Raw genomic sequence first — 66,996 nt, 5'->3', positions numbered from 1 at the left:
AATAGACATTTGGGAATGGATGCGAAGAGGAGACTGTATGAAGGAGTGATTGTGCCAACAGCACTGTATGGGGCAGAAACGTGGAACATAAGAGAAGAAGAGAGAAGGAGTTTGAATGTGTTTGAGATGAGGTGTCTGAGAAGTATGGTGGGGGTTACTAGGCTGGATAGAGTGAGAAATGAGGTGAGGAGGAGAACAGGGGTGAAAAAGGATTTGGGAGATAGGGTTGATGAAAGAATATTAGGATGGTTTGGACACATGGAAAGAATGAGTGAAGAAAGACTAGTAAAAGAGGTATGGAAGGCAGATGTGGAGGGAGTGAACATGAGGGGACGTCCTAGGATGAGGTGGATGGATGGGGTGAAGGGGGCTTTGGGGAAGAGGGGAATGTCTGTTGAGGAAGGAAGGGAGAGGACGGAAGACAGAGGTGAGTGGAGAATGATTGTATATGGATGATGTTGTGATTGCATGAGGAGGAATGGGCGGGGGGGGGGGTAGTATGCGTGAGTAAATTTTGACGCAGCCCGAAGGGATTTCTCCCCGTCCTCTCCTTATATGCAAGGGGGGACGGAGAGGGGGGGTCGCCGATTAAATGAAGCGGCCTTGCTGTGGATGTGCTGTGTCTTGCGACACTGCTTCTGACCCAGGGCGGTGGGCAGGGTGCAGGGATGACCCGTCATCCAGGAGGTGCTCAGACGAGAGGGAGGGTGGGAGGGGTGTGGAGTGTATTTAGGGATGAAATGGGTGGGAGTGTTTTTATGCCTTTCCCTTTTTGGCTACCTCCCTTGGAAGGGGGAAAAAGCCTTGGTATATGTATGTGTACATATATATATATATGTATATACATATACATATATATATACATATATATGTATATACACATATATATATATATATATAAAACCTAGGCTTACCAATGAAAATGAGAGCTTGTGGTGTACTGAGGACAATATACTTTGTTGCACTACAACGCCAATCATCCCACGGTTAAAAAAAAAAAAAAAAAAGTAAAAAGAGGAACGTCGACGACTTTGTTTTTGTGACGTTTTGAGTCAACTGATGCATCCTCTCCCTCCCCTACCACCACCGCCCGTCATCACTTCCTGGCGCTGAACCTTTGTTCCTCCTCCTCCTTCCCCTCCCCACACCTCCACCCCTGCATTGCTCACGCAAGTGTGATGCAAGTCACACGGCTACAGGGCAGGGAAGGGAGTGATATCCACACAAGGCTTGCATTCAAGTTAGGATCGTAGTTTCAATTTTACTCACACTCGCCTACCCAATGCAGCAACGCCTTTTTAAAAGTCAATTATCTGAATGAGAGGTCATACAAGGAAAGTCACCATTGTGGTTAAAGGTCTGACAAGTAAATATTTCGAGCCTTGGTGAAAGACGTGCATAATAATCACCAAGGTCAATGATTATGATAATCTTCAGGGGGAGTGAGTGAGGAGGGTTGTTTCTCAGCCGTGCAATAGACGGCACACAGACAGCACAAGTGTTGAACGTAACCGCTATTACTTAGCCAATATCAGTCAAAACCCTTGGTCACCTGAAGTGATCGTACATATTTTATTCAGTTGAATATATGTGAACGAACGACAGAAACATAGCCAAGTTCCACTAAGCCTAACCTTGACTTTAAGTGCTCAAGTCGTCAGTTGCCAAACTACGGTTGGAGGGTAGTTGGTTGACCAGACCACTACGGTAAGTAAGAATGTTTTCAACATTGGCGTGTGCATTACCTACCCGTGTGTATGCTGATTCTGTGGTGGTATTCCTAGACACTGAAAAAGCATGGCCTGCATACATGTAACATGCTTACAGCGTACTACTGGATCTCACTTACTGTCACACTGAAAATCCTAAAACAACACCCGGTTTGTTATGACAGACTACGGCGACTCGAACACATTTTGTAAATAAAACAAGTCCTGGCAATTTGCTGCATTTGAATATATTATGATCTTTGAATATATCTTAGCCAATTATATAGTGAAATCAAGAACATTACAAAATATAGGTGTAACTGAAATATAAGTTGAAATAATTCCTAATGCGAATGGAGAAACTATCTCGAGAATCATTACACTACTATTTTATCAATGTTTGATTTCCTCTCAAAATGTATATAACGAATAATAGGGCAGCCACAAGGTACGTAGTTTGAAATTCAGACACAGGTTCATGCACTATTTTGTGTCATCTTATTTTAATGATTTAATGTAATTTGTATATCAATATTTTGCATTCATTTAACGGTACGTTAAATCAGTCAGTGTTTAGACGTAACGACCTCGAACAAAATAAGTCTAAGGTATGACTCGGCAACGCCTCCACGCGATAAGAGAGGATTGCAATATGCTTGAGATTTTTTATTTATTAATATATTTTTTTTGTTTATTTGCTTATCTATTTATTTGTTTGATTATTTTTTATCTATTTGTTTGATTTTTATTTGTTTGCATAATTGTTTATAAATGTCTTTAATTGTGTAATTATTTTGTAAACGCAACATATCTCGTATGTATAAATGTAATGTATGTGTGTGTGTGTGTGTACTCGTATGTACTTAAACCTTTAGATTTTTTGTTTATTTGCTTATTTTATTTTTATTTTTTTATTAATTTGTTGATAGATTTCTTTAATTATATAATTATTTTGTAAATGCAATATATCTCGTATGTATGCATGAAATTTATTTGTGTGTGTGTGTGTATTCGTATGTACTTCAACCTTTAGATCGAAAAATGCAATTAGTGTCTATCAAATACATTAGACAATACTCTATTCCAATAAGAAATTACACTAGATTTATGCCATGCAGCTCGGTACAGTTGGTAGTCCTGCACACTCCTGCTCCACACAGGCACCATCGACATGCAAATTCCTCACCTCCTTCAGAAAATATTATATATATTTTTTATTTTGGTCAATAATTAGAAAGAACAGTCATTCTACAACTATGTATATATATATATATATATATATATATATATATATATATATATATATATATATATATTCAAAATTTGATAGGATAAACTAAGTAATTAAGTGGAGTTGAAGTCAAGTAAAAGAAATTATCGGTTTATACACATCTTTACTTATAATCAGTGTTTACAGCACTTATGATAACAAGTGTAGAATAGAGCATGTATTTTCTTACATAAACAACTCCTGAGCACGATGGTGCATTCAGATTTTACACATAAATCTATAAAAAATTAAGAACTTTTTATAAATATTTTGCATCGTGACGCTCGTGGCGCCAGTGAGGAAGGAAAAGATGATGGTTGCTGACTCGTTCTCTTCTCTTCCTTCTTCCAACTTATTCATAATTGATTATGAGAAAGTGTTCGTTTTCCATCATTCTTACTCGAGACTGTTTTTGTATAACGGGAACTTACCAATAATTAATCTGTGGAGACGGTAGGTAGATTATTTGAGTGTACTCATAAAAGTAAGAAAAATAGAGATACGCTATAAGATGGATTCTTTCTCTTATTAATCAAATGATGAATAAGTTAGATGGAGGAGGAGGAGGAGGGACGCAAAATGCTGATAAAAATAATTAATTCTTGTTTATCTTTTATGTTTTTTATGTATGATCTGTTCAGGAGTTCTTTATGTAGGAGGACACATGTTCTATTCTACACTTGTTACCATAATTGCTGTAAACACTGATTATTAGTAAAGATGTGTATCAACCGATAATTTCTTTTCCTTGACTTCAGATCCACATATTTACTTAGTTTTATACACTTTCGATCAATAAATGTAGAATGACTGCTCTTTCTAACGATTGAAAACAAAATTTCCTATCTTATGAACAAAGTGGAGAAGTATAATATTTTCTGAAGGAGGTGAGGAATTTGCATGTCGCTGGTGCCTGTGTGGATCAGGAGTGTGCAGGACTACCAACTGTACCGAGCAGCACGGCAGAAATCGAGTGTAATTTCTTATTGGAATGGAGTATAGTTGCTATTACACAGACTTAAACTATACCATAATTATGCACATTCGTTGTTATTTTTAATATACTCATACGAGTATTTGTTCTACATAGCTATGTTGAAAAAACATGACTGTTTTTATACCTTCATAGAGAGTATGACACAGAAATTAGATAATGGTATCGCCATTCCATTGTTTTGCCATTAAAAGGGGCATAAGTTCAATTGTAGAATTCCTCCAATACACGTGCTCGGGGTGGAGATTGTACAGTTGAGTGTTGCTGGAGTGTACATTATACAGCTGATTTTGGCTCGTGATACATAACCTAACCTGACCTGACCTAACCTAACATTCTACAGTTGATTATGGCTCGTGATACATAAACTAACCTAATCTGACCTAACCTCACCAAACCTAATAGAGTCTATTTGTGTCTTACGGGAAGCGGAGCTACGCTCGTGTGTCCCGCCTTTGTATCTCGCAGTGTCTAATTTGCTCTTAAATTCGTGTGTTTGTGCGCGCGCGTGTGTGGGGTTTTACAATTGCCCCGGGGCATGTATTCCTCCACTCAAATAGCCTGTACATTAGCAGTACTCGGAAAGCACAGACCTCCGCCAAATCAGTTAACTTTCTTACATGCATACGTAGACACATACATATATACGTATACACACACACACACACACACACATTATATATATATATATATATATATATATATGTATAAATTTAAGATTCACAATATGCGGCCTGAAATACAGGTGACAGTACAAAAGCTCAATGGTCCATAGAGGTTTATCTATGTAATTCTTTTTTTTTTAAGTTAATTTTATTGAGCTTGTTAGTACGACAGCATACGGCACAGTACTCGTACTTTATATTTCGATCGGCTTCTTACTCATTTACACACACACACACACGTGTATGCATAACATGCAGTATATTTATAGAATATAAACATAACTTTTCAGATGAGATTTGTTGTATTGATGGCTCTCCTGCCGATCCTATCTTCGGCATCACTGCCTCCTCCCGAAGAATCCTACAAGATCCTTTTCCTCCTTCCGTATACAACCAGGAGCCACAGGATTCTCCATATGACCTTAGCAACAAAGCTTGCCGATCGTGGGCATCAGGTTAGTCTCTCTCTCCCTCTCTGCCTGTCTCTCTGTCTATGACTTTTTCTCTGTCCACATCTCTCTCGGTTTCTCTTTTCTCTTAATTCTACAGTGTTGTTTGAGTAACTGTGCCGGATGATACTTGGTATTCATTTTACTTTTTACACAGATCACAATGCTCACCAACCAGGCGCCATCTTCGAAACACCCAAACATATACGAATTCACACACGGAATAAGAGAAACTGACTTTGACAGCGTCAATTGTTTTGAATTTCTAGAGGAAATGGAAGAAGCTTTAGTGCCACCTGCTTTCATCTTTGAAGCCTTTGCCAAGAAGCTCTACCAAATCCAAGAAGTCAAGGACATATATAATAAAAGAAAGGAATTCGACGTCATTGTTTTAGATAGTTACATGAACGACGTAAGTAGTCTCATGTAAGTTTACGAACCTGGAATCACGCATTTGTTACATATTGTATTAGTTCTTGTTTATTATTTCTTAGTTCATAAACGTCTTTCTTTGCTAGGTTGTTTATCCTTTCGTGCATGAAATGCCTTTCATCGTGGTCTGTGGGATAGGAATGGAGCCGATGCACAGTGCAGTTATGGGGAATGTCCTGAATCCAGCTTACACACCAAGCATGCAGTACCTGAGGAATCACCCCATGAGCCTGATTCAAAGAGCAGTCAATATATTCAGGAGCATCCAATTCGGGTTCATCTATAAACACTGGGAAACTGTGCCAGTGGTTCAAAAAGAGGTTTGTATATTTTGCCGTTTACCTAAGGATGGTGGAACACTAGGCTAGCATGCTACTTGCTTGTACAACTTCGTTTGAGTATAAACGACTCCGGTTACATCATTCTATACTCCATTCCAATAAGAAATAACACTCGACTTCTGCCGTACGGTTCGATACAGTTGGTAAACCTGCAGACTCGCCCCCGCGATTGGCGCCAATTTCCATACCCTATACCAGCCGATGTGTGTTATGATAGCAACATGTTATTGGAACATGGGGGGAGGGGACGATTGATGCGTTTAATGTGGGTTATGCGTACATGGAACACTATGTGCTGACAGTATGACAGACGGGTATGGACTGACGTGAGGGGAACCGTCTTTTGCTACACAGAGCGAAGACGATGCTACGTTTGGTACATGTATGAATGAGACCTTATCGGCCATAACAAAGAGTCCTTGTACTGGAAGCGTCACTGATGGTCGGGGCACGCCACAACACTACGAGGCCCTGCTAGTATCCTATGCAGATCCCCTCACCCACCCAAACTCGCAGGCCTATCGCGAGAAGTATGCCTATTCGCGAGTCGAGGCGAGCGGCGGGTAAGGAGTTGGGTGGATCCGCGCACAAGGACAGCAGGTCCTTCACCCAGGGATGGAACGCGCCAGGACGGCGTCTTTGGAGCCCGGTGGGCGCTTCCGTAGGGCGGCGGGGACGACGATGTGCTGGTCGTACAGCGTCCGTTCCCAGTCGGTGGAGAGGGCGTCTCGGATCTTCTAATACGGAGGGACAGAGTTGGGTAGGGCTAGTTGGTCGGACGGGAACCCGGAGGACACGCAGGTAAGCAAGCGGCCTTAAGCGGGGTTTATCCGTGCCGCGGTCTGGATTCTTTATAGCGTCCTATCGGCGTCGGCGATGGGCAACGGGTCGTCCCCACGATGCGCTGGCGTTGCCGTTGACGACGCTCTTGACGTGAGGATGGGGATGAATGGACGATGGTCCGTCATCAACGGGAAGTGGGGCAATCCAAACGGATATGGTTTGCATTTGGATGTGGCCCAGGTGACAGCAAGCATCTTCAGTGATAGTGGCGTATCGGGTTGCAATTTAATATTTATAACAATTGCAAAACAGAAAAAAAATACACAACGCGTTAAAGTCTGACCCGAGTACCAAGAAAAAAAAATGCAATTTCTTGGCCACGACCTTTTGGAACTTAGGTAAACGGCACACTATGCTTTTCTCGCTAGCATGCTACTTGCCTTTGCGACTTCGTGTGAGTAGAAACGACTTCGGTTACGATCTTTTCTTTTTCAGTTTTCCAAATGTCGAATTACTCTTGCGCCATATAGTGAGAAACTGAATGATGAAATAAGAGAAGCTTAACTTACACGAATGTTAGACACATTATTGAGATGTTCTTACGGAATCCTATACTCCACCCCAATAAGAAATTACACTTGATATCTGCCGTGGAGTTCGGTACAGTCTTGCTGACTCCTGCTCGACACATGCACCAGTGACACACAGATTCTTCACCAACTTCAAAAAATGTTATATCTACTCAAAATGCCAACCAGCCATCAAGGTTCCAATTATATACTCACAGCAGTAGAATATTTCTCTAAATACACAATCCTAATACCACTCCAAGACAAAACAGCAGAGACTGTAGCCAAAGCCCTAGTTAACAATATCTTTTGTAGATACAACATACCACACACAATGTTATCTGACAATGGATCAGAATTTAAAAATGAGGTGATGCGCGAAATAGCACACCTCTACAACATTGACCAAACATTTGCCACTGCATACCACCCACAGGGAAATGGTCTGACTGAGCGAACAAATCGCAAAGTCCTAGAGGTGCTCAGACCCTTGGTCAGCGACCTCATGGACAGTTGGGAAGATTGGCTACCACAGATACAAGCCAGTATCAACAGCACAGTCAATTCCGCAACAAAGATGTCCCCACATGAGATCATTTTTGGCCAGCCAATGCGCCTACCCTACCAAATCTTCAACCAACCCCCCCCCTTATACAACCTAGACAACCTCACACACTGCATCAAAAGAGGTATGCAAACCATTTACAAACAAGTCAGAGAAAACCTCAAAGAAGCCCAAGAAAAGACAAAGACAAAACAACACAAACGGTCAACTCCACTTGACATAACGCTTGGTGACACTGTCATGGTCAAAGACTCAACCAGGACTAACAAACTCAGACCCAAGTTCTTAGGTCCCTTCACAGTCACAAGCTCACTCCCTAACAATGTTTTTCTACTAACGGATCCTTCCGATCACACAACCGTGACCATACATGGAGAGAAGCTGAGAAAGGTCAAACTCAACCTCGACCCAATCCCACTTCCCACCAACAACCCACCTACCACGACCACACATAACTCACCCAAACGCAAGTCTCATCCCATGACTCTGCGTCGACGCAACTAAACATGCACTCTAGCTCTCGCCCCTGAAGATGCAGGACGTCATGTATCTATCAGTGGAGGTTAAAATGGCCCATTTCCAATAAGAACTCCTTTCCACATATCTAATGAAACTTCTCCACTTCCTTCCGACCAATATAAATTTAGCGAGAGTCAGATAAACATATTCTCATTCACTGAGACATAACCTTCATCTCCAAAATGAAATACATCATTAATTACCCACCTTAAACATCAACTATCTTTCAAAAAATTATTCTTAGCAACATACCTATAGACCCGATCAAGAGATTCTCCCCAACTATAACTCGTAACATAGGAATGGGGGAGACTGCAAGAGACCATAAGGCTTACACTAGGCAGTGCCATATTACCATAAGAACCCTCACTTTAAAGAAGATATTTCACACATTTAGTTGCGTTTAATTTGTCAAATAGTTCAATAAGGCCACTTAATTTTCTAACATATGGGTTCACTCATGAGGGCCTTGGAATTAAATTAATTCAGAGACTCCGCGCGGTAGTGTAGTTGATAGTGTCTTCAACTCATAAGCAGGTGATCGTGAGTTCGAGTCTCGGGACTCGCTGTGGGGCTCACCACGTTGGTTCGCGACAGCCCTGATTAGGCGAGGAGGTGGACCAACGTAGGCTTTTATACTAAATAAAAAAATAATTCTCCGGTTTGCGAGTTTTTCTCGAGACCCGGCAAAACGGCCGCACCGGACCCTGGGTAGGTGTAAGGGTTTATTCAGTTCGTTTCACGTTTTCAACTGGAACTGATCTGATTCACGTTGTTCATTTATTAATATTATGAGTTCTTTTTTTGGAAAGTGTTATCGCACAAGCACAGTGACGAAACTTTTGAAAAACTCGAGTTGTTTGACGGAGAAATTTCGCGAGAGAGTACGTGTGAGTTCGAAAAATATCACTTTGCGGGTTATAAGAATTTTACAAAACATGGGGGGAAATCGGATCATGGGGATTACCAAAGGTATTATTTGGAATAAGAAGAACTCGAAGAAGAATTCGAAGAAGAAGAAGAACTCGAAGAAGAAGAACTCGAAGAAGAACTCGAAGAAGAAGAAGAACTCGAAGAAGAAGAACTCGAAGAAGAGCTCGAAAAAGAAGAACTCGAAGAAAAACTCGAAGAAGAACTCGAAGAAGAAGAAGAAGAACTCGAAGAAAAAGAAGGACTCGAAGAACTCGAAGAAGAAGAACAACTCGAAAACTCGAAGAAGAATTCGAAGAAGAAGAACTCGAAGAAGAAGAAGAAGAAGAAGAAGAAGAAGAAGAAGAACTCGAAGAAGAAGAAGAAGAAGAAGAAGAAGAACTCGAAGAAGAAGAACTTGAAGAAGAACTCGAAGAAGAATTCTAAGAAGAAGAAGAAGAACTCGAAGAAGAAGAACTCGAAGAAGAAGAAGAACTCGAAGAAGAAGAACTCAAAGAAGAACTCGAAGAAGAACTTGAAGAAGAACTCGAAGAAGAAGAACTCGAAGAAGAACTCGAAGAAGAAGATGAACTCGAAAAAGAAGAAGAAGAACTCGAAGAAGAAGAAGAACTCGAAGAAGAAGAACTCGAAAAAGAAGAAGAAGAAGAAGGACTCGAAGAACTCGAAGAAGAAGAAGAACAACAACTCGAAAAACTCGAAGAAGAAGAAAGACTCGAAGAACTCGAAGAAGAAGAACAACTCGAAAAACTCGAAGAAGAATTCGAAGAAGAAGAACTCGAAGAAGAAGAAGAAGAAGAAGAAGAAGAACTCGAAGAAGAAGAAGAAGAACTCGAAGAAGAAGAAGAAGAAGAAGAACTTGAAGAAGAAGAAGAAGAAGAACTCGAAGAAGAAGAAGAACTTGAAGAAGAACTCGAAGAAGAATTCTAAGAAGAAGAAGAAGAACTCGAAGAAGAAGAACTCGAAGAAGAAGAAGAATTCGAAGAAGAAGAAGAATAATTCGAAGAAGAAGAACTCGAAGAAGAAAAAGAAGAACTCGAAGAAGAAGAACTCGAAGAAGAACTTGAAGAAGAACTCGAAGAAGAAGAAGAACTCGAAGAAGAACTCGAAGAACTCGAAGAAGAAGATGAACTCGAAAAAGAAGAAGAAGAACTCGAAGAAGAAGAAGAACTCGAAAAAGAAGAAGAAGAAGAAGAATAGCGAGCAGCGCCGCAGGTCAAGCTTGTGGATTAAAAAAAAAGAGAGAGAGAGCGAGAGAGGCTTGCTGCAACTGAGAGGGCTTTGCCCTTCCACGAGTGTCTCACTCTCTCATTTCACTAACAATCGACAACCCATCTCGACCCCACAACTGGTCAATACTTGCCTTGTGTCTCTCCTTATTATTCCACGACGTTCGTGTATGCCTGATCTGCTACACCAAGTTAATAACCTAGCAAGATGTTATACAAGATGATTTAGAAATTCCGAGCAATTTCTCGAGATAAGATTGGATTCCAGTGGCAGTAGATGTGTGAGCTAAGTACAATTACTTTTTCATTCATTTCAATGTCTTTTAAAAGTGGTACCTATCATGCCTTCGCAATGAGTAAAAGAAACAGAAGAAACATGTTTTTGTCTCGAGATAAGTTTTAACCTTCTGGGTTGGGAAAGAATTTCCTTAAGTTGAAGAAGAAAAACCTTCTAAGTTAGAATGAATGTATAAAAACGAAACTATTACTTGGACACAACAATTTAAAAAAGCTTTCTAACCCTCGCTCGGTTTTAAGCTTTCATATGACGACAGATGCCAAAGACAAATGGTTTGATAAATATTCAAGTTATCTTTCCTTAAGCCGTATTAGACCGTGATGTTAATACCTATTCGAATTAATATTATTTTTATTAATATTATTACTTTAGAAAGCCCCTTTTGTTTAGGGTTACTCTGGGTACAAGTACTGAACCCTGGAGCACACCACTGGTAACATTTCTTACCAGTATTATTTGCGAGATAGGTTGCACCTATTAGTGCTTATTACCCAAGTCGTATTCCTCCCTCACTCCATTAACCTATGTCTGTCCTTGTCCAGATCAACAAGCATTTCCCTGATCTTCCACCAATATTGGAGTTAGAGAAGAACGTGAGCTTATCCTTGATCAACAGCCACTACAGTCTGGACATGACTCAACCGCTCCTACCGTCCCAGATCGAAGTAGGAGCTATGCACTGTCGACCAGGGAAACCTCTTCCCAAGGTAGGTCTTCCAAAGGCTCCTGGAATTATATTACTCTATATACCAAGGGTCTCTTTCCCCTTTATAAAGGAGGTAGCCAGCTAAGGTATGTACCCACTCCACCCATTTCATTCCCATCCACCACTCGTTGTTTTCCTATCATCTTAGCATCCCTTTATCTTAATACTTTTGTTTTAAGACTGATTGTATCGCAATCAAAAATGTATTGTTTCAGGACGTCGCTCTTTGGATAGAAGAAGCTGAACACGGTGTGATCTACTTTAGTTTAGGGTCTGTGCATAGAGGTGAGTTTGTGCCAGCGAATTACCGGAACATCATGATAGAAGCTTTCACCCAAATGAAACAGAGAGTCATCTGGAAATTTGAGAAAGAAGTAGAGGGTCTTCCTGACAACGTTCTCATCCGCAAATGGCTTCCGCAACAGGATATTTTAGGTTTGTTTACTTCGAAGTTTCACACGATTCACATTTGTTTCTAATACTGTGACCCCCAAGAGATTGATATTGTTTGTCTAAACAGCTCAATAATGAAACGATTCATATTTGTTTTTCTCAATGTCTGTGACTCCCATCTCTCAGACATTCAACTTGTCAGTCTAAAGAGCTTTATATTGAAAACATTTACATTTGTTTTCTCGCTAAGACTGTGACTATTGCCTCCGATAGATTTACTTTGTCCGTCTATCTAAACAGCTCACCCTAAAGTCAAGGTCTTCATCACTCATGGAGGACTGCTGAGCTCACAAGAAACTATATACCACAGCAAACCGGTTCTTGCAATCCCGCTCTTCTTCGACCAACCCAAAGTCGCGGCCAAACTCCAGAGGGCCGGGTTTGGCATCGCCATCAAGCTGAAGGAACTGACGGTGCCTCTTGTTGTTGACTCGCTGAACGAAATCATCAATAACCCCAAGTGAGAAACTTAGGTTTCGAAGAACGTCACGTTTCTAAGTGAGAAACCTAGGTGACATAGAACGTCAGAGTTCTAATTAAGGGAGAAAAGAGAATGTCAGATTTCTAAGGAAAACACCTAGATTGCGAAGATCGTCAGGTTTCTAGTTAAATGAGTGGGGGAGGTAAAAATTCTGATTTATATACCTAGATAACATAGAACGTCACACTTTTGCTTATAATGGAAGGGAGTGTCAATTTTATAATTACCTGATGATCCCTTAATACATCTAGCATGTCTTTAGTCATTTTCCCTTGCAGGTACGCGAAAGCTGTTGGGCAGGCATCTCTCAGTCTTCGTGATCAGAAGGAGACGCCGACCGACCGCGCTGTCTGGTGGACAGAGTACGTGATTCGACACCGTGGGGCACCAGCCCTCCGGTCTCCCGGGGCAGACCTCTCCTGGGTCGAGTATCTGTGTCTGGACGTCCTGGTTGTAGTCCACGTGGGAATCTTCACTCTCTTCTGGGTCTCGAAAAAGCTGCTGGCTCTGGCCTGCAGAGCCAACAAGAAAAAGAAAACAGAATAATGAAGGTAAAGAGAAAATGGAGCAAGAGGGTTAAAAAAAAAGTAACGGGGGTGAAAAGAAAATTTAATAATGGTAAAAAGAGAATGGGACAACGGAGACTGATAGAAAATTAATTAACCGATGTGAAAAAAATGGAACAAAGTAAAAAAAGTAAAAAAAAAAAAAAAGGAGTTGAAGAGAGATGACTACCGTTATCATTGTAATACCTATGCTTTGATACTTTTGCCCTATACACATATTTTCGTTGGCAATGTAATCACACAAGAGTAAGCGACAGGTTATGATGACACTAATTCTCTATGAATTTTCTTAGGAACAGTTGCGGTTTCGTTTCCTTTTCCGTTTAGTTTCGGAACACACCAAACACCACAAAACAGCACTGGGAGGATAAAAAAGGTGAGGGGGGGGTCTTGAGCTGATCAACGAAGTCTGAGCAATTGGTGGCCTCATTGAAAACATTCGACTGAAGGATATGTTCGGCTGTTGAGTCACTGAGGTTCACACGTGAGTTTAAAATCTCTATTTTCTGAGAGTCGTCTGTGGCATTCCTCCTTGTAATTTCTGCCTCAATTTCCGCAAAGAAATTTTGCACAGGTATGTTATTCCCGGTGAACTTCGGCAGAGAGCATTCATCTTTGACGAAGGTGACTGTAGTATTCATATTGGGAGGAGAGGAAGGAGAAGGAATAACAGATGATTGGACGAGGGGGGAGTGTGTGTAGTGTGCGGATATATAGAGGCGGAAATTAGGTATATTTGGAATTCTCCTCCATGAAATGACAGTAACGGAATATATTGCACAGGGTAGGTGTAATAAATATTACCAACCTACCTTACACAAGGAGAGATGAATGGTGATGAATTTAGATCAGTAGACCAGATGGATAATGGAATCTAAATAGTACAAATATAATTAGTAACGAAGGAAAGGTAATATCACTTACGACTACGTACATGTATGTCTATTCAATGAATATTGACATGGGAAAAAAAACACGCGCAATCAAGTAAGTTAAATTTGTATATAAATATATATAAATAAGCACGTGAGAGATGGAAAAGTATAAGTTTGTACGAGAAAGCACGTATTTACAGTCATGTCTAAACAGTCAAGAGCAGACTGTCGTCATAGAAACTGGTTCACAAAATGGCGGAGTGCGGAATGTTGCCCAGTGTACGATAACGACAACGGTGTCGGCCGAAGTTGGTGAGCACTAGTAGAACATAATAACAAGTTATAATGTATAAGTGAGTTATAAAAGAATGTCACTGAAACCTAGAGAAGAATATCACACAAATATGAGATTGAGAAAAAGAAAGTCCAGTAACACGGGCAAGTCTTTGTGTTATGACGTAGCGGGTAGGGCACTGTCGTAATGGCGGCGAAGCTCTCGACGAAGATGGCAAAGTGGGAATTCTATTGAGAAGTTGCATTCAGTCTTGTAGAAGTAGAAGATGGAAATGCAGGAAGTTCGCCAGGGGGACGAGAGTGAAGGTGGAAAGTCTCGGCGAGCAGCGAAGTGATGGGTACGTCACACAGGAAACGACGCGGCAGAGACGTAACTACGTATGGCCAGTGGCGTCGTACTTGACGCTCGATGCAGTCACGAGGAAGAGATTTATGCATGTCATAAACGATGGATGAAGGTGGTGGAATATGAGGTGCAGGCTCTCGGAGATAATATGGAGAAACAGTAGGGAGTGTAGCAGGTGGCCAAGACCAGCACGTCGGTTGTCTAGCGTCGAATAACATTTGCGTATGGAGACGTCACACATAAGTTGGGCAGTGGAGCTTAGAATCGGGCAGTACCATGCAGATAAGGGTTTTCAGGTGCGATGTTTGCACACGAAAAAGAACTGCCGTCATGGATGCACAGGAGAAGAAATATCTCTGAGATGGCGGAATGGTGTGGAACTTTGGAGTCGAAGAGAAAATAGCTAGTCATCCAGCAGGCGCATGTGGATGGGAAGAGATGGCGGTATAATTCACTTGGATATACTGATTATGGAAGGTTGAACACCGCGCCCACCATTTACTGTTGGTCTTTTTGTTTTGGATGGTTAAACCAACAATAAGCATTCAAGATAGCTTGTAGTTTTTATTTGTCGTCATGCTGTACACCGTCTCAGAGCCAAACCTCAACTGTCCTTGGACTGAGCCGTCTCAGCGTACGTAGGTCTATAGAGACTACTATAGGTACGCGTTGGAACTAATCTACATGCTAAATTTTACCACAAACCTTAATTACAAATAAAGAGTATCCATCACATTTTAATATTAGTATGTTTACATGCTACCAGATAGACCAGTGTTGTCTAGATTTATATATGCTTAAATGCTACACCGACAAACGTAATTTACAATCATAACAATAAAAACAATAATAATGTAGGGAAAGGCTAGATATGTTTGTAGTGATACGGATTCCATGTTTAGACATCCGGTTTGGTAGCTTGACGAATGTTCAACTACATGATTTCAAGCATTTACGTAGTATGTATGTATATATGTAGCACGGCCTAAGGTTATGTATAACAATGATAAGTTTGGGCAGACTTGTTCTTGTGAGTGCATCGTCATAAATATATTTTTAATTACATAAATTTGAGCATTTCTAATACATTTATGAAAGGCCTTTTTACCAGATTTTTTTTTAAATATATATAGGAAAAAGAAATATATTATGAAATTATATCAAGTGAAGACTGATGGCAGACAGATTTTTTCCCCTCACTGGTTGGGGTGCAAAAAGGGATTGGGGAAGAAGAAGAAGAAGAAAGGGGTGGGTAGGTATGATATAACACTGCATTAACATCCTTGATTTAGGCTGTTAACCTCTTCAGTACGAGTTCAGTTCTCGCGGCCATCATTAGCTGCCTGATGTATGATGATTCGATGATGCATCATAATACTTGCGATATAAAAGATATAGTTAGAGCTGTATTACTTGTTCTCTTTCACTCTGAATATTAATAACCACGGAAAACATGATCAAGCTAGTTCAAAGAATATGAGGGTCACTCATGTACAAATACAATATAGATATAATCGAGACGTCAACGCCGGCATCCTCATATACCGACTTGTGCCTCATGACACCTACGTCGGCGTCATCGTATGGACAGGGATAATGGTGTTTAATTTGTTGGAATTTCACCTCTCTTTCACTCTCCTTCCTACCTTTCAGTTGTTGACTCAGGAGCGACGTCTTGTTTATTCCGAGTCCCGTCGTCTCACTGATAGTGGAATAATAATGATAGTAATAAAAATTAATAATGATAATAATAATAACAACACCAACGGCAACTTCCTTCACATTACCTCATGTGGAATTCTTGACCAGGGAAGCAAAAGTTTCGTATAAAAATGTCATATTGTAATTCATCAAAAACGAGTTGCTGTTGATGTCTTATTTTGAATGCGAATACTAGCGGGTGAGTTTTTAAATAAATAGGAATTTCTTTGTGATACCTATGAATGTTCACTAAGTCTCGACAACCCTATCAACTTATCTCTAATATCATGACTTGACCGATCCGTCTGTGCTTTGTAGCCAACATTCACCCATTGTTCACCTTTGCTTTTACTAAGTGTGGAAAGAAATTTGTACATCAGCACATCCTAATACATAAACAAGAATATAAAAAGATATACATAAGAATCACATACAACATAATGAAGGTACATAAGAAACACACACAACAAAATGAAATAAGAACTGGCGTCAGTTAACCAAAATACAAATGACAGCAATTGCCGGACGTCCGGGATATGACACTTAATAGCTAAACAAGAGGTACACACACAAATCAATACACTTAACAGAGAGAGAGAGAAAAAAATACAAAGTACAGGGCAAGACAAACAGAAATAACAACATAAACATTAATGGTGCTATTAATACGAGCACTGACATGGGAGAGCCAATCTTCCCAAGATTCATGAAAGTTACTCACAACGTGTCTGAGTATATCTAGAATTTTCCTATTCGTCCTTTCTACAAGACCATTGGACGCCGGATGGTAAGCAGTCACGAATGTTTGTGTGATGACGTAACGTTCACAAATACTTGCCAAAACCTCGTTCCTAAAATCAGTACCATTGTCACTCAGGAGCACCGAAGGAGTAGTGTATGGGCACAAAACATGAGAACTAAAGCATGGGCTACAACTGGTGCAGACTTGTTACGTAAGGGAGCCAATATTACAAAACGACGTAAGTGGTCCACACACACAAGGACATACATAAAACCTTGAGTGCTACGAGGCAGTTGCAAAAGGTCTATAGCCACAGTCTGAAAAGGGCGAGAAGGAGTAGGGTACTCTAAGATGGGAGCAGTGTGCGTAGAACCTTTGTTCTGGGCACAAGAACTACACCGGGCTACATGAGAGGTAATGTCTAGTCGCATTTTAGGCCAATAATACTTCTTACGCGCCATAGCCAGAGTTTTGTCACGACCTGGGTGACCAGCCTGAGGGGCTTCATCATGAGCAAGGGACAAAACAACGGGAACTAGAGACTCAGGGATCACTAGCTGTGCCACATCCTGCTCAAACACTTACACATTACGAATGAGAACCTTGTCCTATAAGGAAAATTGGGACAGAGGTACCGGTAAAACTGGTAAGGTGGTATCATCACCAGACTCCAAAGCATAAATAACAGCAGACCAAACAGGGTCTTCATGCTTGGCTTTGGCCAGATCCTTCAGGGAGAAGTTGTCAATTACTGTAACAACAGCAACAGGGATATTACGTGAAAGTGCATCAGCAACGTTGTTTGCACGCCCTGGGATATGTTTAAGGGTTGGATTGAATTCCTCAATCGTGAGGAACCATCTCGCTAGACGGCCTGAAAGATTTTTGCCCTTGAAAAGCTGAGTGACAGCAGTGTAGTCCGTGTAGACTGTAATAGGATATCCAAAAATGATATCACGGAAATGCTTTAAAGCCCACACCACTGTCAGGGCTTCTAAATGAGTAACAGAGTAACGGGACTCTGGCTTATTAAGAATGCGACTAGCATATGCGATAGCATGAGGTCTACATCCATCTACTTGTTGCATGAGTACAGCTCCAATGCCTGTACCAGAAGCATCTGTACAAATAGTAAAGGGGAGACTATAATCTGGGAAGGCTAACACAGGCGCTTCAGTAAGTGCAAGCTTCAAGGAATCAAAACTTTCCTGATGAATATCACGCCACTGGAAGGAAGAGTCCTTCTTGAGGAGGCGAGTGAGAGGGGAAGCAATTGAAGCAAAGTCTTTAATGAATGCACGATAGTATCCTGCAAGTCCAAGGAAGGAACGTACATGTTCAACTGACTTCGGTATAGGGAAGTCCCTCACCGCCTTGATTTTATCACCTGTGGTGTGGATACCATGTTTGTCTACAACATGACCTAGGAATTGGATACTAGACTTAAAAAAGGAACACTTGGGTAAATTGACTTTCAACCCAGCTTCAGCAAAACGTTGCAAGTCCATGGACAACTTAGTAAAGTGGCTTTCCACATATTTGGAAACTAAAATTAAATCATCCAGGTAAACAAAAAGTCCATCCCCAATTAAGCCATAAAATGGAGTTAACCAAGCGCTGGCAAGTCAAGGGAGCATTCCGCAAACCCATGGGGCAACGAAGCCATCCATAATGTCCACTGGGAGTCGAGAAAGCCGTGACTTTACGAGACTTCTCCTCCAGGGGTATCTGCCGAAAACCGGCTTTTAAATATAAGGTGGTGAATACCGTATTACCAGTGCCAATGGACTGGAGAACGTCACTTAAGACAGGCAAAGGGTAATGGTCAGGAGCAGTGACCTCGTTAACTAGCCTGTAATCTATAACTGGACGAAACGATCCGTCTTTCTTAGGCACCAGAAGAAGAGGCGAGTTCCACTCTAAGTGGGACTCCTGCACAACGCCTTAACGCAATAAGTCGTCAACCAAGGATTGGGCTATAAGCCGACGAGAGTGGGGTAACCGGTAAGAGGGGACGCAAACAGGACGAGCACCTGGCTGAAGATTAATTCTATGAACCACACAATCCGTAACACCTAATGGATCACCAAGCAAAGCCAAAGCTTGACGGTGGGTAACTAACAGTTCAATGAGACGAGGCGTCTCACCAGGAAAATCAATCTTGCCTACAAATGTGGCAAACTCAGAAGCTAAGTGAGCAGGGTCACGTGTTGGAGGAGACTGTAGTACAGAAGCTGCTATGATAGGCGAGTCCTGGAAAGCAACAATGTCAACCACATCAAAGGAGCCTAAGTGGCTGCCAGGAGAGAGAGCAATAGGAACACCCGTGACGTTTGTTACCATCGCCGTGGTAACATGACCCTCGCGAATAGTGGAGAGAGTTCCTTCTAATGCAAGGCGACGAATACGAACAGAGTCAGGCAGAGAGAGAACGTCAGACCCTATCGGGGCACCTGAAACGCGCACCGGAACTCGAACTGAACTTGAAGGTCCAATAAGATGCTCCCCTATAACAACAGCAGCACAAGGAAAAGTAGGGTTAAAGCGCTTAGAAGCTGGTGAGGGCAAATGTGCGGACTGATCAAGCACAGGAGAATCACAAACAGAAACTGGCCTATCTGATGCAGGGATAACAAAATTGCAGAAAGTCACTACACGGCGACTAGGAGAAATATCTATGCCATGAGCTGTAAGAGCATCAATACCCAAGAGACAGTCACACATAAGGGCAATACCAGAAACAACAACGAAAGTGACATAGAAAACTGTAAGGGAAGACAAACAGACCCAATAACATGCAAAGGAGAACCTTGCACAGAATGCAAATTATAACATAAGGGAGATAAAGGGAGATGGTACAATTCCCGGAGAGCAAAATAAGCCTGTCTACTTATGAGAATACATTCTGCACCAGTATCTACAGTGACTGAAATAGGCGTATCCCTTGTAAGAAATTGGAAGGTAAGTAATTGGGAAGACTCAATAGCTACTAAGGGGATGATTTGAGACCGAACATTACTGGTCAAATCTTTGGGTTGTGAAACAATTGCTGGTGAAAATGGAATTGACGAGGCTGATGAGAAGTCTCATCTCTAAGTTTCAAAACCTTGAAACATTGATCAGTCGAGTGTTTACAATGACCATGGATATGGCAGTAACTCTCTTGACTTGTGTACCTGGCGCCAACGGCGGTAACAAAAATTGCCTGTATGACCAGACCTGTTACAAAAGGTACATGTAAGGATAGGGGTGGGGGTAATTGTAGATTGAGGGGAGCTATGAGTAGGAACTGTAGACTGAGAGGGCTGAGGAGAACAAGGGACATTGGCATGTTGAAGAGCATTGTTAATACACAAAGAACTAGAAGGCATTTCCCTTAGTTTACAGGAAAGCCTTGTTGCAAAAGATAATAGAGTTTCATCAGTCTTATAGCTGAGAGAAGATGCAGCTCTTCTCTTAAAAGGCACCAAAAAGGATGTAAAGCAAAAATTCCAAAATAAGGCGGAACCTATCTAAAGTGATAGTGCCATTATCTACCCAGTCTGAATGTGAGAGTGAATCGAAGGCGTCAACAACAATTATACTGGCCTGGGCTTGAGCACGCCTGTAGTCAAGAGTACCCAGTCGGGATACAAGGGTATCAGCCAGTTTGAAACACCATTGAAAAGAATTGCCAAAAGGGGTATCTGAAAAAAGAAAGAAAAATGAAATTAGACCTAAAGATGTCATAATTATAATCAAAAGATTTGGGATCCAGGCCCGATGCAGACAGCATCTGTGACGCTAGTGAATTAGGTACAAGTTGTGACCTCACAAAAGATATCTTTTCAGGCCCAGTTGCAACATTTGAGTTCACTATAGCATCCTCGCATTGGCGAATAAAATCTATAGCCTTATAACGGGGATCTTGGCCTGAGAATTTAATAACAGAGGGTTCTTGGTGTAATAAAGTTAAGGTATGAGCCATTGTTTCAGATGGCTACTTACGGGCGACATGATTTGCGGGTGCCTAGTGAGGGGATTTTAGGGACAGAATTTAGACTAGGATAAGGGTTAAGGATGGGATCAGATTTAGATGCAGAACTAGTATTAGGATTGAGGCGAGGAAGGTTATGGGTTATCTTATTTCTAGCGTATCAAGAGTGGGACATTACGTAAGATGGGGTATTATTTCACTCTTGGATACTGCGGGGTGGATTGAGTATTTGGATATGTTGGTGTTCGTTATTTGTGGTATTTTAGGTTGTGACTGTTTCTCATTGTTCGTGTATTTGTTAGATGTAAGTTTATTTATGCCAACTAAATTGTCTGTTATTTTATGCATTATTTGTTGTCTGTATATTCGTCTTCTTGTTTTAAGTGGTTCAAGTTTAATGTCTTGTTTTAACCTAGTGACTGATGTAGTGTGTCTGTAATCATGTCTGATCCATCTTGCTGCTTTATTACGTGTGGACTGATTTGTATGTCAGAAAATCATTTTGATAATCACCTAAGCAAGATGCTGTAATGCCTACCATTTATCTTATATTATTTGTTTTGTTATCATTTGCCTGTTTGTTTATCATTATTTGCTTAATTCTCATTTATATTATTAGTTATATGACAATTTATTATCATTTACTATTTACCTGTTTGTTTATTATTTAACTATACCTATGCATTTTTTTTTTAATTTATTATTATTTATATTATCATATTTTTATTTAATTATTTAATCATTTATTTATTTATCTATCATTATTATAATTTTTTCGCATCCGACCTAGTTATGGACCAGAAGGTCTCCTGTCGGCATGCTCAGCCTTTGTAATCCTTTGATTGATAAAAGATGGTACCTTTTGGTTAGACATATTAGAAGGGGGGGCAAGATAACTGCACTCCACTACGTAATAACATCAAAATCAAACAAAGAAAATACAGTTAATAATGGTGATCGCAATGAATACACTCTCCGAATTGGAAGAATGGATCATCTGAAAGAACTTAAGTAATAATATTCGCTCTAATACACAAAGCAAGAGCGTTATTAATACAAAATATATGATTCACAATTAAGCCACTTAATCACCACGTAATTACCAAAATTACAAAATTACCAAAATTACTGAAAGAACGTAAGCAATAATATTCGCTCTAATACACAAAACAAGAGCGTTGTTAATACAAAATATATGATGCACAATTAAGCCACGTAATTACCATAATTCTCTAACAACCATAACCAAGGGAAAACGTTACCGCAAAGGGGTAACTATACTAGATCTTAAGGAAAAGGGATCATGATTTTGACGTCACAATATGGCCGCCGTGAACGCCAACCAAATTGGCCATCTTGCCAGACAAAGAACCAATGACCAATTATTTCATTATAAACAGGAAACACAATATGGCCTGTTAAATAATAAAAAAGAATCATGTACAAGCCTGAATAATGCACTGACAAAGGAGACGAAAGTCACTATGGAAATCAGCGAACGATGATTACCGGCCGATGTGAAGAATACGTAGGTACAAATTTGTCTGTCCAAAATCCTTCACCATCCAGGGTCTAAATCACTGCCGATACACACAGGAACACAAGACGATCCAATGATAATCGCAGATGATGTTGATGAACGCTTAAACGCCGACGCCAACGGGAAAGCACGCGGGGAAAAATGTTCCTGCGCCTAATTACGCAAAAAATGTTCAAGGGAAAGGTATGAATAGTTCCATTGTCACTGTAAAAATCACCTGGCTGGAAAGAAAAAAATGGGAGAGAAACACAAACGCCAACAAATGCAATGTCACCGGCTGGCATTTTTTTTTCAAAGTTCACAACAATACGAGCGTTCTGCACAAAGTTCAATTCACATAATACAATTAGACACTGAATTGTTTTTCCGCTGCCACCATATGTATCGGGGTGGCCAATGAAACAGTCAAATAATGCAATAATGGATAATTTTGAATTAGTTATAAGCACTACAAAAACGAGCGTGCGGTCGCTTCGCAAGCATAATCAAGACTGACTCTAAGCGACGCGACCAAGTTCCCTTTGGTGGGAAACATACACGCTCAAAATGAACACTTGGTTCTCACAATAATGTATATAATATAAAGTATAATATATAATGTATATCTCACAATAATAATAAATAAACAATATTACAAATATGTATTTACAACACACAAAGAATATTCTATGCCACCATTACACCTGTGCGGTGGTGTTTATGTAAGACACACCTTGTGGAGAGGAGGTGGAATAGTGTAGCTAGTGAGATGGTAATAGGGGGCAGTAGAAAAGAGAGGCTGCAGCTGTTAGAGCGGCGGCGGACGCTCTTATAGTTGACGGAGCTCATAGGGGCTTTGGAGGCGGCAGAGCCGGCTCACAAGACCTTCAGGGGGAGCCGGTATTCCCCGTCTGGTGAAAGAAGTGGCGGGGCAATCGCTCAGGTAGTGGTGGAGGTCGGTATTTTCTTCACGGCAGTGGTTGCACCGGCGGTCTTCCATGGTGCTCTGGGAATTAAGTTGCCAGAAGCAACGGTCCTCAAGACGCAACCTGAAGAGCAGCTTTTCTATCCTTCTGGGAGTGGAGCGGGGGAGGACTAGAGGTTCATATGCTGTCACCTTTTTGTACCAACCCGCTCGTTGGGAGATCTGCGCCTCCTGCCTGTGTTGGAGGTGCCACTGCATGCGCGCTAATGCCCTAGTTCTAAGTTGGAGCTGGCTCTTGCTGGGAGGGACCTGGACGTCGACACCGGCACTCGTGCGGGCTGTGGCAGCAGCTGCGTCTGCCATGTCGTTTCCATGCACACCGACATGACTTGGCACCTAGTTGATGATGATATTCCGGCCTTCACGGTGTAATTTGTGCAGGGGCGCAATGATGTTAGTGAGGAGATGGACATTATCTTCGGGCTCTGCCTGTTGCAAGCAGCTTATCAGGCTCAGAGAGTCAGTGTGGATGACCACGGTATTGGAGTGGGATACTAGGGCATGTTCTAGAGCCCCCTGCATCGCCACGGCCTCGGCTTGAAGAGAGGACGCGGAGTCACTGACTCTCTTACCGAAGATGTGTCCATCAATGACGAAGGCAGCACTAGCTGTGTGTGGGCTGTGTTGTTCTACTGACCTATCTGTATAATATACGGTATGACCAGGTCGCGTCAGTGCCCGGATGCCGTTATTTGCTAATACACGCGTTTTCTCTAGGTGGCATGCGCCCTTTTTCCCCGGGAGTGACGTAAATTTAAAGGTCACGGGAGCCGGTGCCCACGGCGGGGGGCATTTGAAGTCCGGGTGGGATTTTGGAATGCCCTTCTCGAGGAGAGGTTGCCGCAGTTGAAAGGAATCCAAGAGCTTGGCCGCGTATGAGAGCCAAGTGTTGGGGCGTTGCAGTGTGTCTGCGCGTGCAAGTGAGGAGTAGATGTCTCGACTTAGACCTGTCTCGTCGCGGGGGTGGAGTGCGCGGGTAATAAAGTTCGCCCCGAGCATTCTGATCCTGAGTTGGAGAGGAGGGAGCAAGGCTTCCCGCTGGAGGTTGAGAATTTTGTACCACCGTTGTGCTCCCAGGATGACTCTAGCCGCTTCATTCTGGCATGTCTCAAGCCTTTGGAGTTTGTCCGCGTCCACAGTAAGGGGTACCACAGGGAGAGACGAGATAGTATTTCTTGTCTCTATTTAATTTTACTTTATTTACTTGTTTATTTGTAACGACAGCGACTGACTATAGCCTCGTAAGATTGCGCACGAATATACTCGACAGATGACGATCATCCGATATTTTCCTAATAAACTCGCACTGGAGAACTTAACAGTCATCAGTATTAAATGCATTTTTTTTCTTGTTTGTGTGATTCTGTGTCACTGCAAGACTTAGTCTCTAATTTAGTTTTAACTAAACATTCACAATTTTCTCTCTCTTTTTTTTCCAATAATTGGAAATGCAATGGTAAGTATTACCCTTTTGGGATAAAAAGTAAGTGTAGGGTGAATATTTGCTCCCTACATAACATATTACTTCTGTTTATACACGAAGTGTTTTGTTTGTATACGAGTATAGTAAACAGGTTTAGGAGGATGGTGAGAAACAAACTTAGGAGCGAGTGCATTCGCCTGGTTCTATATCTAATCGTGATAAGTGATAAGGCTTGGGTGAGACTTATTCGGCTAATTGTAACATTATGGGTATTACATTTTCTTATCACGGATATTTGAAAATTTTGTATTATTCTAACGCATCTCTGAAAGGCCTTTTTGTCCAAATTACGAAAATTTCTTTATTTGATTCATAGGAGGAAGAAATATGAATATTGTGATATATACTTTATTTATATATATATATATATATATATATATATATATATATATATATATATTTATATATATATATATTATATATATATATATATATATATATATATATATATATATATATATATATATATATATATTTCAAGTCATTCCCAACCACCACCACGTAGGCAAGACCAAGATTATGAAGAAGATGTCCCGCTTGTACGGGGGTAGCCTACTCTGGCTCTCCCCGAAAGTTTCCCTAGTTTCATCAATCTATCGAGTGAAGCCCTCTCTGAGAACTAAGTCGGATTCCTAAACCTAGGCATCAATTGTCACATGATGCCTAAGTACAACCAAACCAACAAGAAGGTTGAACTAGCTTTACTTTACGAAGACCTCTGCAAATTAGAAAAGGAAGGTAAGATCCACATTAACCCTGACCTACAAGTGCAATTGCAGAGCGAAAGTTCCAAATCTCGCCACCACCGTAATTCCAGCCATCTGCTCCCCCCTCATCTCAGAGACGCGGCCAAGCAACTAAGAGAAAACGAAAACATCATTGTCCGCAAAGCAGATAAGTCCTCCTGCTTCGTAATCTTAGACAAAGACATCTATCTTCAAAAGTGTAGTGACCTTCTGAAAGGCCGCACTAAGTTTAAAAGAATTTCCCGTAACCTTGTTGATAACTTAAAGAAAAAGTTAAACAAGCTTATCTATGTAGTGAATGCGGAAACAGGACCCAAATTTGCTAAAGTAATCGGTGATTTTCAACCCGGTTACTTCTACGGTAACGTAGAAATTCACAAAGAGGGAAACCCACTTAGGCCAATCATTTCCCAAATTCCCACCCCTTCATACCATGTTGCCAAACGGCTTCATGATATCATCTCCCCTTACATCCCTAGAACTTACTCCCTCCGCTCTACTGAGGAATTTGTAGATATCCTACGGGTTAATAAAACTGATGGAATCCTGGCATCGTTAGATGCTCAAAATCTTTTCACTGAAATTCCTGTAATAAGAACCATCAATATAATTCTTGACTATGTTTATCACAATAATGACATCCCACCTCCCCATATCCCTGAGTCTACTTTAAAAGAATTACTTGTCACTTGCACCACAGAAGTTCCATTCAGGTGCCCAGAAGGAAACCTATACGTTCAGCAAGACGGCGTAGCGATGGGATCACCATTGGGTGTCCTCTTCGCTGAAGCCTTCATGTCTGCTGTAGAAAGATCAGTCTTCCAGGGCGGGGAGTTAAAACCATTTATCTACTGTAGATACGTAGATGACATCTTAGTCAACACCCCTTCTGCTGTTTTGTTAGAGAATATACGGATCCGCCTTCAGGAAATTTCAGGTCTAACTTTTACCACTGAAATGAATAATAATGGTCTACTCCCCTTCCTGGATGTGCTGGTCGATTCTACATCCGACAACTTTATTACTAGCGTATATCGAAACCACACCAATATAGATAAATGCATGAATGGCAAGAGCGAGTGCTCTGACAACTACAAGAAAGGTGTCATAAGAGCCTATGTAAAAAGAGCCATATCGGTGTGTTCCTCGTGGCAAGCATTACACAGTGAGCTTCAACACCTTAGACAAATGCTCACAAACAATGGGTACTCCAACACCGACTTTGATTCTATTACCAACAAGATGCTAGAATCATATCTCACAATCAAAACACCACAAAATCATAACTACATCAACATATATTACAGAAACACCTTGACTAATAATTACAAAAAAGATGAAAAAGTCATTAAAGATATCATCCATAGGAATTGCCTCCCTACAAGCGAGAACAACAAAATCAGAGTTCTCATTTACTACAAAAATCCCAGAACTTCCTCTCTGATCATGACGAACAACTCTTCTAGGCGATCAGACTTCACATCTAGAACCAATGTAGTCTACCAATATACTTGCTCTTCAGAGGATTGTAAGCCTATTAACCATACCTACATCGGTTTTACTAGATGCAAAGTCAGCCGTCGCCTATCATTACATCTACAGGAGGGAGCAATCAAAGAACATCATAAAAATTTCCACAACGATGTACTCAGAAGGGATGAGTTGATTAATTCCATCAAAATTATTGGAACATGTGATGACCCTAGGAGGCTACAATTACTCGAAGCCTTTCATATTAGAGACAAAGCTCCAGTCGTTAACATCCAGAGTAATTTGATCTCCACTATCCCATTGTATAGAAACAAAAATCACCCACTCCTCCCTCCACCCCCTCCCTTCCTCGTTTCCCCCTCCTCCCCTTCCACCTCCACCCCCTTCCTCCCCCCTTGTGACCACACCCGCCCAAACCCCCCACCCCTAACCCCCCTTACCCCGTGAACTCTGAGATACCATTGTCTGACCCCTGACCATAAGCTTATATATATCTATCATTCCCGACTTGTTACTTTTTTCCCCCACCCCTTTAAATGTAAGTCTTCTTGTATCATTGTCATCGTATCTATTTGCATTTATTATGTATTCCTCATATTTTACTAGTATTGTTCTTGCTACACAATTGTTCCAACATTATTGTATTAATGTAACTTTTGTAATTTTGTCACCCCATTACTGTTGTAATTATGTAATTTACTCTTGAAAAAATTATTCTTCATTAAGACGAAACGTTGGTTTGAGTTCCTGAATGATGGAAAGGAAATTGAAGAATACAGTTTGATTTATGTTACAATTCAACCCGGTTTAATGGCAAATCTCTAATCAGGAAAATCGAGATATGACGAGGAAAAAACTGAATAACTATAACAAGTGCTGTCGTTGTTAACTCCACGGGTATTACTGAGAACTTGCTCCCCTTTTAACAAATATTACATTATAATAGATATTTATATTATATAGTATATATATATATATATATATATATATATATATATATATATATAACTACAAAGTAGTGTGGTAACTCATTCGTAAATTTCAACAAGAAACCCCACTGTGTTGGATTAGAAGAAATGAAATAGATGATATCCATATATTTCGATCACGGAATGTGATCCTCTTCAGTGGAATTCGAAGAGGGGATCACAGGTCCGTGATCGACAATATAGGGGATATCACTCTATGTCATTTCTTCTTATCCAACACAGTGGGTTCTTTTTGTTGAAATTTATTTTTGTATATATATATATCTATATAGTATATATATATATATATATTATATATATATATATATTTTGTATATCAAGGACTACCATTACACAGGACGGGGCGCACATAGATCCCTGGGTCCGCTAGCGGAGGCCATTGCTTATTTGTAACCTAACATTTCTATATTGGACAAATATATCAAAACTAGAAACACTTACATTGTATATAGGACAAAGATATCAACTATTGACTTATTCAAGGCTGTATGAAGTTAATATAATCTTTTATAGTGAAATTAAGAAACTATTTTTACGGCACTGTTATGGCTTTGAAATGCCAATTTTAGCCGGTCTTGTATAGGGATTTTTGTTATGAGGTTAGTGTGACAACTAGGGTTGGCGATTTTGTTTTTTTTGTTTTTTTTTGTCATTTTATCTTTTTAAAAAATATAATTTTTGTTTTTTTATCTAAATCAGATTTAGTTGTTTTATATAGATTTTTTGTAATAATAGATTTTAAATATGGTGGGATTTGCTATCTGATATGCGATCTGAGGCTAAAGGACATGTTGAGCATATTAATATGAAGGAGCAGTGTTTTATATGACATGGCCTCTAAGTATACAAGGCTACGGTATAAGCCTACATGTAGGTATGATTATATGCCACGGTGCAGCCCACTACAAGTACGCTAAATACGTAGCCTGTTATTCACTCGGTATTCATTCATTTATTTATCATTTATAAATTATGCAATATGCTAACATTTTCTGTTTCCATTTCAGGATCTATATTAACAGCTTCAATCCCTTCATCATCGGGTCCACTTGAATTATCTGCAAACCTGACTCCACCATTAAAAAGGTTACTATCAGACTCCTCCACAGGCGCTTCTTCTGCTTAATAATTTTCATCTAAAAGAAAGTCATCAACATCTCTGGACAGATTTATCATAAAAACTTCATCCTCTCAAAAGGAAAATCTCGACAAAGAAGTTGCAATTATTGTATTTGCTACAAATTCACCATTGCGCATTGTTCAGAATCCTCAGTTTCTCAAGATGGTTCAGAACCTGAGGCCAGGTTATATTCCTCCACCCAGAAAAGATATTGCTGATAAGTACTTGGATCTTGTGTATGAAAAGGAATATAAAAAGTGTGCAGATGACCTGAATAATGAAACTGTATGTCTTTCAATTGATGGGTAGTCAAACATCCATAATGAGCCCATAATATGTCACTCTAACAACATCCACTGGTCAGATTTATTTAGTTGACACAATAGACACATCAAGGAAACCTCACACTGCCGAATATCTTCTACAACTTGTACAAAATTCGATCAAGAAGGTTGAACAAGATTTTGGTTGTCACATTGGAAGTGTTGTGACAGACAATGCAGCAAGTGTCACCAAGATGAGAAAACTCTTGGAGGAATCGAGTGAACCTGAGCATACTGTCCTCACATACGGCTTATACCGTTCCTTGTATACTTGTGGCAAGTCTATATAACACTGCTCCTTATATTGATATGCTAAAAATGTCCTTTAGCAATCAGATAGCAATCCCACAATATTTGAAATCTACATATATATATATATATATATATATATATATACATACATACATATATACATATATATTTTATACATATATATATATATATATATATATATATATATATATATATTGAAATCAATAAATCTGATCTAAATAAAAAAATAGATGTCTATAAAAAAAAAAAAAAAGTCGCCAACCCTGGTGTCCACTAACTCGTACAATAATACTTGTTAACTCCGGCTAAAATAGGCATTTAAAAGAATAACAGTGCCTTAAAAAAAATTATTTCACTAAAAAAGTTTATATTAACTTATACTGCATTGAATAAGTCAATAGTTGATATATTTGTCCTATATACAATGTTAGGTTTCTAGTTTTTTATATATTTGTCCAATACAAAATGTTAGGTTACAAAGAAAGCAATGGCTTCCGCTAGCGGACCCAGGGATATGAATGCGCACGTCCTGTGTAACAGTAGTCCTTGATATATATATATATATATATATATATATATATATATATAATATATATATATATATATATATATATACAATGAAGACCGGTGGCAGACAGAAAGGGTTTGGTATTTTCTGAAGAGAAAACATTCTCACACAAACTTTTATTGCCAAGTCTATGATGTGATTAACAAAAATAGAATCACCAGCTTAATGCGCATGTCATGGTTGAGCCGGGAATGGAAAGAGTAACCTGAGCTCTCCTGAGGCTGAGCAGAAGGAAATTAAGAACAACCAGAAAGCGACAAGGAAGATTCGGGAATACGCGGGTGCCACGGAAATGAATAAAATAGTCAAGGAGACCGGCGGGATAAGTAGAAAATTGTCACCCGGTGCTGAGGGGATTCAGTGAAGTAGTCTTTCTACCAGGAGCTCTCAATCTGCTGTGTCCCAGGCACCAGGTTCTTGTGCAGGGCCATTTCCCGTCCCTCTGGATACCACTTCATCACTGAACTCAATCGCGAAGAATCCACTAAACAACGCTAGTATTCGGTTAGTGGCTCCGGTCATGTAATTCTCTGACCTCTCCATAAAGTTCCTAGACCTGAGTTTGAGGCCAACCGAATTAAATCGTCTGGAGATAGACTGGATAAAGAGAAACGCGACGTTCGGTACGGAAAAGGTGATACTTTTTCTGTTGGACGAACTTGGTCCTTACCTAAAGCTGTGCGTTACAAAGGATTACAAAGGCGGAGCATACTGACAGGAGACCTTTTGGTCCATATCTAGGTCGGATGCGAAAAAATCATAATAATGATAAAATAATAAATAAAAATTATGATAATGTTAATAACAAATAAAATACATAAGTAAATGCATAGTTAAATAATAAACAAACAGGTAAATGATAAATAATAATAAATTGACATATAACTAATAATAAATGAGAATCAAACAGACAAATGATAACAAATCAAAAACCAAATAATATAAAATAAATGATAATCATTAGAGCATCTTGCTTAATTGTTTGTCTAAATTATTCTTAAAGCTTCGAGCTGAACTACATTGCACTGCCTCTGCAGGCAATTTGTTCCATTCATTAACTACACGGTTGGCGAAGTTGTTTCTACCCATTTCCAAATTGAACCTATTTCCGGACAGTTTGAGACCATTGTTTCTTGTCTGATTCTCATTTATTGTGAACATTTTGTCACTTTTGATGTTGTCAATTCCCTTTAGAATTTTCAAAGTTACCTCTGAGCCTACGCTTTTTTTAGGTCTTATCTATTGGGATATTTTGGTAAGATTTTATGTATTATCTAATCTTAAACTACGAAGACACGTGTGGTATAACGTTCCTACTGAATCTCAATAATACTCCACCAACTTTTAACTTTTTTTAACCTGCACCCCTGCATTGCTCACGCAAGTGTGATGCAATCACACTGCTACAGGGCAGGGAAGGAAGTGATATCCACGCAAGGCTTGCATTCAAGTTAGGATCGTAGTTTCCAAGAAGGATTATTCAATTTTACTCACACTCGCCTACCCAAAGCAGCAATGGTTTTTAAAGTCATATATTTGTATGAGAGGCCACACAAGGAAAGTCTTCAAAGTTATGGTTGAAGGTCTAACAAGTAATTATTTCGAGCCTTGGTGAAAGACGTCCTTAATAATCCTCAAGGTCAGTGATTCTGATAATCTTCGTGGACAGGGAGTGAGGAAGGTTCGTTTCCCAGCCGTGCAATAGACGGCACACAGACAGCACAAGTGCTGAACGTAACCGCTATTACTTAGTCAATATCAGTCGAAACCCTTTGTCACCTGAAGTGATCGAACATATTTTTTTCAGTTGAATAAATGTGAACGAACGACGGAAATATAGCCAAGTTCCACTAAGCCTAACCTTGACTTTAAGTGCTCAACGTCTAAGTAACTACGGTATGACGGTAGTTGACCAGACCAATACGGTAAGAATGTTTTCAACATTGGTGTGTGCATTACTTGCCTGCGTGTATGCTGATTCTGTGGTGGTATCCCTAGACACTGAAAAAGCATGGCCTGCAGAAATCGAGTGTAATTTCTTATTGGAATGGGTTATAGTTGCTATTAGACATACTTAAACTCTACCATAATTATGCACATTCGTTGTTAATTTTTAGTATTCATACGAGTTTTTGTTCCACGTAGCTACGTTGAAAAAAAGACTGTTTTTATACCTTCACAGAGAGTATAACCCACACAAATTAAATAATGGTGTCACCAATCCATAGTTTTGCCATTATAAGTGAACTCCAAACTGAAACCTGTGAAAAGTCTGGGGTAAACTTACTCACTACGGTAAATACAACAAAAGAAAAAATTAAAAGGTGTGTAGAGACACTCAAAGTTAATAAAACACCAGGGCCTGACGGTCGGCATCCAAGAATCTTAAAGGAAATGAAAAATGAGATTGTTGTTCCATTAGAAATTATTTTCAGGAAATCCATCATATCCGGAGATGTCTCAAGAGAATGGAAGCTGGCTAACGTTACTCCCATATTCAAATAAGGTGACAAGAAGAATCTAAATAACTACAGGCCTATAAGTTTGACTTCAATCGTAGAAAAAATGATGGAAACTATCATCAGAGATGCTATCAAACATCATTTAGAAAGTAACTGTTTGATAAATGATAACCAGCATGGTTTCAGACGGAAACGTTCTTGCGTAACTAACTTACTCGAATTCTACAACACAGTCATCTCGAGTTATGACAAAAGAAACAATGTAGATTTGATATATCTAGACTTTGCAAAAGCCTTTGATACCGTCTTCCACGAAAAACTACTTACTAAATTGGCTTCACGCGGAATAACTGGTAGCCTATTAAGTTGGACTAGTAATTGGTTAAATGATCGAAAACAGAGAGTTGTTTTAAATGGAAAAACTTCTAGATGGAAAAATGTTACGAGTTGAGTTCCTCAGGGTTCCATTCTTGGGCCACTTCTATTCATAGTATATGTAAATGATATAGACCATGGACTAAAATCTACTGTTTCCAAATTTGCTGATGATACAAAACTGTGCGGAAAGGCAAATGATCACTTAAACCAATTAGATATTCAAGAGGATTTAGATAAATTACAGCAGCGGTTTGAAAAGTGGCTAATGAAATTTAACACAAGTAGATGCAAGGTAATGCACATAGGTAAAAATAACAGTAAGTACGATTACAAGTTATTTGGAAATTCGTTAACAGAAGTGGATAGTGAAAAAGATCTCGGCGTAATTATCAGTAACGATCTGAAATCATACAAGCAGTGTATTTCAGCCTCTATGAAAGCAAATAATATTGTACGACTGATTGCGCGATCTTTTGACTTCAAAAGTCCATTACTCATTAACAAGCTATATAAATCATTAGTTCGTCCACATTTGGAATATATTGTTTCCAAATGGTCATCGAATCTCATTAAAGACATTGACAGATTGGAAAAAGTACAAAGGAGAGCCACAAAACTGATTCCAAACATAAAAAATTAATCATACGAAAATCGACTAAAACATGAATCTGGTTTCCTTTAAAAAGCGTAGACTCCGAGGTGACTTGATACAGGTCTTTAAGATTCTAAAGGGAATTGACAACATCAAAAGTGACAAAAAATTTCACACTGAATGAGAATCAAACAAGAAACAAAGATCTCAAACTGTCTGCAAATCGATTTGATTTGGAAGTGGGTAGAAACAACTTCGTCAACCGTGTAGTTAATGAATGGAATAAACTTCCTGCAGAGGCAGTGCAATGTAGTTCAGTCCGATGCTATATTAATCATTTAGATAAACACTTAAGCAAGATGCTGTAATTACTATAAATTATCTTATATTTGTTTATTTGTATTGTTATTATTTGTCAGTTTATTATTATTTGCTTGATTCTCATTTATTATTAGTTATATGTCAATTTATTATTACTTACTCTTTGCCTGTTTGTTTATTATTTAACTGTACCTATGCATTTATTTATTTGTTATTTACATTATTATAGTTTTTATTTATCAATCTATTTATTTACTTATCATTATTATGATTTTTTTCGCATCCGACCTAGATATGGACCAAAAGGTCTCCTGTCGGCATGCTCTGCCTATGTAATCCTTTATAACGAGATCAATTGTAGAATTCCTCCAACACACGTGCTTGGGGTGGAGATTGTACAATTGAGTGTTGCTGGAGTGTACATTATACAGCTGATTTCGGTTCGTGATACATAACCTAACCTGACCTAACCTAACATTCTACAGTTCGTGATAAATAAACTTATCTAATCTGACCTAACCTCACTAGACCTAACAAAGCCTATGTTAAGGTGGAGATTTTACACAGGGGTATGTATTCCACCACGCAAATAGCCTGTACACTAGCAGTATTCGGAAAGCACAGACTTCCGTCAAATCAGTTAACTTCCTTAAATACATACGCAGACACACACATATATATACTCGTACGTATATATATTTTTCAATGTTTTTTCTTTATATTTTGTTGTATAAATTTAAGATTCAGAATATGTGGCCTGAAATACAGGCGACTCAGTACAAAAGCTCAATGATCCACAGAGGTTTATCTATATAATTATTTTTAAGTTGATTTTACTGAGCTGCTTGGTAAGACAGCATACGGCACAGTATTTTATATTTCGATCTGCTTCTTACCCATTTACACACACACACGTGTATGCATGACATGCAGTATGTTTATAGAATATAAACGTAACTTTTCAGATGAGACTTGTTCTATTGGTGGCTCTCCTGTCGATCCTATCTTCGGCATCACTGCCTACTCCCGAAGGATCCTACAAGATCCTCTTCCTCCTTCCGTATACAACCAGGAGCCACAGGATTCTCCATATGACCTTAGCAACAAATCTTGCCGATCGTGGGCATCAGGTTAGTCTCTCTCTCCCTCTCTCTCTCTCTCTGCCTGTCTCTCTGTCTATGACTTTTTCTCTGTCCACATCTCTCTCGGTCTCTCTTTTCTCTTAATTCTTCAGTGTTGTTTGAGTAACTGTGCCGGATGATACTTGGTATTCATTTTACTTTTACACAGATCACAATGCTCACCAACCAGGCGCCATCTTCGAAACACCCAAACATATATGAATTCACGCACGGAATAAGAGAAACTGACTTTGACAGCTTAAATTATTTTGAATTTCAAGAGGAAAGTGAACAAATTTTAGTGCCACCTGCTTTCATCTTCGAAGTCCTTGCCAGGAAGCTCTACCATATCCAAGAAGTCAAGGACATATATAATAAAAGAAAGGAATTCGATCTCATTGTTATAGATAGTTACATAAACGACGTAAGTAGTCACATGTAAGTTTACGAACCTGGAACCATGCATTTGTTACAAATTGTATTAGTTCTTGTTTATTATTTCTTAGTCCTAAAGCGTCTTCCTTGCTAGGTTGTTTATCCTTTCGTGCATGAAATGCCTTTCATCGTGGTCTGTGGGGTAGGAATGGAGCAGATGCACAGTGCAGTCATGGGGAATGTCTTGAATCCAGCTTACACACCAAGCATGCAGTACCTATGGAACCATCCCATGAGCTTGGTTCAAAGAGCAGTCAATATCTACGGGAGCATCCACTTCGGGTTCGTCTATAAACACTGGGAAACTGTGCCGGTGGTTCAAAAAGAGGTTTGTATATTTTGCCGTTTACCTAAAGATGGTGGCACACTAAGCCAGCATGAGTAGAAACGACTCCGGTTAGATCATTCTATACTCCATTCCAATAATAACACTCGACTTCTGTTGTGCAGCTCGATACAGTTGGTACTCCTGCAGACTCACCCCCGCGATTGGCGCCAATTTCCATACCCTATACCAGCTGATATGTTATGATTACAACATATTATTGAAACACGGGGGGAGAGGATGATTGATGCCTTTATTGTGGATTATGAGTACATGGAGCGGTGTGTGCTCACAGTATGACAGATGGGTATGGATTGACGTGAAGGCAACCGTCTTTTGCCACGCAGAGCGAAGACGATGCCACGTCTAGTACACGTATGAATGAGACCTTGTCGGCTGTAACAAAGAGTCCTTGTACTGGAAACGTCACTGATGGTCGGGGCACGCCACAACACTACGGGGCCTTGCTGGTATCCTATGCTAGACCACTGTAATGCACTACCCCCCCGACACACAACCGTAGTTGCAGGACCATCACGAGAGATAAGCTTACTTGCGAGCCGAGGCGAGCGGCGGGTGAGATGGGGGGATCCGCGCACAAAGGAGAGGAGGGATGTTTGGATCCCTCGTGAACCCGTATGGGGGGGTTGCAGTCCCTGTCTCCGAGCGTCAGTGTAGGTCGGAAGCGTTCCGTTGCGGGAGGCATGTGAGATATATCGGCCACGTACGTCGACGCCAAGGGCGGTGGCTGTACTGGCTCTTGATATCTCCAACCTGCCTAGATGTCGAGTGCCTATCACCGTGATGTCGTCCGCATCCGTGTCAGGCAGCATACGGATGCGTATGCCGACAGGTGGCGAAGGGGCGATCAGGGCCGTCAGGCACCGGGGCGGCAGGTGCCAGCCTTCCCGGGAGAAGGTGCGGGGGCGGGGGGCGCTGAGGCGGGAGTGCATGCGTCTGGCGGGGAACCCTTCGGCATGCCGACACGGTGCATGCGTGCGGGTCCTACTTGACGTCCGAGACTGTCACCATCAATGTCTCGTGTGGGCGGCAGTTAGTTGCTACCTCCTGCAGTGACATAATTGCAGCGAGAGAGCAGAGGAGTTGTACCAGTTCCTAGGGTGGGTGGGCGTGGCCTGTGTGAGTTATCTGGGCTCCGTATGGGGTTGCGTTCGCGGTGGGAAGGGCGAAGCGGTGGGATGAAAGGCCCATTTGTTCGTACCACTACGTATCCACGAAGGCATGTCACACTATAGCACGGCATTCCACGGTCCAGCATGCACACTGTTACCGGCACTACACTCACGGTCTAGCATGTACACTGTTGCCTATTCGTCTAGTTCCATCAGTGTTTCGTTCACGTGCGCGCCGTTTATGTATGCGCAACCAATTTGCGTATCGTCACATGTTTCATTGTTATAAGTTGCAAACAATTGCATATAATCCTACTCACTGCGCCATGTTATGATTGCAATATGTTATTGAAACATCGGGAGGGGGGTACGACGGACACGCTTAATGTGGGTTATACGTACATGGAATGCTATGTGTTCACGGTATGACAGACGTGTATAGATTGGCGTGAGGGCAACCGTCTCCTGCTACGCAGAGCGAAGATGATGCCACGCCTAGTATACGTATGAACGAGGCCTTCTCGGCCGTAACAATGTCCTTGTACTGGAAGAGTCACTAATGGTCAGGACACGCCACAATACTACGGGGCTCTGCTAGTATTATATGCTAGACCACTTTAAACCACAACATAACAATATTTCATTACTTTACTGTGATTTAATAAGCTCACTAACCTTCACTCGGTTTTTAGCTTTCATATGGTGACAGAGGCCAATGATAAATGGTTTAATAGATATTCGAGTTATTTTTCCTTAAGCCGTATTAGACCGTGGAGTTGTTAATGCCTATTCGAAATATTGTTATTTTTACTAATATTATTACTTTAGAAAGCCCCTTTTGCTTAGGGTTACCCTGGGTACAAGTACTGAACCCTGGAGCACACCACTGGTATAATTTCTTACCAGTATTATTTGAGAGATAGGTGGCACGTATTGGTGCTTATTACCCAGGTCGTCTTCCTCCCTCGCACCATTAACCCATGCCTGTCCTTGTGCAGATCAACAAGCATTTCCCCGATCTTCCACCAATATTGGAGCTAGAGAAGAACGTGAGTTTATCCTTCATCAACAGCCACTACAGTCTGGATATGACTCAACCGTTCCTCCCGTCCCAGATCGAAGTAGGAGCCATGCACTGTCGCCCAGGGAAACCTCTTCCCAAGGTAGGTCTTCCAAAGGCTCCTGGAGTTATATTACTCTATCTATATACCAAGAGTCTCTTTCCCCCTTATAAAGGAGGTAGCCAGCTAAGGCATGTACCCACTCCCACCCATTTCATTCCCATCCACCACCCACTATTTTCATATCATCTTAGCACCTCCTTATTACTCTTGTTTTAAAACGGATTGTATCGCAAACAAAAATGTATTGTTTCAGGACGTCGCTCAATGGATAGAAGAAGCTGAGCATGGTGTGATCTACTTTAGTTTAGGGTCTGTGAATAGAGGTGAGTTTCTGCCAGCGAATTACCGGAACATCATGATAGAAGCTTTCACCCAAATGAAACAGAGAGTCATCTGGAAATTTGAGAAAGAACTAGAGGGTCTTCCTGACAACGTTCTCATCCGCAAATGGCTTCCGCAACAGGATATTTTAGGTTTGTTTACTTCAAAGTTTCACACGACTCGCATATTTTCTCTCTAATACTGTGACCTCCACGAAACTCAAATTCTCTGTCTAAACAGCTCAATAATGAAACGATTCATATTTGTTTTTCTTAATGACTGACTCCCATCTCTCAGACATCCAATTTGTTAGTCTAAACAGCTTGATATTGAAAGTATTTACATTTGTTTTCTCGCTAAGACTGTAACTATTACCTCCGATAGATTAACTTTGTCTATCTAAACAGCTCACCCTAAAGTCAAGGTCTTCATCACTCATGGAGGACTGCTGAGCTCACAAGAAACTATATACCACAGCAAACCAGTTCTTGCAATCCCGATCTTCTTCGACCAGCCCAAAGTCGCGGCCAAACTCCAGAGAGCTGGGTTTGGCATCGCCATCAAGCTGAAGGAACTGACGGTGCCTCTTGTTGTTGACTCGCTGAACGAAATCATCAATATCCCCAAGTGAGGAACCTGAGTTATGAAAAACGTTACGTTTCAAAGTGAGAAACTTAGATCATATAGAACGTCAGAGTTCTAATTAAGGGAAAGAGGAGAATGCCAGATTTCTAAGGAAAACACCTAGATTGCAAAGAACGTTAGATTTCTAGTTAAAGGAGAGGGGAGGTCAAAATTCTAGTTTATATACCTAGATAATATAAAATGTCACAACTTTGATTATAATGGAAGAGAATGTAAATTTTATAATTACCTGTTGATCCCTTAGTACCTGTAGCATGTCTTTGGTTGTCTTCCCTTGCAGGTACGCGAAAGCTGTTGGGCAGGCATCTCTCAGTCTTCGTGATCAGAAGGAGACGCCGATCGACCGCGCCGTCTGGTGGACAGAGTACGTGATTCGACACCGTGGGGCACCAGCCCTCCGGTCTCCGGGGGCAGACCTCTCCTGGATCGAGTATCTGTGTCTGGACGTCCTGGTTGTGGTCCACGTGGGAATCTTCACTCTATTTTGGGTCTCGAAAAAGCTGCTGGCTCTGGCCTGCAGGGTCAACAAGAAAAAGAAAACGGAGTAACGGAGGTGCAGAGAAAATGGAGCAACGGAGGTAAAAAAAAAAAAAAAAAAAAAAAAAAAAAAAAAGTAACGGAGGTGAAAAGAAAACGTATTGACAGTGAAAAGAAAACGGAACAACGGAGACAGATACAAAATAAATTAACCGAGGTGAAAAGAAATCGTAACAAAGGAAGTAAAAAAGAAAACGGAGGTGAAGAGAGATGACTGCCGTTATTATTGTAATACCTACATGCTTTGATACTTTTGCCCTATAGATATACTTCGATGTCGCTGTAATCTCACAGGAGTAAGCTGCCGGTTAGGATGGCACTAGTTCTCTATGAACTTTCTTTAGAACAGTTGCAGTTTCTTTTATATTTGGGACACACCAAGCACCACAAAACTAGCAGTGAAAGGATTAAAAAAAAAAGGGGGTGGGGTTCTTGGGCTTATCAACGAATTCTGAGTAACTGGTGGCCTCACTGAAAATATCCGACTGAAGGATACCTCCGGCGTTTGTGTCACTGAGGTCCACACGTGATTTTAAAATCTCTATTTTCTGAGAGCCGTCTGCGGCATTCCTCTTTGTAATTTCTGCCTCAATTTCCGCAAGAAAATTGCGCACAGGTATGTTACTCCCGGTGAACTTCGGCAAAGAGCATTCATCTTTGACGAAGGTGACTGTAGTATTCATATTGGGAGGAGAGGAAGAAGAGGGAGTAACGGGTGATTGGACTTGGGGAGGGGAGGAGTGTCGCGTGAGAATTAGGAGAAGGCGAATATTTGGAATGTTTGGACTTTCTCCCCATGAAATGACAGTAACGGAATGTATTGCACAGGTAGGTGTAAAAAATATTACCTACTTACCTTACACAAGGAGAGATGAATGGTGATGAGTGTATATCAGGACGGTAGATATGAAGATGGGGTTTTGGCTCACCGCAGATGGATAATGGAAGCAAAATAGTACAAATATAATTAGTAACGAAGGGAAGTAACATCACTTACGACTACGTACATATATGTCTATACAATGAATATTGTAATGTAAACATAAAAAAGACAAACGGAATCAACTCAGTAAGCTAAATCTGTATATGAATATATATCAATTATAAGCACGTGAAAGAAGAGATGAAAAAATACAAGTTTGTACGAGGAAGCACGTATAGACAGTCATGTCTAAACCAAGATCTAAATATAAAGGTCAGACCGTTAGAATTCTTCTGCGCAGCTTCTGACGTCATTTGGCTGAGTCCATTTTCTCTTTGTGATACACTGAAGAAAACTGTGAAACGCCAAGGAAGACAGGAACTATAATATTTTATATATTATATTATATATCATATATATTATATATTCATATATATAGACAGGAACTATAATATTTTATATATATTTATATATATATTTTATATAATATTTGTCAGAATATAACTAATAACGTGGAGCGGTGCGAGCGAAGGCAACGTCATTTTCCAACGACGGACCAGCTTCAACTGACAGCTATAGGACCCGCTAACCCCACTTTGAACAGCCAGGTGACGTTCACGGGCCCGCTGCGCCAACTCCCTCGAAATTCGGTCGGAAGTGGTTAGACCTTATATTCTTAGATCTTGGTCTAAACAAGTTGGTGAGCACAAGTAGAACATAATAACAAGTTACAATACGTAAACGAGTAAATATAAAAGAATGTCACTGATACCTAGAGAATAATATCGTACAAGTATGAGATTGAGAAAAAGAAAGTCCAGTAGCATGGGCAAATATTTGTCATGACGTAGCAGGTAGGGCACTGTCGTGGTGGGGGCGAAGCTCTCGACGAAGGTAATAAACTGGGAATTCTATTAATCAGCTTCGTTCAAACTTGTAGGAGTAGAGGTTGGAAATGAAGGGAAGTTCGCCAAGGGGACGAGAGTGAAGGTGGAAAGTCTCGGCGAGCAGCGAAGTGATGGGTACGTCACACGGAAAACGACACGGCAGCGACGTATGGCCAATTGCGTCGTATGTGACGCTCGACGCAGTCACGGGGAAGATATTTATGCAGGTCGTAGACGATGGACGAAAATGCTGGAAGATGATGTGCAGGATCTCGGAGATAATATAGAGACGGTAGGGAGTGTAACAGGTGGCCAAGACCAAGGTCCATATTACCTCATATGGATTCCCTGACCAGGCAAACAAAAGTTTCGTATAAAAATGTCGTATTGTAATTCATCAGAAAGGAGTTACTGTTGATGTCTAATTTTGAATGTGAATACTGGCGAGCGAGTTTCTAAATAAATATGAATTTCTTTGTGAATTTCTTTGTTCACTAAGTCTCCACAACCCTATCAACTTATCTCTAATATCATGACTTGACCAATCCGTCTGTGCTTTGTAGCTGTCACCCATTGTCCACCTTTTCTTTGACTAATTATATGTATTATTTAACGTGCCTTTCTTGCTCTGAAATTTTATTCACCTGTGAGTTATCTTACAAATGTATATATATATATATATATATATATATATATATATATATATATATATATATATATATATATATATATATTGTGAATAAATTGTAAGGACAGAAACTAAGAATAATTTGTCTGGATTCTTCTTATTTGTTTATTTATTTATTATCTACAATCGATAACGGGTCAGTAATTGTGATAATGGTTCTTCAGCCAACTATTATAATGGTAGCCCTGGACTGGCCCTTCTCGCCACTATACGCCGTACCGCCAACCGCAGCCCCTAACCCGGACTACTTGCCGAGCCGCATCCTGCCCCGGACTGCCTGCCGAACCGGTGTTGCCTGTTGACACGCCGCCGCCTAAGGACAACTGACTGCTGGACCGCCTACCCGTTCACGAACCATTGCCTGCTAGTTTGCCCACGGATCGCCGTAAAGAACTTTTTACAAAGGATTACAAAGGCGGAGCATGCCGACAGGAGACCTTTTGATCCATATCTAGGTCGGATACGGAAAAAAATCAGAATAATAATAAAACAATAAAAAATATATAATAATGTAAATAACAAATAAAAATACATAAATAAATGCATAGGTATAGTTAAATAATAAACAAACAGGTAAATAGTAAATAATGATAAATTGACATATAACTAATAATAAATGAAAATCAGACAGACAAATGATAACAAAACAAAAGCAAATAGTATAAGATAAATTATAATCATTACAGCATCTTACTTCGGTATTTATCTAACTGATTCTTTAAGCTTCGAACTGAACTACATTGCACTACCTGTGCAGGAAGTTTATTCCATTCATTTACTACACGGTTGGCAAAGTTGTTTCTACCCACTTTCCAAAATTGAATCTATTTCCGGGATAGTTTGAGACCATTGTTTCTTGTCTGATTCTCATTCAATGTGAAAATTTTGGTCCACTTTTGATGATGTCAATTCCCTTTAAAATCTTAAAGACCTGTATCAAGTCACCTCTGAGTCTACGCTTTTTTAGGGAAAACAGATTCATGTGTTTTAGTCGATTTTCGTATGATTTATTTTTGATATTTGGAATCAGTTTTGTGGCTCGCCGTTGTACTTTTTCCAGTCTGTCAATGTCTTTAATGAGATTCGGTGACCATACGGAAACAGCATATTCCAAATGTGGACGAACTAACGATTTATATAGCTTGTTAATGAGTGATGGACTTTCGAAATCAAAAGATCGCACAATCAGTCCCAGAATCTTATTTGCTTTCTCAGAGGCTGAAATACACTGCTTGGATGATTTGAGGTCGTTACTGATAATTACGCCGAGATCTTTTTCACTATCCACTTTTGTTAACGAATTTCCAAATAACTTGTAATCGTACTTACTGTTATTTTTACCTATGTGCATTACCTTGCATTTACTTGTGTTAAATTTCATTAGCCACTTTTCAGACCATTGCTGTAATTTATCTAAATCTACTTGAATATCTAATTGGTTTGAGTGATCATTTGCCACTCCGCACAGTTTTGTATCATCAGCAAATTTGGAAACAGTAGATTTTAGTCCATGGTCTATATCATTTATATATACTATGAATAGAAGTGGCCCAAGAACGGAACCCTGAGGAACTCCACTTGCAACACTTTTCCATCCAGAAGTTTTTCCATTTAAAACAACTCTCTGTTTTCGATCATTCAGCCAATTACTAGTCCAACCTAATAGGCTACCACTTATTCCATGCAAAGCTAATTTAGTAAGTAGTCTTTCGTGTGGGACGGTATCAAAAGCTTTTGCAAAGTCTAGATATATTAAATCTATATTGTTTCTTTTGTCATAATTCGAGATAACTGTGTTGTAGAATTCGAGTAAGTTAGTCACGCAAGAACGTTTCCGTCTGAAACCATGCTGGCTATCATTTATCAAACGGTTACTTTCTAAATGATGTTCCATAGCATCTCTGATGATAGTTTCCATTATTTGTCCTACGATTGAAGTCAAACTTATAGGCCTATAGTTATTTGGTTTCTTTTTGTCACCTTTTTTGAATATGGGAGTAACGTTAGCTAGCTTCCATTCTCTTGGGACATCTCCGGATATGATGGATTTCTTGAAAATAATTTCTAATGGAACAACAATCTCATTTTTCATTTCCTTTAAGATTCTTGGATGCCAACCGTCAGGCCCTGGTGTTTTATTAACTTTGAGTTTGTCTATACAACTTTTAATTTTTTCTTTTGTTATATTTACCGTAGTGAGTAAGTTTACCCCAGACTTTTCACAGATTTCAGTTTGGAATTCACTTTGAGGTGTTTCGTTTACGAATACCGAGCTAAAATAATTGTTTAAGATATTACACATTCCTTCATTTGAATATTCAAGTTGACCATCAGCAGATAATAGTGGACCAATGTGATTCCTAACAACCTTTTTATCTCTAATGTAACTATAGAATTCTTTGGGATTCTCTTTGGATTTCTCAGCGATGTTCATTTCGTATTGTCGTTTTCTTTTCCTTATTGTCTTTTTTAAATCTCTCTGTATTGATACATAATTTTAATAGTCATTAGATGCACCCGAGCACTTATATTTCTTATAAGCCTGTCTCTTTTTACCAATACTTTTTTCAGTTTCTTTGTCGAGCCACTTTGGGCGAGCCTGATTTGGGGGACGTCTGTCCTTAAAAGGAATGTAAGTTTGAATCATCTTAGTGAGCGTATTTTGAAATATTTCCCACATCTGATCTACAGGTCTTTCGTTTAATTTTGCCTCCCAATCTGTAAGCTGAAGCTCCTGACGTAGTCCTATGAACTGAGCTTTACTGAAATCGGGTATTTTAGAAACACAAGTATCTATTCTAAAATTGTTTAGGAGTTTGAATCTAACTAAGTTGTGATCGCTATTTGCAACAGATTCACCGACTACTTCCTATTTTTCTACGCTGTTCCACGAATATTTCGCGACCGTTACCACCGCGTAACAGTACCCACGGTATGTGTTTTAGTGTCCACGATATTTATGCATTTTAGTGCCAGGATATTTGTGTTCTTGTGTACAGGATATTTGTGTATTCTAGTGTCCAGGATATATGTGTTCTCAGACATTTCCGCTACGGCCCTCAGATATCCTGCTACATGTAGTACCATACACTCACCAGCCACGTTGGAAAGTACAACCACAACGATACCAGACGAGATGACAGCTTCAGTCGCCTTTCGAGCGCCTACATTTTGCAGTCAGGACCCATTCAGAGATGCTATCGAACATCATTTAGAAAGTAACCGTTTGATAAATGATAGCCAGCATGGTTTCAGACGGAAACGTTCTTGCGTGACTAACTTACTCGAATTGTACAATACAGTTATCTCGAGTTATGACAAAAGAAACAATATCGATTGAATATATCTAGACTTTGCAAACGCTTTTGATACCGTCCCACACGAAAGACTACTTACTAAATTAGCTTCACACGGAATAAGTGGTAGCCTATTAAGTTGGACTAGTAATTGGTTAAATGATCGAAAACAGAGAGTTGTTTTAAATGGAAAAACTTCTAGATGGAAAAGTGTTACAAGTGGAGTTCCTCAGGGTTCCGTTCTTGGGCCACTTCTATTCATAGTATATAAAAATGATATAGACCATGGACTAAAATCTACTGTTTCCAAATTTGCTGATGATACAAAACTGTGCGGAATGGCAAATGATCACTTAAACCAATTAGATATTCAAGAAGATTTAGATAAATTACAGCAATGGTCTGAAAAGTGGCTAATGAAATTTAACACAAGTAAATGCAAGGTAATACACATAGGTAAAAATAACAGTAAGCACGATTACAAGTTATTTGGAAATTCGTTAACAAAAGTGAATAGTGAAAAAGATCTCGGCTTAATTATCAGTAACGATTTCAAATCATCCAAGCAGTGTATTTCAGCCTCTGAGAAAGCAAATAAGATTCTGGGACTGATTGCGCGATCTTTTGACTTCAAAAGTCCATCACTCATTAACAAGCTATATAAATCGTTAGTTCGTCCACATTTGGAATATGCTGTTTCCGTATGGTCACCGAATCTCATTAAAGACATTGACAAACTGGAGAGTACAACGGCGAGCCACAAAACTGATTCCAAATATCAAAAATAAATCATACGACAATCGACTAAAACATATGAATCTGTTTTCCCTAAAAAAGCGTAGACTCAGAGGTGACTTGATACAGGTCTTTAAGATTCTAAAGGGAATTGACAACATCAAAAGTGACCAAATTTTCACACTGAATGAGAATCAGACAAGAAACAATGGTCTCAAACTGTCCGGAAATAGATTCAATTTGGAAGTGGGTAGAAACAACTTCGTCAACCGTGTAGTTAATGAATGGAATAAACTTCCTGCAGAGGCAGTGCAATGTAGTTCAGTTCGAAGCTTTAAAAATCATTTAGATAAACACCTAAGCAAGATGCTGTAATGATTATAATTTATTTTATATTATTTGTTTTTGTTTTGTTATCATTTGTCTATTTGATTCTCATTTATTATTAGTTATATGTCAATTTATTATTATTTACTATTTACGTTTGATACTTGACTGTACCTATGCGTTTATGTATTTTATTTGATACTTACATTATTATAGTTTTTATTTATTCATTTATTGTTATTATTATGATTTTTTTCGCATCCGACCTAGATATGGACCAAAAGGTCTCCTGTCGGCATGCTCCGTCTTTGTAATCCTTTGTAATGTAATTTTCCATTTTACAACGCGACTCCAAGCCCTCTACGATAACTGTCAGTCTCACCAAGTTCTCCCATACAGCGTCAGTTCTGCCGCCTGACATCCTCTCGCAAGTTACTGGTGCCATCAGTATTTCTGCCACTCCTTATGAAGACCTCAAGGTCCGCCTGCAGTCTACTAAGGCTAATTGTCTTCAAGAGCTCCAGTCAAAGGAAGAGCTCAGGAATGAGAGACCCTCCGACCTCCTTCGTCACATGAAGATACTACTGGCAGACAAATTCGATTCCTTCGACAAGGACCTGTTTAAGCAGCTGTTCTAACAACGACTGCCTCCAACAATTCAAAACATCCTTTTCACTCTCAAGAACAAACTCTCAACAGACGAGGATACCACACTTGCTAACGAGTTCCAAGCATCACTCTTTAATATGACACCAAGCAGCTAGCTGAGCTTGTCTCTCAGCTCTCTCTGCAAGTCAAAGACATCCAGAAACAGCTCAACGAATATTCACGTTCCCGCTCACCCTCCCATTGCTTCCGGCGACGTCCATGTTCTAGGAGTAACTTTAAGTACCCTTCTGCAATATGCTTCTACCACCGCACGTTTAGGAAAAGACGCTATCAAGTGTAATGCACCATGTACCTACCCTAAGACTTTAAACGCCAACAGCGAGTATTGGCGGTGCATGTTCGTAACTCCTCGTCAGCACTGCTCCATCTGACTCTCTTTCCAAGACGAAGTTTCTGATCGACTCTGGTTCAGACGTCAATGTCCTGCCTCCCCCAAAAACATCAACCGGTATTGCCTCCGATTTTCGGGGTTGTGTAGCCCTACGTTTAAAACGCTACACCAGAGACCCTGTCGCACATCACATCGAAACCACCGGACCACCAACTCACGCCAAGGCTCGCCGCTTGACTCCTGGGCGTCTAAAACGAGCCAAGGCAGAGTTCCAGTCCCTCATGGGACAAGGCATCATACGGCCCATTTCCAGCAACTGGTCTTCTGCACTCCACATAGTGCATAAGAAGAATGGCGACATACGAGTATGGTGAGATTACCGTGTCCTCAACTCTCGCACTGTCGAAGACAGATATCCAGTTCCAAACATTCAGGAGTTCTCCTCTCAACTCTCTGGCTGCAGCAATTTCTCCAGGATTGATCTAGCCAGTTCAGACCCAGAGACACACTACCAGCAAGTCTTAACCCGTCTGCAAAACTACGGGGTGCAAGACAACTTCGACGGATCCGTGGTGTTTTCTAATTCACCTTCCTTGGCCAGACTGCCAATTCCGACAGCACCGATCCATTGCAAGATAAGTGCTAACCCATCCAGCGATTCCCCAAGCCTAGCACGCAGCGCCAGCTCAAGGAGTTCCTCGGGATGGCGAATTTTTACAATCACTTCATCCCTAATTGTTCACTAGTATTTCATCCTCTTTTCGCAATGATCAATCCATGCAAAAGAGGTCAATATGTCACCTTCGCCTGGACTCCAGAAATTGATGAAGCCTTTAACACAGCTAAACACGCTCTCAGAGACGCCTCTCCGCTCTGCTTCCCCAACCTAGATGCCTACATCTCAATCGCTACAGACGCTCCTGGCATTAGTATTGGGGCAGTCCTGCAGTAGCATGTCGACGGAGGTTGGAAACCGCTTGCATTCTTCATTAAAAAGTTCATCAACGCGGAATCTATATGCAGCACTCACGGCAGAGAACTACTTTTCATCTACAAGGCGATCAAGCACTTTCGCTATTTCGTGGAAGGTCGGATATTTCATATTTACACCGACCACGGGCCTCTCACTACCTCGTTTCTCAATAACAAGACCTCCTGCTCACCACGACAGCTATGGCATACCCATTTCATTTCTCAGTTCACCACAGTCTTGCGGTACATGAAATGTGCCGACAGCACTTCAGTTGATGCCCTCTCCCGCAACATCTCTGCTGACACATCCTCTTTTTCATGGAATTTGCTGCCATTGCTACCGACCAGACTGACGATGCTGAGCTGCATTAACTACTGGGCAACGCTGCATTGCAAGTGAAGAAGATCCAACTTCCAGGTACTCAAGTACACATTTACGCTGACGTTTCCACTGATACTTAGCGGCCTTTCCTGCCGAAGACTCAGCGTTATCAAAATTTTCGTCAGCTGCACGATCTCTCCCACCCTGGCATCCGAGCAACCCAGCAGATGATAACACCACGTTTCATATGGTCTGACATCAACAAGGACGTCAAATACTGGACACACACATGCGTCAAATGTCAAAATTCCAAGGTATCGTGTCACACATGTTCTCCTGCAGCCACTTTCACTCCAGTTTCTACAAGTTTCGAACACGTTCATGTAGATCTTGTCGGTCCACTGCCCTTCTCTGACAATCACTGGTACATCTTTAACTGCGTCGACCGTTACCCACGGTGGCCTGAGATTTCTACGGACTCCGTTGCCCGCGCCTTCACCAACACGTGGATCTCCACATTCGGTGTCCCTCTCAACTTAATTTCCGACCGTGGCAGCCAGTTTAAATCAATCGTATGGACCAAGGTGATGACGCTTTTTGGCATCCAATGCTTTATAACTGCTAGATATAATCCGCAAGCAAATGGTACCGTTTAACCATTTCACCGTCAACTCAAGTCTTCCCTAGCAGCCTCAGCTCAACGTGATGATTGGTCACAAGTACTTCTTCTCGTCCTTATTGGCATACGCACTTCACTGAAGGAAGACTTGCACCACTCCTCTGCAGAGCTCGTATATGGCACAACGTTCAGGTTACCTTGCCAGCTCCTAGCCCCTGCACCTGACTCTAAGCCCTGCAGCATCCAAGACTTCGCGGCCTATCTCATGGAACGCATGCGCCCTCTTCAGCCTGTGCAACCTCGTACGTTACCCTCCAAGGCTTATAAGCCAAGACCTAGACACTTGCACACACGTGTTTATTAGAGTAGATTCGGTAAAGAAGAGTTGACCACACCACTTTCAGTTCCCTTCTCTCCGTAATTTTTGGTTTAATTCTGTTAACTGTTCCTTTAAATTATTTTGTATTCTTTCTTCACCTTCAATTTCTTTTCATCATTGTCTTAATGTAAGTTAGTCACTCATCTGTAGGCCCCATGCCTCAGTTCATCCTACTTAGTCAAGTTCCACTTAATATATGCTGCTCGTAGGATATTTAAAAAATTGGAAATGTTTTCTTGATTTTCTTCGCTGTACTTCTACACTGTTTAGTATTAGGTACACCAGAGGACACCCGCCTGGGATCCCCAGTCCACTCACCAAGCCAACTCTGCTCCAACGTCACTACTTAATTCATCCAATAATTTTGACCGTTACAAATAAGTGCCTCCCCTTAAGGCGTGACTTCTCACCCAATGCACCAATAATTTTTTTCTCCTCCTCCACCCTTCTCCAATCAGAAAGACTGTTACACCATCTCAAGCAATACTGCTTACGCAAGCAATCTTGGTCTCGAAGTGGAATGGCTTAGTGTTTACATTTCGTCACATCAGCGCCAATATCGATACCGTAGCTGTGTTTACAAACTTCAAACGATGAGTGAGATTATGCAACTCTGCAACTCCATCTCGGCTATTGTTTTCAAAACATCTAACTCGTAAAAATGAATTTCTCGCCACCCACCCCTCTATCTACCTACTTTACAAAGGATTACAAAGGCGGAGCATGCCGACAGGAGACCTTTTGGTCCATATCTAGGTCGGATGCGAAAAAAATCATAATAATAATAAAATAATAAATAAAAAACTATAATGATGTAAATAACAAATAAAATACATAAATAAATGCATAGGTATAGTTAAATAATAAACAAACAGGTAAATAGTAAATAATAATCAATTAACATATAACTAATAATAAATGAAAATCAAACAGACAAATTATAACAAAACAAAAACAATTAATATGAAATGAATTATAATCATTACAGCATCTTGCTTAGGTGTTTATCTGAATGATTCTTAAAGCTTAGAACTGAACTACATTGCACTACCTGTGCAGGAAGTTTATTCCATTCATTAACTACACGGTTGGCAAAGTTGTTTCTACCTACTTCCAAATTGAATCTATTTCCGGACAGTTTGAGACCATTGTTTCTTGTCTGATTCTCATTCAATGTGAAAATTTTGTCACTTTTGATGTTGTCAATTCCCTTTAGAATCTTAAAGACCTGTGTCAAGTCACCTCTGAGTCTACGCTTTTTTAGGGAAAACAGATTCATATGTTTTAGTCGATTTTCGTATTATTTATTTTTGATAGTTTGATATATATATACATATATATATATATATATATATATATATATATATATATATATATGTGTGTGTGTGTGTGTGTGTGTGTGTGTGTGTGTGTATATACCATTGACAGAAACGGACAGGCCGAGGTCGTCGCTATCGACCGTGTCAAGCAGCCCTATCTCCACGCGACCGCAGCTACCTCCTCCAGCAGGAAAGGATACTTCACTCACCACCTTGAAGCAAACCAAATCTGTATCGTTCCTCCTTCCTTGTCACTAGGGAGGGGATTATGTAGCCAATAGTCACACCTTGTCCACATTTCCTTTGACTAATTATTATATGCATTACTTACCGAGCCCTTCTTCCTCCGAAATTGCATACATAGAGAAATTGATTAAAATATATAGATATATATTAGTCTATTCTTATGCATTGACAAAGGTTTATTAACCTTTAGAAGTAGCTATATTGGTACTTGAGTCAGATACTTAAGTCTCAAGATTTTTCTCAGACTTGCTAATTCAGATAAACTCGAGAACTGCTGTGCTCCTGGATCTGATTTATCTGTTTACCTCGAAGCGATATCGAAATCTATCAAAAATCTGAGATTATTTTTTTTAACACAGAATCGCCTCCTCGATGCATGAGCATTTTTCTTTGCATTCAAGTATCTGTATGTGAGAACACACGAGGAAACCCATCATTGTGGTCGAAGGTAGGACAAGTAGTCATCTCAAGTGCTGAACGTCACCTATGTTGCTTAGTCGACATTGGTCGAATACTTGTTCACCTCATTTAATCGTATCTAATTTGTTCACTTTAACCAACGTGGACGAACGAAAGAAAATATAGGCAATTTCCACTAAACCTAACATTGGCTTTAAGTGTTCAACGTCTCAGTTGTCAAACTACGGTAAGCAAGTTTTTTTTCATATTGGCGTATGCATTACCTGTGTGTAGGTTGAGGTATTTGTGAATTTTCTTATCATCCGATCGTAAAGCCATTTGTATATTTCTTGCATCTATATTACAGCAACTCCAACAGCTTTTCTTGGTAACGTTTCTGCCGGAAATTTATATTAAGGGATGGTGAAAAAATAATCCCCGCATTCTTCTCGCTCACCCGCCATCTAAGCGGTGTCTGGCCTGACCATAGATGTACGTCTGTCCCTGCACGGATGAGTTAGGTTATGTAGGTTAGGTTAGAATAGGAAAAAAAACATATGTTTCACAAAAAAATTGTCGGTGATACTCTTCACAAAATTGGCACTTTGACGGGTAGCGGGAATTATTTTTTTTCACTATCCCTTAATATTAATTTCCGCAAGAAACATTACTAAGAAAAGTTGTTGGAGTTGTGATGTAGAAGCAAAAACATACAAGTTGTTGTGAGAGCGGGCGAGATGAAACTTCAAAAATTCCCATGTTAACTCTGTGGTGATATCCCTGGACAATGAAAAAGGATGGCCTGTATATATGCAACAGGCATATTATTGTTGGGCCTCACCTATTACTATAGTCACATTGAACGTTCTAGAATAACACCCGCTTTGTAATGATAAACTACAATGACTCAAACGCATCTGGTAAATAAATTAAGTCCTGGATAATTACTGTATATGAATCTTTGAACATATATTAGCCAAATATATAATAAACACAAGAATATTGGAAACAAAATATGTAACAATCTATGTGATAATTACTGACTAATTACGGCATATGAATCTTCGAATAAATATTAGCCGACAATAAAATGACCATATAATAAATCAATCAATGATATGTCTCAATTGTCACCAAAAGACAAAGTCAATTTTATCTTCAATTATCCCAATAATTTGTTCAACAAAGTTGTCAATATACATCACAGATCAAAGAGTAATACAACTCCTCGAGTTTATAAGTTACTTTGTTTAGATTGCAATGATGTATATTGGGGACAAACAGGCAAAGACTTCACCACTAGGATCAAAGAGCACAAGAACTCTGTTAAATATGGACAGGAAAATTCCGCCGTATTTCAGCATGTCGCCAATAAAAACCATCGAATAAATTGGGACGACGCTGAAATAATTTATATATCTAAGTGCAGTTTTAGAAGAAAAATAATAGAATCCTCTTTAACTAATAACTTTCCTAATTATAATATTTCCTATGGCCAATGGTCACCAGATTGTATAACTTCCTTAGCTATAAATAGAAGGCTACCCCCTTCATTAATAGTGGACAAAATCCACCAATGTCCACGTAGCGCCGGACACGTGAACTGAGCCCCCGTCCCTACCTGCTTACCTCACTACTTTTGTATAAATGCATGCCTTTCTCCACTCTGTAATCACATCTACTGAAGAGGATCACAGTTAGTGATCGAAATATACGGATCTTTTTACTTTAGCCTATTCTCCGAAAGTGGGTCATTAGTATTATATATTGGCCAAATTTATAGTAAACACAAGAACATTGGAAATAATCGTAATGTATAACACCAGTAACTGACATATGTAACAATTTTCTGTGATAATGTAATAATTGAAATAATTTAAAGAGGTTGGAATAATTCCTAATGGTGTCTGGCTACGATGCAACTCACGAGACACCATAAAATAAGTTCATGAGGGGCATCTCTGACACCACAGAGCGTAATGGAAGACCTATCCCCTCCCTTCCCCCAACTCTTGCAATAGGGAGTGATTGAAATGCTACGGTTGGTAAAATCATTATCCACTTAACCGTAAATTATTATGATTCCAGGATGCACCACGTGGAGGCGGATCACACTTTTTCATATCTAAATATTTCAATTTCCGATCTGAGTGTCACTCTTCCGACCATATACGTTGGTACAACCGTATTCAATGACTCAAGAAGATAATTAATATGAGATTATGGAAGCCCTAAACTAATCGAGATGCGAAAAATCATGAGCGGTATGTACTCAAGTCATGTTCAATTTTGACTTATGAGATTGATAGGGGTGGAGGGAGGGAGCAAGACGCTGTGCTTCCCGCCACCCGTCCAGTATCAAAAAATAATCATAAAAACCTTTTATTTTCTCTTTTATGTGTCACTTTATGGGATATGTGAAGGCATAGTCATATTCATGAATCTTTTATATCACAGAAGACATGTTAAATTTTACAACCAGCCTCATAATGACTGGACACAACGATAAGTAAAATGCTGTATAAACATTAAAATTATCTTCCTTATCTTATACTCGCTATTACTTTCTTTCCACAATCGAGATGGAAAGCTTTGAAATAGGTGAACCAGGACTGCTTTATCCCTAGATGTACATGAAATTCGTGTAACTCTTATAGTCACTGAACTAAGTGAAGAAATATAAATATATTTTAAGAAAGGTTGGGGTTTTAACCTGCTCAGAAGGGTAAGCAGGGCTACCAACCGAAAACGCAGGATCGACTGAGTTTCTTTGAGTGAATTGTCTATAGTACGTATGTGTGTAGTTATAACTAGATCGAAAAATGTATTTAGTGTCAATGAAATACATTAGACTATTTGCTATTACACATACTTATAAAAACTGTACCATTATTATGCATATTCAAATATAATTTCCAACATACTACGAGTATTTGTTCCACGAAGTCACGTTGAAAAAAGACTAGTGTGTTTTCATACCTACATAAGAGTATGATCCATAAAATTATATAATGGCTTCGCCAATACAGTTTTGTCATTATAAGTATTGCACCGCCCAAATATTAGTGCTCGGAAAGCACAAACCTCCGCCAAGTCAGTTAATTTCACCCTTTATATACATACATGTGCAACCACAATACATACGGCTATATAATACATACCTACACACATGCATACGCACATCATACATTCATACGTATATTCATAAGCACATTCATACATAGGCCTACATATACATATGTACATACATAGTTACATAGTTCTGCTGAACACGATTGGCAGACAATGTTTTAAAGTTCACGTGCAACATCCATGACATCACATTTGGTTCACGTGCAACATCCATGACGTCACACTTGGGTCACGTGTAAGGTGCATGACGGCATATGATAGTGACTAACGCTTCTATCCGGGACACAAATTTGATAATAATAATAATAATAGTAATAATAATGTTAATAATAATGATAGTACGAAGAAGAATAAGACTATATGATAAAATAAGAGATTAAGTGCATAAATAGAAATAACAACTTTTTTGGCTTAAAGTTGCTGATAAACAAGGAAACAAACACGACCTAAAACATAATTTTCTTTGTGAAAATAACGAAGCCGATATTTGTCAATCCTTGTTGTGTATATACAATAAACTTTTATTTTATTCATTCGTGCTCAATAAATGCTTACCAAGCATTTAATGATAATGTTTTTCTACAACTCACATGACTCTTATTTATAAGTTTATACTTTTTCCAAAGTATATGGCAGCCCTTTCTTATACTGTGGCATCTTATCAATTTATGTTCACGGCAGTTGACTTATCTCCTACGATTATTTTTATTTTTAGTTCGTCCTTCAGCTCAGTGAATTTTCAAGAAGGGTAATTACTAAGGCTCATCTTGCTTATGATTATTAAAAAAAAATTAACCTGAAAGCGACATGGCTATGCTGTGACGTCATAACGTCGGTGATCAAAATATAACATTCGACACTCCCGCTCTCCCTCTCTCTCGCGATTTGAATGAATTATATTTTTGCTTATAAATTCATGCTTTGAGCTTTTTTTCTTCAGAATAATAGGTGTCTAAACTGGAGCTATGTATACGTGAATTTCTAGTCTGTGTTTATTATATGCTAATGACATTACTGCACATATACACAAAGAAAAATGTTTCTTTATCGTTTGTTGTTCTTTATATTTTTTAATAAACTTAGAATCAGAATATGCGGCCTGAAATATAGGCGACACAGTACAAAAGCTCAATGGTCTATAGAGGCTACGCGGGGGTTTGGCCCCGAGCGAAGCGAGCTCGCGGACACCCCGGCCCCGCCCGCTCTCAGCCAGTAAGTCGTCTCCGTTGACGATACGTTATCGCTCTCGGCCAATCAGTCGTCTCCGTTGCCGTCACGTCATCACTCAGCCAATATGGTGCCGGAGGGGACGTGTTCCCTTGAGGAATTTTCTGTTTCCTGTCCGATTTAGATTGATAACAACAGCAATTCTTTTAATAGTATATACAATTTCACTGAGCTGGTTTGTAAGAGAGGCTACGGCAAGCTTATACAGGTATTCCATATTTTGATCAGCCTCTTACCCATTTACACGCACAAAAACACACACACGTGTATGTATAATATGTAATATATCTATAGAATATTAAGTAGTTCCAGCTTTGCCGTGGGAGCTAGACCAGCTGCGCTTTCGCGCCCAGGGGCCTCTGTCCCTTGAATTCCATGTGTTCCCAAAATACAGTACATGAGTGACTGGGGGGAGCCATCTTTCCTGAGAAATCGCTGAGAAAAAAAAAAAAAAAATCGGCGGCACGGCTTTGACGTGGCGGATAGGCCTGCGGCTCTGCTCGCTTCGTCCTTTGAATTCCATGTGTTACCAAAACACCGTACATCAGTGAGTGGCGGGAACCATCTTCTCTGAGAAAACTATGAACTTCTGAACATTTTATTTTTACACACACACACACACACACACACACACACACACACACACACACACACACACACATATATCTATATATATATATATATATATATATATATATATATATATATATACGAATCTTTTCAGATGAAACTTGTCGCACTGATGACTCTTCTGCCGATCCTATCTTCGGCATCACTGCCTCCTCCCGAAGGATCCTACAAGATCCTCTTCCTCCTTCCGTTCACAACCAGGAGCCACAAGATTCTCCATATCGCTTTAGCAACAAATCTTGCTGATCGTGGGCATAAGGTTAGTCGCTCTCTTTCTCTTTCTGCCTGTCTTTCTGTCTCTGATTTTCTTTTTTGCCTAGGTTTGTCTCTCTCCTTATCTCTCTCTCTCGTTTTTTTCTCACTCTCTTTCCTCCTTATTCAAAAATGTTGTTTGATAAATTGTGCAGGATGATACTTGGTATTTATTTTACTTTTTACACAGATCACAATGCTCACCAACCAGGCGCCATCTTCGAAACACCCAAACATATATGAATTCACGCACGGAATGGAAGAAACTGACTTTGATAGCCTTAATGTTTTTAAATTTCTTATCCAACCTGGAGCAAGTTTCGTGCCACCTGCTTTCATCTTCGAAGCCCTTGGCAGGAACCTCTACCAGCTGCAAGAGGTCAAGGACATATATAACAAAAGAAAGGAATTCGACGTCATTGTTATAGATTGTTACATGAACGACGTAAGTAGTCACATGTTGAAACACAAAGGCAAAAGCCGACAAGACTGTGAGAATCAACACCGTGTGAGATCGAAACCTTTATTGGTACGATGTTTCGCTTGTTACAGCTTTTTCAAGTACATTCAAGTACTTGAAAAAGTTGTAACAAGCGAAACGTCGTACCAATAAAGGTTTCGATTGCACACGGTGTTGATTCTCATAGTCACATGTAAGTTTACGAACCTGGAATCGTGCATTTGTTACAAATTGCATTTGTTTTTGTTTACTCACTTCTTAGTTATTATTTATTTCTTAGTTCATAAGGCGTCTTTCTTTGCTAGGTTGTTTATCCTTTCGTGCATGAAATGCCTTTCATCGTGCTCTGTGGGACAGGGATGGAGCAGATGCACAGTGCAGTCATGGGGAATGTCCTGAATCCAGCCTACACACCAAGCATGCAGTACATGTGGAACCATCCCATGAGCCTGATTCAAAGAGCAGTCAATATATTCGGGAGCATCCAATTCGGGTTCATCTATAAACACTGGAGTCCTGTGCCAGTGGTTCAACCAGAGGTTGGTATATTTTGCCGTTTACCTAAAGGTGATGGTGTAACATACGGGTGTATGTTACCTGGGCGATGGTGACGTAGGGAGTGTAATGCGCAGTTTGGCTTGTGTAGTTTATTCTAGTTAAGATACGAGTGCGTCGGCCTAAGGACAGACGTGGCGTGGTCCCCAATTGGGGGACCGACCGCGAAGGCCTAGTGACGCGCTACAAGTGCAGAGGTCAGACTGACTGACTGAATTGTTCTAATCTGAATGGCCTGCCCGCTCGGGGCAGGCGGTATATATCCAAGAGACCGATCTGACGCCTTGACCAGACGCGACCTAATTACGGTGACCCTTTCTAACCTCCGACCATTGAGTCAGATCAACTACCTCACAATTCTACCATGCATCAACTTGCACCTTACGCACAAGTATGCTTGTGGGGTACATGTACACCACAGTGGCACACTAAGCTAGCATGCTACTTGTTTGTACAACTTCGTTTGAGTAGCAACGACTTCGGTTACAATATTCTATACTCCATTCCAATAATAAGTTACATCGATTTCTGCCGTGCAGCTCGGCTTAGTTGGTAGTCCTGTAGACTCCCTGCTCCACATAGGCACCAGTGGCACGCAAATTCCTCACCTCCTACAGAAAATATATTTCTCCATTTTGTTCATAAGATAGGAAAATCTGGTTTCAATCATTAGAAAGAACAGGCATTCTACAACTATATATATATATATATATATATATATATATATATATATATATATATATATATATATATATATATATATATATATATTTTTTTTTTTTTTTTTTTTTTACTCGATTGGGTAAGAAACTAAGTAATCATGTGGAGTTGAATTCAAGGAAAAGAAATCATCAGTTTATACACATCTTTACTTACAATCGATGTTTACAGCAAATATGATAACAAGTATAGAATAAAACATTTGTTCTATAAAAACAACTCCTAAACACGATGGTGCATTCAGATTTTACATAGAAAACCATTCAATTTTAGATTGATGATTTTTATCAATCCTTCCCCCTTCCTCCTTCCAACTTATTCATCATTTAATTAATATGAGAAGGTATTCATTTTACTTATAATATAACTCTATTTTTTACCATTTTGAGTACACTCAAATAATCTACCTAACGTCTCCACAGATTACTGATAAATTCACATTACACAAAAATAGTCTCGGGTAAAAATGATGGAAAACGAATACATTCTCGTAATAAATTATGAATAAGTTAGAAGGAGGAGGAGGAGGAGGCTGGAAGGAGTTAACAACTACCATCCCTCCCTCCCTCACCTCACAAGCGTCATGACAAAATTATATATATATATATATACATATATATATATATATATATGTGTATATATATATATATATATATATATATATATATATATATTATGGCTTTCTGTGTAATATCTAAATATACCATCGTGTTCAGAGGTTATTTATGTAAAACACATGTTTTATTCTACGCTTGATATCATAATTGCTGTAAACATCGATAGTAAGTAAAGATGTGTATAAACCGATCATTTCTTTTCTTTGATTTCAACTCCACATAACTACTTGGTTTCTTACCCTATCAATTTTTGAAAAATTTATTGTAGTTGTAGAATAACTGCCCTTTCTTATGATTGAATAAAAAAATTCCTATCTTATGAACAAAGTGGAGAGATATAATATTTTCTGAAGGAGGTGAGAAATTTGCGTGTCGCTGGTGCCTGTGTGGAGCAGTAGTCTGCAGGACTACCAACCGTACCGAGCTGCAGGGCAAAAATCGAGTGTCATTTCTTATTGGAATGGAGTATAGACTTCCGTAAGAGCATCTCAACGATGTGTGTAACTTTCGTATGGGTTTAGCATTTGTTAATTCTTTATTCAGCTTCACGCAGGAGTAATTTGACTTTTGGAAATTAGAAGAAAAAAAAACATCGTCACTGAAGCCGTATGTACTCAAACGAAGTAGCCAAAGCAACTAGCATGCTAGCTAGAAAAGCCTAGTGTGCCGTTTATCAAGTTCCTCAAAGTCGTGGCCGAGAAATTACCATTTTTCTTTATACTGTTTCAACGCTGTACATATCTTTTTGCCCTGCTTTGCATTTGTTGTAAATATTACTTTGTACGTTATGGTGTCCAATTAGTAATGTTACCGACTTCTGTGTAAAGAACAGTAACTTGAGAAAATATTACCTTGGCACATTTTCAAAAAACTCTCTATCCCTCCCTCGATTTTAAGTTTTCATATAGCGACAGAGGCCAATGATAAAGGGTTTGATCAATATTAAAGTTATTTTTTCTAGAGCTACAGTAGACTGTGGATATGTTAATACCTATTATTCGAATTAATTTTAATTTTCATTAATATTATTACTTTAGAAAAGCCCTTTTGTTTAAGGGTACCTTGGGGACAAGTACTGAGCCTTGAAGCACACCACTGGTAACATTTCTTCCCAGTATGATTTGCGAAATTGGTTGCACCCATTAGTGCTTATTACCCAGGTCGTCTTCCTCCCTCGTGCCCTAAACCCATACCTATCCCTCTGCAGATCAACAAGCATTTCCCCGATCTTCCACCAATATTGGAGCTGGAGAAGAATGTGAGTTTATCCTTAATCAACAGCCACTACAGTCTGGGCATGACTCAACCGCTCCTCCCGTCCCAGATCGAAGTAGGAGCCATGCACTGCCGGCCAGGGAAACCTCTTCCTCGGGTAGGTCTTCCAAAGGGTCCTGGAGTTGTATTAATCTATTTATATACCAAGGGCCTTATCCCCCTTATAAGGGGGGTAGCCAGTCAAAAGGCACGTACCCACTCCCACCCATTTCATTCCCATTCACGACCCATTGTTTCCCCCCTCATTCTAGCGCCTTCTTATGTTAATATTCTTGTTTTAAAACCGACTCTATCGTTAACAAACATGTACTGTTTCAGGACGTCGCTCAATGGATAGAAGAAGCTGAACATGATGTGATCTACTTTAGTTTAGGGTCTGTAGTTAGAAGTGAATTTATGTCAGAGAATTTCCGCAACATCATGATAGAAGCTTTCACCAAAATGAAACAGAGAGTCATCTGGAAATTTGAGAAAGAACTAGAGGGTCTTCCTGACAACGTTATCATTCGCAAGTGGCTTCCGCAACAGGATGTTTTAGGTTTGTTTACTTCGAAGTTTCACACGATTCACATTTGTTTCTAATACTGTGACCTCCATCTCTATTTTGCTTGTCTAAACATCTCAATACTGAAACGATTTAAATTTGTTTTCTCTCAATGACTGTGACTTCCGTCTCTTAAAGATTAGATTTGTCTATCTAAACAGCTCAATACTGAAACGATTCACTTTTGTTTTCTTCCTAAGATGTGCACTTTGTCTAAGGAGCTCAACATCGAAAGGATTCACGTATGTTTTTCATTAAGACTGTGACTACCATCTCCGATAGATCCACTTTTTCTTTCTATCTAAACAGCTCACCCTAAAGTCAAGGTCTTCATTACTCATGGAGGACGGCTGAGCTCACAAGAAGCTATATATCACAGCAAACCTGTCCTTGCAATCCCGGTCTTCTTCGACCAGCCCAAAGTCGCGGCCGAACTCCAGAAGGCCGGGTTTGGCATCGCCCTCAATCTGAAGGAACTGACGGTGCCTCTTGTGGTTGACTCGCTGAACGAAATCATCAACAACCCCAAGTGAGAAACCTGGGTTACAAACAACGTCACGTTTCTAAGCGAGAAACCTAGATGATATAGAACGTCAGATTTCTAACTGCAATGGGGGTGAAGGTCAAATTTCTAAGTGAGAAAACTAGAATATGTAGAATGAAACTGTTTCACTTAAGGGGAGAAGAGAATCTCAGAATGTCAGAGACCTAGATTACGAAGAACATCAGATTTCTAATTAATAGAGGGGGAAGGTCAAATTTGTAACTGATAAACCTAGACAATATAGACGGTGACACTTTTGATTTTAGAGGAAGAGACTGTCAATTTTATAATTACCTGTTGATCCCTTAGTACCTCTAGCATGTCTTTGGTCATCTCCCCTTGCAGGTACGCGAAAGCTATTGGGAAGGCATCTCTCCTTCTTCGTGATCAGAAGGAGACGCCGATCGACCGCGCCGTCTGGTGGACAGAGTACGTGATTCGACACCGTGGGGCACCAGCCCTCCGGTCTCCGGGGGCAGACCTCTCCTGGATCGAGTATCTGTGTCTGGACGTCCTGGTTGTAGTCCACGTGGGAATCTTCACTCTCTTCTGGGTCTCGAAAAAGCTGCTGGCTCTGGCCTGCAGGGTCAACAAGAAAAAGAAAACAGAGTAACGGAGGTAAAGAGAAAATGGAGCAACGGCGATGAAAAGAAAACTGTTGGCTGAAAAATAGCCAAAGAATCCGCCTGTTCTATTGGGTGAAGATTGGTTCTTTGTTAGGTTTAACATAATATTTCCGTTTGTAAAGAATTCTATATAGATATACAGTTTCAAACACTATTCACTGTAGTTACCCAGTTCATTCTACCGTTTCTTGAGAATATAATAATTAACTAATCTTCTCTACCAAGGACAAAAAATAAATGTCGGGCGTTTTTTCATTGAAATAAAATGACCACGGATTCCTATTTGTGTGTAGAACTTTATGCCACTATACATAGTTACTGTAATCATCTATTTACCTTAATCGTTTTCAATTAAGCGTATAACAACTAGCAAAGAGAACGTGTATATGATTTACCGTGGTCTTGGATCACGTATTGGACTCGTGATCGACAGCTATTACCCTCCCGAATGAGACCTCAGAAATCATATATGGCCTGATCAATGAGTGATGCTATAAATTTACATATACACACCCCAATTCTTTACCTAACAGAATGGTTACGCTTGAGGTATCAATTAAGTATTATGCTTCTGCTTATCAAAGCATTTTCTGTCTACAACAAAGTCTAATATGGATAAGATGTTATAAAATCGTTTACAAAAAAAAAAAAAAAAAGGAACTGGAAAATAAAACAACTAACTGGCATATACTAAAACATATTACTTAGGTGTTTATTCAACTAAATAACGAATAAATGAATCGATATCGTTACTTGGACGTTTTTGACTTACACATAAACTTACATTTAATACTTAAGTACATACCGCAGTCCAGTCGTCGATGACTCTATGCTACGCTCCATGTGTTGACTGTGGATTGACTGTGGTGGCGGTTTGATCGGGTCAAAATTTACCCCACTGTTCCTGATCAATCAAATCGCCTTTCAACATCTGAATAAAAACAAATAAATATAATCTGATAACTAAATGTGTACAAATAAATAAATTAAGCTCGTATTGCAGCGGCGTTGAAATTATTTCAGCACTGAGCGGGACTCGAACTCGGATAGCTGAATTAGCGGTCGAGAACGCATTGCACCTTTATGTAAATTAGTTATCCTAATCAGAATCGAAGTGGTCCTCTGGACGAGGCGAAACGACAGCATCGCATAAAGCATAGGAAATCAATGTCCTTAAGTCCTGCAGTCGGCATAAGATGTCAGCTGTGTCATCAAGCAAGGCATCATTAGTATCACTTGGGCTATTTTTCCTCCGACATTCTACCTCCAACCTCCATTTGAATGACTAGAATATGACTTTGCTTACAGAAATCTAGACTTCTCTAAGAACATTTCAATCTAACATTCGTATAGGTTTCTAATATCTTATTTTATCATTCAGCTTTGCTATATGTGACGGAAAGATAATTTGATATTTGGAGATGTGAAAAATAAAACATTGTAACCAAAGTCGTCGAACTCTCAAGGGCCGACGCTGTGTATATCCATTACTAACCATTACGATAGGTCACACGTCATGATATATAATCTCCACGTACATGAAGGCACTGCCTTTAGCAATAATGATGACCCCACATTTCCTAATCATAAAACACCTGACTCAGATAACGCAAGACACCATAGCAAACTACATCACGCCATCGCCAGCAAGGAAGTACCTAATGTCACCAGACAGTTCATTAACCTTTCCTTATACCTACCAAGCTACATTATTGTAACTCCAATACATACTAACCACAACCACAAGTATTACTAAACCTCATGCAATGCAACCAACACACATATATTACCACAAATACGTTTCCTATGTGACAACATACACGAAACATGCTTACCTACGGCCTTTTCACTATATAACGAGCGGCAACTGCCTTCGCCAGCCAGAGGAGCTAGAGGAGACACTCTCCCTAGACTCACCAGGGGAGATTATATCCCCAAGCTGTAACCTCAGATCATTTTGTTATCAAAAACCAAGAAAACCTAAAAAGGTCTAACTCCGCTAAGCCCATCATTGTGTAGCCGGCAGCGGTGGACCAAGAGTACCCACGCCCATCCAAAGAGACCCCGCTGACATTGCCATTGTAGCCAACCTGCTACATGTGTGTGTGACTTTATACACACACAACTCCTTGCTCACCAGAAATGAAACGCAGACTCGCAATGTTGAAATATTCAGCCCTGTGCGGGACAGGAAAGAAGCAACGCTCGTTGGGTCCCGTCTCTTAGTCTCCAATTGATCGTACCTAGCTTCAAATTCATGTACAGTGTGTGTATGTGTGCGCATGTGTGAGCGTAACATAGCACACGAATATTCAAGACAGATAATGATCCAATATTTTTCAAACAAGTTCGCACTGGAGAGCTTATAATAGTCATCAGTCCTAAATGCAGTTTCACTTGTTTGTGTGATTATGTGTCTGCAAGGTTTAGTGTAAGAGGCTGGTAGATAAAGGTAGATGTAAGAGGCCGGTAGATAGAGGTAGACATTTAAGGTAGATCAGAATAGATCGAGAGGTAGATGGAGAACGAATGCTAATCCAAGGTCAGTTGTTATGAAAACTTGTGAGGCAACGGCCGACGGCTGACAGGCGTCAAGGATAGCTGAGTCAGACTCGCGTCTTGTATACATATAAAAGTGCTGAGGTAGTTAAATGCGGAGTGTCGCCTGGTGGTTGCGACATTATTGTCTTTTAATTGTTTGTAAGCGGACAAGCCATTTTTGTTACAACATAATGCTTATGTGGTGATATCGTTTAGAAGAGTATAACAGCCTCTCTAATTGGAGAAAAAGGTGGAGGAGAAAAATCATTGGTGCAGGAAGGAAAGTCACGCCCTTAAGGTGCGGCACTTGTTTGAGAAGTAAAAGACTATTGGATGAATGAAAGAGTGGCTTGACTTGATGTAGAGACTTGATGTAGAGAATTCCGGTTGGGATTCTCGGGGTGTACTGATTTAGACCAACAAACTTCAGAGAAAAACTACACCCTATTTTATTCACCCCCAAGAAGACCAAGGCATGGGGCCTTAGAACAAACGCTCTCAGAGGAGACGACGGACGCGGGGGTGACAGTAGACAAGTGAGGTAGATAGAGGGGTAGGTGGCGAGATTTTAATTTTTGTGAGTTGGGTGTTTGGGAAACAACGGAGGTGAAAGTGGTGAGCTGCTAGGGACGGAACGGGTGGGAAAAAAAAAAAAAAACGCTTCCGAAGAGAAGGGACGAGTGCATCAAACTACAGGACTTCGTGCAAGATACGGCTCCGAGTGTACGGGTGCACCATTCTACAGTGCATAGTCGCTCCGATCACGCAACCCCAACCACGCAGTGCACGCAACCACCACCACAATGTGCACGCAACTACAAGCACGCAGCCACGCGCATGCTGACTACGAGGGAACCACTACAAGCAACAGTGAACGAGGGAGTCTACAACGAGCTACTACGAGTGAACAAGGGACGACGAGGTAGTGAACCAAGGAAGACGAGGTTGATGTACGTGGAGGAAGCCTATGTGTAATATATAGGCCAAAAACATTATCGTTAGCAGACGACAAACTGTTGTTTCAAGAACTGTCTAGTTTCTGCAACCGGGACTTATTGATAATGGGTGATTTCAATTTTACTGACATTTACTGGATGATCCTCGAACATGGCCATATAGGTAGTCGCTTGATAGATTTTCTCGGTGACAATTACTTAGCTCAGCATAAAAAAGAGCCTACAAGACATGGAAATTTACTCGATCTATTAATCACTAGCCGCGAAAGCATGATAACCGATGTAGAAGTTGGTGAAACTATTGCAAATAGTGATCACAACTTAGATTCAAGCTACTAAAAAAAATTGAGAATAGATACTTGTGTATCTAAAATACCCGATTTTAGTAAAGCTCAGTTCATAGGACTAGGTCAGGAGACAAAATTAAGCAAAAGACCTGTAGATCAGATGTGGGAAATATTTCAAAATACGCTTACTAAGATGATTCATACTTACATCCCGTTTAAGGACAGACGCCCACCAAATCAGGCTCGCTCAAAATGGCTTGTCAAAGAAACAGAAAAAAAGTATTGCTAAAAAGAGATAGGCTTATAAGAAATATAAGTGCTCGGGTGCACATAATGACTATCAAAGTTATGTAATAATACAGATTTATAAAAGACAATAAAAAACGAAAATTACAATACGAAATGAATATCGCTGATAGATCCAAAGAGAATCCCAAAGAATTCTATAGTTACATTAGAGATAAAAAGGTTATTAGGAATCACATTGACCCACTATTATCTGCTGACGGTCAACTTGAATATTCAAATGAAGGAATGTGTGATATTCTAAACAACTATTTTAGCTCAGTATTCGTAAACGAAACACCTCAAAGTGAACTCCATACTGAAACCTGTGAAAAGTCTAGGGTGAACTTACTACGGTAAATATAACAAAAAGAAAAGAATAAAAGGTGTATAGAAAAACTCAAAGTTAATAAAACACCAGGGCCTGACGGTTGGCATCCAAGAATCTTAAAG

At 39.9% G+C, this 66,996-nt stretch overlaps 5 protein-coding genes across 7 annotated transcripts; all 5 read left to right on the top strand.

Moving 5' to 3' along the window:
• The first annotated feature begins 1,188 nt into the window (after positions 1–1,188).
• Positions 1,189–13,103, top strand: LOC143026424 (UDP-glycosyltransferase UGT5-like). Of its 2 annotated transcripts, XM_076186765.1 has the most exons (8): positions 1,189–1,707; positions 4,929–5,093; positions 5,245–5,499; positions 5,606–5,839; positions 11,293–11,457; positions 11,672–11,891; positions 12,150–12,369; positions 12,669–13,103. In XM_076186765.1, exons 2-8 carry the CDS (start codon positions 4,929–4,931, stop codon positions 12,934–12,936), a joined length of 1,527 nt encoding a protein of 508 aa, XP_076042880.1. In that variant the 5' UTR covers positions 1,189–1,707; the 3' UTR covers positions 12,937–13,103. The 2 variants fall into 2 exon arrangements, with proteins under 2 accessions (XP_076042880.1, XP_076042881.1); XM_076186766.1 differs by lacking the exon at positions 1,189–1,707 and having other exon boundaries at positions 4,939–5,093.
• A 12,433-nt stretch (positions 13,104–25,536) lies between these two features.
• Positions 25,537–26,377, top strand: LOC143025998 (uncharacterized). Its single transcript, XM_076185983.1, has 2 exons — positions 25,537–26,211; positions 26,324–26,377. The coding sequence occupies exons 1-2, from the start codon at positions 25,537–25,539 to the stop codon at positions 26,375–26,377; spliced, it is 729 nt and encodes a 242-aa protein (XP_076042098.1).
• A 5,846-nt stretch (positions 26,378–32,223) lies between these two features.
• LOC143025997 (uncharacterized) lies at positions 32,224–35,703 on the top strand. The gene is made up of 3 exons (XM_076185982.1): positions 32,224–32,312; positions 35,106–35,270; positions 35,431–35,703. The coding sequence occupies exons 1-3, from the start codon at positions 32,286–32,288 to the stop codon at positions 35,701–35,703; spliced, it is 465 nt and encodes a 154-aa protein (XP_076042097.1). The 5' UTR covers positions 32,224–32,285.
• A 93-nt stretch (positions 35,704–35,796) lies between these two features.
• Positions 35,797–39,851, top strand: LOC143026425 (UDP-glucosyltransferase 2-like). The gene is made up of 5 exons (XM_076186767.1): positions 35,797–36,024; positions 38,153–38,317; positions 38,532–38,751; positions 39,007–39,226; positions 39,525–39,851. Exons 1-5 carry the CDS (start codon positions 35,815–35,817, stop codon positions 39,790–39,792), a joined length of 1,083 nt encoding a protein of 360 aa, XP_076042882.1. The 5' UTR covers positions 35,797–35,814; the 3' UTR covers positions 39,793–39,851.
• Positions 39,852–51,862: 12,011 nt separating this feature from the next.
• On the top strand, positions 51,863–63,268 carry LOC143026422 (UDP-glucosyltransferase 2-like). 2 transcript variants are annotated; one of them, XM_076186762.1, is made up of 8 exons: positions 51,863–51,941; positions 56,976–57,140; positions 57,324–57,578; positions 57,899–58,132; positions 60,693–60,857; positions 61,079–61,298; positions 61,614–61,833; positions 62,194–63,268. In XM_076186762.1, the coding sequence occupies exons 1-8, from the start codon at positions 51,870–51,872 to the stop codon at positions 62,459–62,461; spliced, it is 1,599 nt and encodes a 532-aa protein (XP_076042877.1). In that variant the 5' UTR covers positions 51,863–51,869; the 3' UTR covers positions 62,462–63,268. The 2 variants fall into 2 exon arrangements, with proteins under 2 accessions (XP_076042877.1, XP_076042878.1); XM_076186763.1 differs by lacking the exon at positions 51,863–51,941 and adding an exon at positions 51,948–52,139 and having other exon boundaries at positions 62,194–63,266.
• The last annotated feature ends 3,728 nt before the right edge of the window (positions 63,269–66,996 follow it).

The sequence above is a fragment of the Oratosquilla oratoria genome, chromosome 6 (assembly GCF_046742065.1).
Source record: "Oratosquilla oratoria isolate Oo_2021 chromosome 6, ASM4674206v1, whole genome shotgun sequence".
Taxonomy (NCBI): domain Eukaryota; kingdom Metazoa; phylum Arthropoda; class Malacostraca; order Stomatopoda; family Squillidae; genus Oratosquilla; species Oratosquilla oratoria.
This window is presented reverse-complemented; position numbering and strand designations above follow the sequence as displayed.

Excerpts from the sequence above, each read along its gene's own strand:
- LOC143026425 (XM_076186767.1), top strand. The coding sequence starts at position 35,815 with ATGCCTTTCATCGTGGTCTGTGGGGTAGGAATGGAGCAGATGCACAGT. Across the intron at positions 36,025-38,152 it reads TGCCGGTGGTTCAAAAAGAG|ATCAACAAGCATTTCCCCGA; the intron begins GTTTGTATATTT and ends GTCCTTGTGCAG. Across the intron at positions 38,318-38,531 it reads CAGGGAAACCTCTTCCCAAG|GACGTCGCTCAATGGATAGA; the intron begins GTAGGTCTTCCA and ends GTATTGTTTCAG.
- LOC143025997 (XM_076185982.1), top strand. The coding sequence starts at position 32,286 with ATGACGGTAGTTGACCAGACCAATACG. Across the intron at positions 32,313-35,105 it reads TAGTTGACCAGACCAATACG|ATGAGACTTGTTCTATTGGT; the intron begins GTAAGAATGTTT and ends GTAACTTTTCAG. Across the intron at positions 35,271-35,430 it reads TTGCCGATCGTGGGCATCAG|ATCACAATGCTCACCAACCA; the intron begins GTTAGTCTCTCT and ends ACTTTTACACAG.
- LOC143026424 (XM_076186765.1), top strand. The coding sequence starts at position 4,929 with ATGAGATTTGTTGTATTGATGGCTCTCCTGCCGATCCTATCTTCGGCA. Across the intron at positions 5,094-5,244 it reads TTGCCGATCGTGGGCATCAG|ATCACAATGCTCACCAACCA; the intron begins GTTAGTCTCTCT and ends CTTTTTACACAG. Across the intron at positions 12,370-12,668 it reads GAAATCATCAATAACCCCAA|GTACGCGAAAGCTGTTGGGC; the intron begins GTGAGAAACTTA and ends TTTCCCTTGCAG.
- LOC143026422 (XM_076186762.1), top strand. The coding sequence starts at position 51,870 with ATGAGCATTTTTCTTTGCATTCAAGTATCTGTATGTGAGAACACACGA. Across the intron at positions 58,133-60,692 it reads TGCCAGTGGTTCAACCAGAG|ATCAACAAGCATTTCCCCGA; the intron begins GTTGGTATATTT and ends ATCCCTCTGCAG. Across the intron at positions 61,834-62,193 it reads GAAATCATCAACAACCCCAA|GTACGCGAAAGCTATTGGGA; the intron begins GTGAGAAACCTG and ends CTCCCCTTGCAG.
- LOC143025998 (XM_076185983.1), top strand. The coding sequence starts at position 25,537 with ATGCCTAAGTACAACCAAACCAACAAGAAGGTTGAACTAGCTTTACTT. Across the intron at positions 26,212-26,323 it reads ATCTTTTCACTGAAATTCCT|AAGTTCCATTCAGGTGCCCA; the intron begins GTAATAAGAACC and ends CTTGCACCACAG.